This window comes from Spermophilus citellus (assembly GCF_964194105.1).
Source record: "Spermophilus citellus genome assembly, chromosome: 1".
In the NCBI taxonomy this organism is placed as follows: Eukaryota; Metazoa; Chordata; class Mammalia; order Rodentia; family Sciuridae; genus Spermophilus; species Spermophilus citellus.
The window spans coordinates 64,412,713-64,484,801 of record NC_138182.1 but is presented as its reverse complement, the minus strand read 5'-3'; the positions used below and the strand labels follow the sequence as shown (position 1 = coordinate 64,484,801).

Below are 72,089 nucleotides of genomic sequence, written 5' to 3'. Positions count from 1 at the left end.
ACTGAAATTCTTGTGAGTATTGCCATGTTAACCATTGCTTTTGAACCTGACTTTAAAAGTATACAGGGCAGGGAAAGGTTCATAAAGTTTTCCAACAACATTTATCTTATTAAAAGTATACCTGTTGGTGTAACCACTTCCACATTTCTCAAAATCTTTGAATTGCAAAACTGATGAAGAAATTTTCTGGATTTATTTATTTTAGCTGATAAAATATTGCTCATGTATTTTATTCTAATTAAAAACAAAAAAAAATATGTTATGTGGCACTGAATCTTTTATAATAAGTTTAAGTGAACCCCTTTTATTCTATTTGTGAATTTGACAAATGTAATAACCAAATACATATTTGGTCATTTTGATCTTTTAGAATTTTAAATGAAATATTTTCTGATTTTTTTTCATGGAAAAAATGTTAAGCAGAAATTTTTATTTGGAGTTTAATGATACCAATTAAATTCTTAAAGCCATAAAACCATAGACCCAAGAAAAACCTTGGGAACTGTCTAGTACAAACACACCATTGCACAGATGAGGAAATTAAGGTCCAGAGGGGGAGCATGTCTTGGCCAAGGTTACATGGCTGATTGGCTTGTGTTCTTCACTAAGTTTGAATCTGCTGATCCTATCTTTTTAAAACCTTAATTAATGTATTTGTTTCCTTCACCTTGGAAGAATTATTTAATATTTCTTCAATTTAGATGTCTTAGCTTTTATGTGATAATAATTTTATTAACACATATGTTGTATAGCACTTACTAGGTGTCAGACATTCTTCAAAGTGCTTTATAAATAAGTGTTTTACAAATGTAAAAGCTTTGCAAGTATTTACAAGTATTTAACACTTACACGAACCCCATGAAGTTGGTCCTATCATCATCACCATATAAAGGATGTGATTAGTGAGTTCTAGGTAGATTTTGTGATTTAGTATAATGTTACACCATTTGTAAATCACAGATTTGGGTATCCAGCCCAGGCTGCCTGGCTCCAAAGACTGTGTACTTAAGCATTTCAATGGACTGAATCTCATTACTCATACCAAAATCACAGTAATGTATATAAAATAAGTGGAAGCAAGAATGCTCAGTACTATTATTTTAGAAACATTTAAAATAAGACCTAGACTTAACTTTCTCATATTTGAACACTGGTACCATCATTTATTAGGTGGAAAGTGCTAGTAGAGTCACAATGTTTTATTTTTCTGATTTTAAACTTTTAAATGTAAATATGATAAGTACTTATAGTACCCATGTCATGTAATTAGTCAAGAATATGTCAAAATATAAATGGAAAAGTTTTACAAATTTAAAACACTAAGGTAATAAATAGTTAATTAGCTTTTATGACAAGAGAAATAGAGTGTACGATATACAGTTGTGTAAATGGATGGTAAACTTTTGTGGGACTCAAATGTAACCTGAATTTTTAAAAATTAAAATATAAGTTCAATTTAAAAATCCAAAGGCTGTAAAAAACGTGAAAGAAATACTGGAAAGATAAGAGGAAAAAAATAACTTATTGTGGGAGCAAACTATACCTCTCAGCTCAATTTCATGAGGACTTGCTATGAAGAGCAGAGTTGACTAACAATCCTACCTGCCACCTCTTTGACTGCATCTCTGCATTCATTCAAACCAGGTCATGTTTCATACAGTCTAGCTCATGACAGAGCACAGTCTGAAGACTAATACTGGCATTCCTGTATGACAGGGGTCTCCTCTAAAGAACTCTTTCTGGGACTTCTCAAGGGTCATGTAGAGATTTTTCTCAAAATTACTTTAAGTTATGTGGTCTAAGACACTGCCTACATAGTTCTTTCCTTCCACTCTTCTTTCATAGGTGGAGATCTACCTTATGGTCTGAGACTCTTCTTGTATTTTTAGCCTCCTCTCCTTTTATCCTTTATAGATTACCCCTCAATAATTGTCTAGTACTTTTAAATTAATCTTGGAAACTACTTCTTAGATGACTCAAATTAATACACTTATTATCCCACCATCCAGGGATTAAACTTAATGTATGTCTGTGGGTGCTGCTTTCTGCTTATTCTGGCTTGCAAGAGCTGATTGAATGTATTTCTTCCCAGATCTGGTGCTGTGACCTGCACAGCTGTTAATTCCAGTAACTGAACCAGGTGATAACGGGATCAAGAAAAGACAAACAGATACATAAATAGAGAAAAAGCTGAGTCCTTGTAGTTCACTAATAATCCTAGTAGGGAAGCAGTGACCCCAAACAAGCTTGGCACATTTTTGTATGGGTTTTAACATCAAAACATTTTATTGTGAGAAAGTTTCTTCAAGAGAAGCAGAACTGAAATTGAGGGTATAAACAGCCTAAATAAACCTATCAGCTTGTGCCCATAATTCTCTACCTCCAGACAGGTGGCATTTGAACTCAAGGTTAAGAACTGATAAATCCTTAGCTGGAATGGAATTTCCCTTTGAAAAGGGCATCAGCACAGCAGTTTGGCAGTCTCAAATCGACACCTTTCTGCCAAGAGTTCCCTGGAGGGGTATCACCTCTGTCGTTGGGCAGCTCAAAGACCATAATTAATTCACTACTTCCAACAATCTGGTAACTTCCCAGAGGTCACATTAGTAGATTTATGTTTTTTTTTTAATTGATTTTATTATTTTTTAAATGCACCATAACAGTGGAATGCATTACAATCCTTATTACACATATAGCGCACAATTTTTCATATCTCTGTATATAAAGTATGTCCATGTCAATTTATGCCATTATACATGTACTTTTTTTTGCATTACGATTCTTTTTTTATTAGTTGTTCAAAACATTACATAGCTCTTGACATATAATATTTCATACATTTGATTCAAGTGGGTTATGAACTCCCATTTTTCCCCCGTATTGCAGAATCACATCGGTTACACATCCACATTTTTACCTACTGCCATACTAGTGTCTGTTGTATTCTGCTGCCTTTCCTATCCTCTACTATTCCCCCTCCCCTCCTTTCCCCTCCCCTCCCATCTTCTCTCTCTACCCCATCTACTGTAATTCATTTCTCTCCCTTGTTTTTTCCCCTTTCCCCTCACTTCCTCTTATATGTAATTTGCATTACAATTCTTAATACACAGATATACCACAATTTTCATATCTCTACTTGTATACAAAGTATGTTGACCCCAATTCAAGTCTTCATACATTGTATAATGATGACCATTACATTCCACCATCCTTGCTAATCCCCTTCCCCCTCCCTTTTCCTCACACCCCTCTTCCCTATCTAGAATCAATCTAATCCTCCCAAGTTCTCCCTCCCTACCCCTCTATGAGTCACCCCCCTTATATCAGAGAAAACATTCGGCATTTGTTTTTTTGGGATTGGCTGACTTCACTTAGCATTATCTTCCCCAAGGCTATCCATTTACCTGCAAATGCCATGAGTTTGTTCTTTTTAGATTTATATCAATCACAGAGAGAATTTTCAACATGGAAATCTTTCCCTTCCCAGGTGAGACATCAATTACCAGCATGCCATAATTGCATATCTTTTATGTACATAAAATTAAATATTATTTGGTGAGCTATTTATTCCAATTTTAAATGCATGGTGAATATTTTTCCCATGCCAATAATATTCTACTACATTTATCCTAAGCAGTTTTATATTAGCTTATCTTAGAGGTAAAGCATAGTATATTTAGCTAATCTTATATTGCTAAAATTTTATTTCCAATATTATTTTGCCAAAATATTGGCAGGATAAGCAATATTAAATATTTTTTAAATAATTTATTTATAGTTTAATTTTTAACATTTAAATTTCAAATGGTGGAAACATAATAGAGACTTTTGCTATAAATTCCCATGATTCCCACATAGAAAATTTGTATAAATATAGAACAGGTATCTTAATGGTTAGGGTCAGAGAGAGAAGGGCGGGGGAAATAGAAATACTTATTTTATAATTGACTTGAAATAATGTATGGCATGTAAATTCAGTAAATAATTACTGGTCACTTCAGAAACTCTAATTCATAGATAAATAAATAAAAGGAATTATTATTTCCATTACAGTATATTTAATGGGAAGTTGTCACATGATGATGTCTGATAACAAAGAGTAGAATATTGTGAGCTTCTCAATATTCAGAAAGAGAAAGGTAGTGGTATATATTTGTCAAGTATCCACCCTCTCAAAAACCAATTTTTCCAAGTAAAATTTTGACCCATAAAATTGAGAAAAAACTTTACTTTTTGATGAGTGAAGTGAGATTGTCATTTTCATGATGATTATATACAGAGTCAATTTTAATATCTATGATGACAGTTGGCATTAATTCAAGTTGTTTCTCATGGGAAAAGTTAATTTGCATGAAGAAAAATATTGATAACTTTTTTTAAACCAGTAACATATTAGGACCCAGGAACTCTACAAGTGCTACATTTTTAAAAAGAGAATTTCTATGCATTGTTGTTTCTGATCTGAGGAAGTTCATAAAACCTAATACAATTTTCAATAAACTAGAATCTGTGGGCCAAGTTCATCCAAACTGCTAATTATTTTTGTAAATAAAGTTTTATTAGGGCCACATGCAACAATTATTTGTTTCTTTTTCATGTATGGCTGATTTTATCATTCAAAAGCAGAATGGAATATTTGCAAAGCATGAATTATTAACTGCCTGACTTCTTAGAAAAACTATTATCTACTCCTTCTCTAAAGACAGCATGGAAATTGATTGGAAGCATGGAAATTAACTGATGAACATATGTACAAGCAAAACAGAATGTATTCATATGATATTTTTATGAACAAGGGTAAACTGGTGAGGTTAGCATAACTCCAGTGGACTATCACTGAGGAGGACCCAGGTTCTCTGTATCAGCAAACAATGGAACATAATTATAATATTGCTAGTTACTGCAGCAACTCTAAGTGATAACTATTGTGCATTAAAATGGCTGGTATTCTCCATTAGTTTAACAGAATCTGCAGACTACTGAAGTTCCAAAGTTTCAAGTCTATCTTACAAAGAAACATGACCTTGAATGCAGTTATGCTGCGATTTTACAGAAAAGCCCAGTGAAGACTAAGAGTAATTATGTGGAAAATTGGGGCAAAAACCACACAGTTACTTCAATTACAAGCAATTTTCCAAATTACATTTCATGTTATAACCTGGCAATATGTGATATTTTTTAAAACAGGAAAAGCAAAATTTCTAGTGTAGAAATGCTTAAAACTTGAGTTGATTTGTAATGTATTGGTTGAAGTAAAATCTTTAAACATATTAGTATTTTTAAACAGCCATAATTAAGGGTAAGAAGCAGGAAGTGGTAGTGCTTACAAGTTTGTAAATTATTTCATCCTTTCTCTTCTATAATATTGTTTCATATTTATTAGATCTCTGATAATTAGGCTATCTCTGATATTAGACTAATTAATAGACTATGTTTATCCCCAGCCAGAAACAAAGAAGAAAATTCTTTATAAGAACAAGACTTTGTCTTCTCTTTTGGCTTTTTACCTTTATAGTATAGACACAAAGGGGAAAAAAAAAGGCCACTGCTTGTAAAAGTCCCTGGAGGCAATCCTAGAAAACATATATCTCTATATAAGTAAGGTTTTCATCATAGTTTAAAATTAATAAGTTAAACTAACTCAAAAGCTTTAATCTAGACTGTGGTATTGAAGAACATGCATTAGGCATTTTCTGTTTTAATTTCAACAGTGCTTGATATAAAAAAGGTTTCCCCTTTTACATTTGTTGAAGAGTATTGAGGACCTTAATGCGCCATATTGACAGAGTAATAAAAATAGCAAATTGCATTTCAGGCCTTGTGCCAACATCATTAAACTCCCAGTCATACCCAAAACAATAACGAGGACAAAACAAAAGCTGCAGCTCTGCTTCAGCTCAACTCTGATCCCTGTTGACCTACAGTCAGTAGCCACTGCCTTGAGTTCTTTTTACATCGAACCATTGAATCAAAGCTCTATTGTATTTTGACTTTAGAGCTACATATATAAACAGCCTACCCTTCCTTTCTTCCAGGTTTGTTTGTTTGTTTGTTTGTTTGTTTTTAAAGTTCATGGATAATACCTGTTCTGTAAGTTGACTGTTTAAATTCTACTATAATGAAAGGATTAAGTGCCCTCTCCCCTACTCAGTCACCCAAACTCTTCCAATTTACATGTGAAGAATTTAAATGTGCCAGAATTAATACCCCTTCTATTTGAATCAGTGACCCACCAAAACACATTCTACAATTTTAATACTGTACTTGTCCATGGCAAATTGAGCAATAGTTGGAGCCATTTGACCCATTCTACAAAAATATAATTCTGTGAGTTATCAGAATATATTAAAAAGTAAATCTTCAAAGTGGGCCATTCCATTTGAAATCAATACCTGAGGAAAAAATAACATTTTGTGGCTGCATTTAAAGACTGCTAAAACTTTTATACGCATAGTATAAAAGAATATTTAAAGAAAGTAATCTTTTAAATTCATTTTTAAAAGAAGCTCTTAAAAAAGAGGTTTTAATATTATAGTCCGTAATTCAAACTCCATCATATTATAAATTGATTGTTAATATTAATTTTTAAATAAAAAAATATTAAGGGATTTTTATTCATATTTGTTCCTTTTACATAGGAAACATTCATGATTTTTAAATTAAATGAGTAGGAATCAGAGAAGTTATTTTTAAAAGAAAAAAATGAAAAAAATCATGCCATATATACTTGGGACAAAATTTTGATCTGTTACTTTTTTTGAAAATTCCGTGTAATAGAGAATGGTTGAGTATTACTGTTCAACATTACACCATGCCATCTTCAATTGCTTTATACAATATCTCAGGAAATGGTCCAGCAGGTTTGCAGTAGCTCAAATGAGATTCATCTCCAATATCGATTCACTTATCCCATGACAGCTCTCCTATTTTGAAAGTTCTCAGATGCTTTGAAATCCTCATTTTTGTTCAGTTGACTGTGAACTTAGCTGCTAGTCCTTTCACAATTGCAATATGTGGGCAAGCTTTCAACTAAATTTCTTCATGAACCATTTAAACCAACCCTACATTTAAGGACCTCTGGGAACTACAAACTCAAAGTATTCAGGTACTTTTCTTCTGTTTAAATAAAACTAATTATGAAATAAGTCAAACATAAAGAAAAATACAAAAATGAGAAACCGTGCTTGCATTTTCTATGTTATGTGGAGTTACATGCATAATACAAAACTAGAATTCTAGTTTAACATGACAGGACCATCATGTACGCCAAGGCGAGTGATTACTATGTGATAAAGTTGGAATGAGAAATCAGGCCTTTATGCAATCTGCACTGAAGGCTATTTCCATAGACTAGATTGTTTGAGCTTAAACTGAGTCACAAACGGAACCAAGTTACCTTAACTAGTCAGGAGATAATTATAAAATATAAGATCAAATTATAAGAAAGACAACTGAAAATTCAAAATATAATTACTTTTTATTTATGTAATCATGGAAAAAGAAACAAGAGAAAAATCAGAGATGAAGGATTTAAATATAGTTTGGAGAAGCACAAGAGGTTATCCAGGTTTTAGTTTGAATAGAGGGCAGGATAGAAGGACTAAGTAAGAGCTATTGTTTCCATAGGATTAGAATGGTTCATCTTGAACCAAAAAGTTAAAGGTTTAGTGAAATTCAGGCTTAGGAAATCACTTTTGCAGAAGTCCCAGGAAAAGAAAACAAATCCATCCAGACTAAAAGGACAGTACTTGAGACAAACCTCTGTGTAAAATGTTTAGTTGTCCAACTTAGGGAACTTAATTATAAAATATCTAGGAATTTTCTTGAAAATATTTATTAAAATTAAGTTTCTTTTTAATAGGGTAGTTAGACATATTTATAGGTATTACCTGTGTAGGATGATGTTTTCAGGGTACTAGATAAATACAATAAGAATGATATATAAGAAATAATTCTATTGGTCAAAATAGAGTAGAGCAAAGTTAGATTTTATCAAACAGAAGTATATAAGCCTTGTGAAGTAGGCTTGTATTGACTCTGCCTGACATCTATTCGCCTTGTTCACCTAAGATCTCCACTTTTTTTCCCCAAGGCCTGGTCAATATAACCCTTGTAATTTCTGCCATAGTTCAGGTATGAGCTCAAGTCCTAATTATAGAAGGAATTAAGTGATGAGTCTCTTACCAATACTTTACAAAAAGAAGATTGTTCTCCTGTTGATTTAGAAGAGTTAAATGTCGAGTTTTCAAAGGCCACTTTGGATCATAAGAATTAAATCACACCAGAGAAAGAAGGAGTCAAGGTATTGAGAGAAATAGATATCTCTAGTCTTAGGATCAGGCCACTTCTAAAAATAATTCTACCATAAAATTTTGCAGTGCCCCCAAACTTCCAAATCTCTATTAACTCTCAAGTTTATATTTGGATTTCTGACTTTCATTAACTAAGGGCTCTGATGCAGTATGGGAAGCAAACCTAGAGAAGATTGCAATGATTTGCAAATAATAGTTCCTATAAATAAGATTGTTTCGAACCAGCTTCATGAATGACAATATATCTAGTTTATTTCCTGAAGTGCCATGCAAAAGTATAGACTGGGAGTTTTAAGAATTTATATTTGTTAAGATTAAAACATATATTTTAATATGAAATGTGATTTACATTAAAAGTGATGTAATTTAATATGTTTTCTAAAGTGTTGCAATTAATTAACCTACTTAAGAATACTGTGTGGACTTAAAAATCATGTGGTGAATAGGGTGAGACAAAATTGGCTCAACATATACTGTTTTGAGAACTCTCAGAAAAGGGGTCCTCAAAATTCTTTACAACTTTCACAGAAAATAAGCCAAAACAATTTTTCCTAATTTGTTGCCACAGAAAAGAGTCAAATTCTTGCTGTGGTAGTGAAGGGTATAAAGACAATATTTCTACAGGGCCATGTAGGAGCAAATTGAAATACATAAGAAGTAATTACTTCAAAGTCTAGAATTAGTTTATCAGGATTTCAGTTGAAACTTGCTTTATAATAATCTCACAATTAAATGATTTAAAATTTAATTTCTCTTATTAACATTTAGATTGCTTGGGCATTGAGAAAGATTGGTTTCTCCATGCAGTGTCAGCATGAGCTATATAATAATATGGAAACTCCATTGATCTAAAATATCACAGAAGGCTCACTGGCACAGCTAGTATCTAGTTCTAGTTTTTGAGAATTCATCTTGGGCTGTTAAGCAGAGTATTTTAGATCTATACCATATGGCCTTTCTTCATGTCATGGTCTCCTCACAACATGGTGGTTGATACACAAGAGGGAGCATTTTGTGCATAGAAAAGTGAAAGTTGTAATTTCTTAAAGATCTGCCTTAACACTTCTTCCATATTCTCTTGGCCGAAAACAATTATACATCTCTCTGTACAAAGAAAAAAAATAACTTGACTGTCTTGATGTGGGGAGAGGCAAATAATTTTCAGCCATCAGTAAATTTGGTTAATTTAATATATTTCTTTCTTTTTTTCTCTTTTTCTTTCTTTCCTTCTTTTATTCAATTAATCAACACACATGTATCCATTGTTCACAATTTTTTGTAGCTTCTCTAGAAACTGGAGAAGTTATGTGGTTTTAAGTCAGATACATAGTAATTTACAAACTTTCCTTAGTTTTCCCTAGAAATTTTTATTCTAAATCTAGGATCTGTGTCTGGAATAATTCTGATAAGAAATTAAATGCAAAAAAAATTGCCAAGTTGTATGAGATTTAATAAGCTACCTTTTAATATAAATCCACCAAAGTTTATAAGATGTAATGTATTACTTATTGCCACAATAAAATGCAATGAACCAGTTAGCTATTGTACTGTGGCATAACAAACCCCTCCTCAAATTCAGTGTTTTAAAGCAAGTATAATTTATACTTCCATGAATACATTTTTTTTTTAAATTTTATGACTCAATTAATTGAGTTGGGTTTGACTGGCTTTGACTCCAAAATGCAGTATGAGTACAGATTTTTTGTATTTGTCTCCAGTACTCCTAGTGTAGTAGACAACTGATGCATGTTCTTCACATAACAGTATCAGAAAAGCAAGAAGGCTAGTTACATTGTGCATGCAAATTCCAAGCTATTTGCATATGTCTGATAATATCCCTTTGCTACAAACCAGACATGTAACCATTTACAATACCATGGATTAAGAAGGTATCATCCACCTCTAGTAGAAGAAATGAAAGAAAAACAGGAAAAACAAAGAATTAAAAACAACAGAGCAATTTAGTTTAGGTAAAAAATCAATTGTTAATCTGAGACTTCACTCATCAGTATTTTACTAAAATTTTAAAAAGCTTAACATGGATTTCATTTGCAACAGATTCATTACTAGAGTATAGAAAATCAGAAAAAAAATTCCATTCACAGTAGCCTTAAAAAATACTTGAGAATAAATCTACCCAAGGAGATGGAAGACCACTACAATGAAAATTATAGAACACTGAAGAAAGAAATTTAAGAAGACCTCAGAAGATGCAAAGCTGTTCCAAGTTTTCTATAGGTAGAATTAATATTGTTACAATAGGCCATGTTCCCAAAGGGTCTACAGATTTAATGTGATCCCCAGCCATACTCCAATGGCATGCTTCACAGAATTAGGAAAAAAAAAAACACTCTTCAAGTTCACATGGAAGAATTTAAAAAATAGCTAAAGCAATACTGAGCAATAAAATTGATGCTGGAGGGCATCAAAATGTCTGATCTCAAATCACACTACACAGGGCTGGGGATGTGGCTCAAGCTGTAGAGTGCTCGCCTGGCATGCGTGCGGCCTGGGTTCAATCCTCAGCACCACATACAAACAAAGATGTTGTGTCCACCGAAAACTAAAAAATAAATATTAAAAAATTCTCTCTCTCACTCTCTCTTTCTTTTTTTAAAAAAAAAATTACACTACACGGCTATAGTAACAAAAATATAGCATGATATTGGCGTAAAAAAGCATAAAGACCAATAGAATAAAATAGAAGAGGAGACAAATCTACATATTTACATCATCTGATACTTGACAAATTTCCAAAAACATACATTGTAGAAAACAGCATTTTTAACAAATAGTGCTGAAAAAAATACTTTCTATCCATATGTAGAAAAATGAAACTAGACTTCTATTTTTTTCTCACCCTGCACAAAAAGCAACTCGAAGTAGATCACCAACCAGAAACATTGTAATGGCTAAAAGAAAATATAGGGTCAATATCTCCATATATTGGTGCAGATAACAACTTCCTTTATAAGACTCCTAAAGCTCAAGAAATAAACCCAAGAATCAATAAGTATGATGTCTTCAAATTATAAATCTTCTTCATTCCAAAGGAAATAATTAAGAGTATGAAGAGAATGCCCAAGGAATGGGAGAAAATCATTGCCAGCACTCTTTTAAAGGGAGATTGGTATTCAGAATAAAAACAACAACAACAACAACAACAACAAACCTGAATAACTCAGTCAACAAATGGGCAAGTGAACTAAGTAGACATTTCTCCAAAGAAGCAATACTAATGACCAATGAATATATTTTCATCATCCTTATCAATCAGGGGAATACAAATCAAACCACACTGAGGTTTCTTCTCACTCCAGTTAAAATGACAGTCATCAAAAATACAAATAACAATAAATGATGGACAGGATGTGGGGGGAAAAGGTACACTCATGCATTGTTGGTGAGACTGCAATTTAGTAAAAACAATTTGGAAAGCAGTATGCAGATTCTTAAAAAGAATGAGGAATGAAGCCACTCTATGACTCAGCTATCCCACTCCTAAGTATTTATTGCAAAAAGCTAAAATCAGCATACCAATAGTGATACAACTGCATCAATATTGATAGGAGTACAATTCACAATAGCCAAGTTATAGAAACAGTTTAATTCAAGTTCATTCACATGGAAGAATTAACATGTATAGACAACCAGTTTAGTTGCCTCTCAATAAATGAATGGATAAAGAAAGGGTACTATTCATATACAATGGAGTTTTACTTAGCCATGAAAAAATAAAATTTTGTCATTTTCTGGTAGATAGATGAAACTATAGGATTACAGGGTAAGTATAATAAACCAGATTCAGAGAGTTAAGGGTTGAATGTTTTCTTTGATATAGATAGTTAGAGAGAAATAAGGTATTTCATAAAAAGGGTTCTCATGAAAATAAAACATTATAGAAAGGGGATTGATGGGATGGGAGAAAGAAAGGGAAAGAATAGAAACTGCAGAATGAAATTGACCAATTTATACTTTATATGTATGAATATATCACAATGAATTCCACTTTTATTTATAATTATAGTGCACCAATTAAAAAAACAAGCTAATAGAAGGAAGACTAATAGAATGAAGGAAAGAGATCAGGGATAAGGAGGAGGGAAAGGAAAGGGTTAATACTGGAGGATTGAAACAGAACAAATTATGTAGTATGCATTTATGAATATGTGAAAATGAACCATACAATTATGTATAAGTATAATCACTAATAAAATATAAGTAAAAATAAATATATTAAAATGAGTTTAAAAAAAGACTAACATGAAGGGAATTCTGTTTCCTATCAGATTTTAGAGTTCACAATAAAACATATAGTTGATGGATTAGCTTTAATTTCATATAAGGTTATTAATACTACACAAAACCTTCATATTTTTCTTCTGTTATAACTATTCATATGAAATTTCATTTTAAGTTAAAATTATAAATGAAAATTATATGGAAGTTTGACATCAAGTTTTGATGTCATTTTAGGTCCTTAATTTGTAATATACAGGTAAAAATTTAATAGAAATAGGAGAAAAACATACTTATTAAAAATTATAAACATTTAATAGAATTTCCTAGTTAGTGCATACATATTTATAGTCTTGAGCTCCTTTATAATTCTTTGTAGTGAGATAAATTTAGTTCTAACAGTATTTTGAGAGTACATGAAAATTGTTTCCAGGATTTCAATTACTAAATTTAGTTATTTACCAATCTCTTTCAATCCAACTGAAGTTACATAAACCTATAAGACTCATAAACAATTCTTAAGTATTTAAAGGTAGGAAACTTAGGAGTTTAAAAATATTTGAAGTACTTAAAACATACTGTCCATCAATACATGTTATTTTGCTTAAAGTATAATTTTCAGTACCAAATAGGTAAGCAATTCTGGATATCAAAATCAATACAGTGCAAATGTACAAGTATCAAAAATATAAACATATTTCAAATATTATAAAGTAAAAAAGAGAAGCCAATTACACTTTTCATCCTATACAATTCTTTAAAAATTCATTTCTTTCTTAATTTACCCTTCTATGGATGTGTATGCATGCATAATATTGATAATAGTTATAAATATTTTTGTATGATTATATTTTATATTTATAAATGGAATATTATATATTATTATATAATACACCAAGATATCTTATAAAATTATAAGAAATAGTAACCATTATTGTACTGAAACTAATATATATATATATATATATATATATATATATATATATATATATATATATGGTCATGTATCAAGAATAGACTTAGGCACTTAATCCTCATTATAGGTACTATTATTATTTGTTTTGTGTGTGTGTGTGTGTGTGTGTGTGTGTGTGTGTGTTGTTTTTCTAATGAGATAACTAAGTCACAAAAGGCTTTACTTTCTTGTAATAGTTCAGATATTTAGTGGAGGAAACAATATATAAACTCAACAGGTCTAGATTACATATATCCATATTTAATAGCTATATTACCACATTTTTACTACTTTTTAACTATTTTCTGTTCTTGGAAATTTTTCTGTAAAGTTTCACAAAGTTTCCACAGCTTTTCTATATAAAGATACTCACTATTTACCACAATAGTGTGGTATTTGTACACATGTAGCATAAATTATTAACTCATTTCTCATTGGGATATGTATTTTTCCAAAATTTTGGTAGTACATGTAATAATTAAATAAATATTTATTTACAACATTTATACATTTAAAAAAGAAAATTTGCAATAAAGTGTTTATTGGGTTAAACAGAATGTTTAGTTATATTTTAAAAATTATTATCATCTTGACTACTATCATAAATTAGTTATCAAAAGCAGTATAAAGGACTACTATTTTCCCACAGCTTGTTACAGAGATTTTTTTAAAATCAGCTTTATCTCTCATTTTTCTAACTTACAGATGAAAAACAGGCAGATGGGTTTATTTAAAAATTCTCTCAGTATTGTTTTAGCATGCTTTTCTTTCCTTATATCTTCAAATCATTTGCCCACTTTTCTACTGACCACATCATGTTTTTTCTATCATTTATACTTAAAAGGAATTAGCCTTAATCATATATTGTCAGTTTCTTCTCCATGTTTTTATTTTTCACTCTTGATTTTTTTCCTATCATGTGAAAAGCATGTCTTTTTGCTTCAATGTAGTCCATTCCTTCAATTTCTGAGTTTTATGACTCTAAATTTTGTATTTTGTTTTGGAGAAAAGATTTTTCTTGATATGAGTTTATGAAATAATTTTCCTAAGAGTTCATCTAACACTTTTTATGATTTCATTTCACTCTAAAATGTTCAGCCCATTTGAAATTTACTTGGAGTCCATTTCACAGTTATCAGATGTTTTATAACTTTACATGTGATATTTTTGGCAGGCCTAGGTAGGCAATTGTGTTAATTGAATATTAGAATCAATATATTTTTTATTGAATCTTCCAAATTGTTCTTAATTTACTGGCATTTCAAGTTATTTATTGTACTTTGCCTTTACTGATACAGTAGTTTTCATATGCTGAAGCACAGACTTTTGTGAGAAATGAGAGCTCTGATTGTGTTATGATTAGTACAATACTAGTAATTTAGTATTTTAAAATGTTATATCACTAAAAAATTGCTGCATTTTAATATATAATCATGTTATTCATTGAGGATTATTTGTTTCAGCCTTTTATTCATTCACAACTATGAGTAGAATTTCAGATATATATTTTATATACATATATATATATGTGTGTATATATATATATACACATATATATACACACACATATATGGAACTCTACTTTTACAAATAAAAAGTCAGAGCTCAATCATGTCAAAGGCAAGTGAACCAATAGTTTCTGCTTCTTGGGTTCTATATCTCTATAAATCCTATCTTATACTCAAAATTAATTTTTGATAACATCATGCTAAATAAATTCACCACAAATATACTAAAAACAGAAGACTTTTTTAATATCTTAAGATTATTTAATTAGAAAATTACACAGCACTAAAATGGTACTTTCCTAGACTGGCAATCAAGCACAATTGATGGCAAATTCAAGGAAATTCTTTTATATGGCATAATAAAAGCTCTATTAACTCGTATAGCTTTCTTCAGAGATACAGTTCTGACGGACTGCTCTTTCTCTTCATTAACCTTAACTTAATATATTAACCATCTCTATCTTAAGTAGGGATACAAAATTGTGAGATTACAACACCTCTTAAGAACCTGGCAGGATTTGGGTTCTAAACCTGATGCTGTGTCGTGTGAGTTTTGAAACATCAGGTATAAGATACTTTATTTGTATAAAAAATTGGAATAAATGATCTTAGTATTCATTCTCAGTTCTATAATGCTATGAACTTTATCTGCTTTAAACATTAATCTGGAAACATTAATTACTGTATAATAGAATTCAAACAGCAGAATTTAACCTCCGAACAAAATTGTTTTGAAGACTAGTTTTCCCAAACATTGCAGAAGATTTTTTTTCTTTTTCTTTATTAAAACAGCTCTAAAACTATCATTGAAATTCTGCTTCTTGAGATGAGGCATACATTATTAACCTACAAAAAAAAAAAAGCAAATGAAGTGGAATATTGTGTAGAGAATAATGGAGAATCACTGCATTAAAATGTAATTGAGTCATTTGTTAGCCACAAACACCTATAACCAAATATCAGCTCACAAGTTCTTCTGTCTCAGTTTTGAGTCATTCAGAAGTTTCAAAGTAACATATTCTACCACATCAATTTACTCTGTTGGAGAGCAACCTTGGTGAACTTTGGTCAATCTATAGCTCCAAACCATCTGCTTCCAAAGGAAAATGATGCTTTCTTCAATGAAAGACATAAAAACACCAACTATATGCCTAATTGCCCAGCTGGCTGGGTTTAGAATAAAACACTGCAAAGTTGATTGGTGAATTGATTTTGCCATTTGCTGTGGTTTTCTGTAAGCATCTAATCAATTGGATAGTTTGTGCTGACCCATTTTTGGGTTATTGTGTTCTCTGTAATATTTATTTCCAATACCATTTTTACCTTATGTATTTTTATACATTTGTCAAATGAAAGCAATCTCTTTATGCTGATTCTAGAACTTTCACATGCCAGATACAAAATATAATGTAGAGGCACATATAATTTTAAAAGTTAAGCCAGTGTTCAGCAAGAAGAAAAAAACTACATCAAATATACTCAGTATAGAAATATTTAATTTAATTAAACTAAGGGACAAAATTTTTGAGATGCAGGAATTTGAACACTACATCAATGACAAATTTGAGACTTTTTTCTCCTGTATATTTGCCCCGTAAATTCATAGATTCAAGAATTTGGAAGTAACCTTAAATGTCCTCTATTCCAACAAACCATCTAATTCTCGAATTCCCTCTACAACATCTCCACCATGTGGTTATTTGGCCTAAGTCACCACCAGTGACAGGAAACATAATATATATCCAAAGGAAATTGATTTTATCTCTTTAGTCCTAACTGTTGTATAGTCCCTCTTTCTGTTAAACCCAAACTGATATTTCTGAAACTCCTAACAATCGCTTAATTCTACTTAATAGTGCCATATACACTGAGACTAAATCACATACTACTGCTGCATTCACATTAAGGACCTTTAAGAGAGACATTAGTACCCTCCAAATCCTGTACAGTGCTAACTGATCTCTTCTGAACATTCTGTTGTTTGTTCATGTTCCTATTCAAATGTGCAGCTTGAAATTGTACTTTATGTACTAGGTAGTTTCTGATTGCTAGAGTAAAGACAAATTATTATTTCATTTGTCCACACTCTTGACATGATACTTCAATTAATGCAACTCAAAGGGACATTGCTAGAAACTGCACACTACTGAATAGTTGTCTATAACCCTAAGTTGCTAATGAATGTATCCCTTTTCTGTAATTATGCAGTTTGCTTTTGGCTGTCAGCTACTGGAATTCACTTAAGTTCGCTCATATTAACTATATGTGTTCAATCTTTAGCCTTTCATTCAAATTAGAAGCTAAATGAATTTGATTAAAATATGTAAAATTTAATGTCTGCTATTCTACTAGTTCATAACCATTTTTAATAAGAGTAAATAATAAATTTTGCTTTGAAATAAAACTTTATTCTTCTTTCATGTGGAAATCATCATAAGTTATATAGTCCAAGGATACCATCAGTAACACTGCAAGGTTTATTAATTTATTTTTAGTTTTTAAATATTTTTAAATCTGGTTAAATATAAGTGCAAGGAGCACAAGAAAATGTGCTTTTATTCTGGATGTCAATAGAATGAAATAAAAATGCAATTTATCTTTCTAAGGAGAAATAGAAGAATATACATTATAGATGCATATATGTAATAGGAAAAAATAATTTTTCATCTGTAGACGATAAATTAAATCAAAACTAATGCCAAAAGATTGCAACTCACAAAAGATCATGTTTCACATTCACAAAAATTAATACTTGAAACACCTGGTAATGAAAACACGTATACTCCTAATGGAAGTGCAAATTTAACAATTCGGAAAATCAATTTTGATATTATGTAGTAATATTAAATATTTATTATTAGTTACTTAATAACTGTATTCCTAGTATACTTTCTCGAAATGTGCATTAGGAGATATGCACTAAATGTCTTTAATAACATAATCCTGGGAAAATTCTAATCATACAAAATATCATAAACAATTTTTTTACATAGCAGTCATATCGACAAAAAGAAAAATCAAACTCACCATGCATCATAATAATATAAAATTGATAACAAAAACAGAATTAGAAGGCAATTTGTATAAACTAAATAAGTAAGTTGATGAAAAAACATGGCCTACTTTTAAAGTTAAATGAAAATGAGTGATAATAAAATTAGTGAAAGGGATTCCCTTTGGAGCAGAAAAATGGGAATACAGATTTACTGATAGTCCACATCTCCACTTGAGGACTCAGTACATTCTTAAAAGCCTATCTGTACATTGCATATACTCCTTCATGTACAGCATGCTTTATTGAAAATATGTGAAAATCAGACAACATGTAGGTGTGTTTTAATTAATAAAAACAAAATAATAAGATTAAAATCATAAAAAGACAAAGACATATAATGAAAAGAAACTAAATCTAAGTAGGAAAAACCTAAAGACCACACGGTATTTAATATGTAATAACTAAAGCAATTAAAGGGACATATTATAAGATAATTTAAAGCATAGTTTATGAATATGTGATGGTTTTAACTCCTTCTGGAAAAAATAACATAAGCAATGAAACAAAAACTGTTAGAAAGGCAAGAAGAGGTAAGTTTCAGTACTTTATGCAGTTACTAGTGGTCCCAAATAGCTCAAACAGATATTGCAATAATAGCCATTAGAATTTGCTATTTTAAAATGTAAACAAAAATATTGTTAAAATAACACATATTTTAGTAGCTGAACTCAGAGAGTATTATTATAAATAAAACACTAAGTTGAAACATTTCAGAATATAGATCTGTATACATATACATATCTATGCGTGCATATATTTTTACATACATTGCTACATTTAATTATTTAGGTATCAGAAATAGAAAATTTTAAGAACCATAAGCATTTTAAAGCCTAAATGTTCTGTGATCTAATAAATTTAAAAATCATAATAAAAGATCACCAAAAAGATATTAACTACTTGAAAATAACAACATACCACTATATACTGCTGAATTAAAGAAAAAAAGCCAAAATGGTATTACAAATTATTTTAAAAAACAATTAACATATATTTTATATAAACCACTTATTAACAAAATAGTATTCAAAGAAAACGTGAAGGTTTAGTTATATTCTGTATTAAATTAAAAAATAAAGAAATTAAGAAATAAGTTTTTTTTAAAGAAAGTAGAAAATCATTCAGAACAAAAATCGAATAAATAGAAAAAAGCAAAAATAAATATGATCATTGTTTTTCTAACCATGAAAATGACATTTAGAATCCTTGTGAAATGGAGTAAGCAAGAAAGAGGATGAAAACAAAGTATAAAATGAAAGTAAACCAGGTACAATAAAAAAAGAAGTCTATATTAAAATTTTGCAAATTTATCATAACTAAATAATTACTAATGAATTAAAGTACCAAAGTTTATATGAAAAATCACTGGAAAATAAAATAGAAAAAAATTTTAAACTTCAATTTAAAATCCATCACTTACTAAGACACTAGGGTAACATTATTTCACAGTTAAATTTTCCAAATATGGAAAAATCTATGAAATTCTCTGCTTGGTATAATGTTATGTACATAAATTATAGGAAAATACAAAGATAAAAAATAAATGCATAGATCCATAAAAATCCTTCAAAACTATAAAGTACTAAAATCAATTTACTGATTATCTAAAACTAGATCCAATTTTTTGCTATTTTTTTTAAGCCAGCACAATACAAAATATTTGTCTAATAAAAGAAATCATATATTAACACAAGATTTAAATATATAGCACTCATAAATACATTGTGGGAAAATGAAGATGTTCAAACTCTGTGACTATTTTATTTTGTGGAAGACTGAAATACTACAGTATGAACAACAATGTTTAACTTTTAAAAGATTGTTTTAGTCGGCTTTCCTTCATTATGACAATATACCTGAGGTAGACAACTGAATTGAAGAAAGTTTAATTTGGCTCATGGGTTCAGAGGTTTCAGTTCTTGGCAAATTGGCACTGTTGATTTTGCACGTGGTACAATGCAGAGCATCATGCTAGGGGTGGGTGGCTGAGTAAAGATGCTCACTTCATGGAAGGCAGAAAGCAAAAAGACAGGAAGGGGTTGGGGTCCCAATATTGCTTTAAAGGGTATATTCCCAGTGACCTAAGTTACCTCCTAAAGGTTTTACTACTTCTGAAATCATAGGCTGATGACCAAGTATTTGTTATATGGGTCTAGGAGGTCATTTAAGATACAAACCATAATTAATTTTGCTCTTCTGCTCTTTTGTTCCTTAATATGCATTTTAGCAGTTTTATTTTCCTCTAGCTGTGTGAAGAATATTATTGGTATTTTGTGAGGGATTGCATTGAATCCATAGATTGCTTTTGGTTAAGATGGCCATTTTAACAATATTAATTCTACCTAACCAGGAACATGGGAGTTATTTCCATCTTCTGAGAACTTCAATTTCTTTCTTCAGTATTTTAATATTTTCACTGTAGAGGTCTTTTACCTCCTTGGTTAGGATTGTCCCTAGTATGTTATTTTTTTTCAAGTTCTTCTGAATGATTTTTTTCCTAATTTCTTTTTCAGTGGATTCATTATTGGTATTGATTTTCATATGTTAAAATATATTCTGCTTTGCTGCATTTGTTTATCAACTCTAGAAGCCTTTTGGTGAACTTTTAGGATTTTTATATATAGGAACATATTATCTACAAAAAGCAATGATGGGAGGGTACCACAATACCTAATTTCTAATTATACTCCAGAACAATATTATTGACATGGAATTAGCATAAAAGCATACATGCAGACCAAAGAAACAGGATAGAAAACACAGACAAAACAAAAGAGTTACATTCATCTGATTCTTTTTTTTTATTGGTTGTTCAAAACATTACATAGTTCTTGATATATCATATTTCACACTTTGATTCAAGTGGGTTATGAACTCCCATTTTTACCACGTATACAGATTGCAGAGTCACATCAGTTACACTTCCACTGATTTACTTATTGACATACTCATGTCTGTTGTATTCTGCTGCCTTTCCCATCCTCTACTATCCCCCCTCCCCTCCCCTCCCCTCCCCTCTTCTCTCTCTACCCGCTCTACTGTAATTCATTTCCCCCCCTTGTATTATTTTTCCCTTTCCCCTCACTTCCTCTTGTATGTAATTTTGTATAACCCTAAGGGTCTCCTTCCATTTCCAAGCAATTTCCCTTCATCTGATTCTTGACAAATGTACCAAAAATATACATTTGGAGAAAAGATAACTCATTTAACAAGTCGTACTGGGAAAAAAGGAATGTTCGTATCTACAAGATCCACCTCTCACTGTGTACAAAAGTAAACTCAAAATGGCTCAAAGGTCTACCTGTAAGATCAGACACTTTGCAAGTGTTGAAAGACAAAACAACAACAACAAAAAGAAAGGAAACAATCAATATCTAGGTACTGACAAAGTCTTCCTGAATTAGTTCCCTTCAGCTCAGGAAAAAGGAGAAAAACAAAACAAAACAAACAAACAAACAAAATCCAAAATCGAAGTGGCATGGCATCAAAGTAAAGAGCTTCTGTATATTAAAAGAAACAACAGAATGAAAAGACAACCAACAGAATGGCAGAAAAATTTTGCTAGCTTTTCCTCCAACAGAGGACTAATATGCAGAATATAGAGTTAATCAAAACCCTTAACATTAAGCAAACAATAACCCAATCAATCAATGGACAAATGAATAGAATAGGCACATCCCAAGAGAAGTACAAATAGCAAGTTATTATATCACACAATGTTCAAACTCTTTAGCCATCAGGGAAATGCAAATCAAAACTACAATGAGATTCCATATCACTTCAGTTGGAATGGGAAACATCAAGAGTTCAAGTAACATAGAAGGCTGGCAAAAATTCAACGAAAAATGAATTCTTATACACTAGGTAGGAACATAAATTAATACTCCCACAATGAAACTCAATATGAAGGTCCCTCCAAAAGCTATAAGTAGATCTATCCTATGATCTAGATATAAGAATACTTGGCACTTATCCAAAATTTTGAAACCAGCATATTTTAGAGATAGATACATACTCATGTTTATTGCAGCAAAATTCACCATAACCAAGCTATGGAACCAGCTTGAGGTATCTGTCGATAGATGAATGGATAAAGAAAATGTGGTATAAATAGACAATCTGGCTTTATTTATTTATTTATTTTTCATTCTTTATTCATTCTTTTTTTTTATTGATTGTTCAAAACATTACAGAGCTCATGATATATCATCTTTCATACATTTGACTCAATTGGGTTTTGAACTCCCATTTTTACCCCAAATACAGATTGCAGAATCACATCTGTTACACACTCACATTTTTACATAATGGCATATTAGTGACTGTTGTATTCTGCTACCATTCCTATCTCCTACTATCCACCCTCCCCTCCCCTCCCCTCCCATCTTCCCTCTCTACCTCCCCTGCTGTTGTTCAATTCTCTCCCCCTTTTTTTTCCTCCCCCTTGCCCCTCACAACCTCTTATAATTTTGAGTATCATTGAAGGTCTCCTACCATTTCCATATGCTTTCCCTTCTCTCTCCCTTTCTCTCCCCCCATTCGTCTTTGTTTACTGTTAGTCTTTTCCTCATGCTCTTCCTTCCTGTTCTGTTCTTAGTTGCTCTCTTTATATCAAAGAAGACATTTGACATTTGGTTTTTAGGACTTGGCTAGCTTCACTTAGCATAATCTGCTCTAATGCCATCCATTTCCCTGCAAATTCTATGATTTTGTCATTTTTTAGTGCTGCATAATACTCCATTGTGTATAGATGCCACATTTTTTTATCCATTCATCTATTGAAGGGCATCTAGGTTGATTCCACAGTCTAGCTATTGTGAATTGTGCAGCTATGATCATTGATGTGGCAGTATCCCTATAGTGTGCTCTTTTAAGGGCCTCAGGGAATACTCGGGAAGGGCGATAGTTGGGTCAAATGGGGGATCCATTCCCAGCTTTCCCAGGAATCTCCATACTGCTTTCCAAATTGGCCTCACCAATTTGCAGTCCCAACAGCAGTGTACAAGTGTACCCTTTTCCCCACATCCTCGAAAACACTTATTGTTGTTTGACTTCATAATGGCTGCCAATCTTACTGGAGTGAGATGGTATCTTAGGGTGGTTTTGATTTGCATTTTTCTGATTGCTAGAGATGGTGAGCATTTTTTCATGTACTTGTTGATTGATTGTATGTCCTCCTCTGAGAAGTGTCTGTTCAGGTCTTTGGCCCATTTGTTGATTGGATTATTTGTTATCTTATTGTTTAATTATTTGAGTACTTTGTACATTCTGGATGTTAGGGCTCTATCTGAAGTGTGAGGAGTAAAAATTTGTTCCCATGATGTAGGCTCCCTATTTACCTCTCTTATTGTTTCTCTTGCTGAGAAAAAACTTTTTAGTTTAAGTAAGTCCCATTTGTTTATTCTTGTTATTAACTCTTGGGCTATGGGCGTCCTATTAAGGAATTTGGAGCCCAACCCCACAATAAGTAGATGGTAGCCAACTTTTTCTTCTATCAGATGCAGTGTCTCTGATTTGATATCTAGCTCCTTGATCCATTTTGAGTTAACTTTTGTGGATGGCGAGAAAAAGGGATTCAATTTCATTTTGTTGCATATGGATTTCCAGTTTTCCCAACACCATTTGTTGAAGATGCTATCCTTCCTCTATCGCATGTTTTTAGCCCCTTTATCAAATATAAGATAGTTGTAACTTTGTGGATTAGTCTCTGTGTCCTCTATTCTGTAACATTGGTCCACCTGCCTATTTTGGTATCAGTACCATGCTGTTTTTGTTACTACTGCTTTGTAGTACAGTTTGAACTCTGGTATCACTATACCTCCAGATTCACACTTCCTGCTTAGAATTGCTTTTGCTATTCTGTGTCTTTTGTTTTTCCATATGAATTTCCTGATTGCTTTATCTATTTCTACAAGAAATGCCGTTGGGATTTTGATTGGCATCGCATTAAACCTGTAGAGAACTTTGGGTAATATTGCCACTTTGATGATGTTAGTTCTGCCTATCCATGAACAGGGTAAATTTTTCCATCTTCTGAGATCTTCTTCTATCTCTCTCTTTAGGGTTCTGTAGTTTTCATTGTATAAATCTTTTACCTCTTTTGTTAGGTTGATTCCCAAGTATCTTATTTTCTTTGAGGATATTGTGAATGGAGTGGTTTTCCTTATTTCCATTTCAGAGGTTTTGTTGCTGATATACAGGAATGCCTTTGATTTATCCGTGTTGATTTTATAACCTGGCACTTTGCTGAATACATTTATTAACTCTAGCAGCTTCTTTATAGACCCTTTTGGGTCTGTTAAGTATATTATCATGTCATCCGCAAATAGCGATAGTTTAATATCTTCTTTTCCTATTTTTATGCCTTTAATTTTTTTTGTCTGTCTAATTGCTCTGGCTAGTACTTCGAGAACTAAATTGAATAGAAGTGGTGATAGAGGGCATCCCTGTCTTGTTCCAGATTTTAGAGGGAATGCCTTCAGTTTTTCTCCGTTTAGGATGATGCTAGCCTGAGGTTTAGCATATATAGCTTTTACAATGTTGAGGTAAGTTCCTGTTATCCCTAGTTTTTCTAATGTTTTGAACATAAAGGGATGCTTTACTTTGTCGAATGCTTTTTCTGCGTCTATCGAGATGATCATATGGTTCTTTTCTTTAAGCCTATTGATGTGGTGAATAGCATTTATTTATTTCCATATATTGAACTAGCCTTGCATCCCAGGGATGAATCCTACTTGAGCACGGTGTACAAGTTTTTTTTTTTTTTTTTTTTTTTTAATATTTATTTTTCAGTATTTGGCGGACACAGCATCTTTGTCTGTAGGTGGTGCTGAGTTTTCAGTATTTGGCGGACACAGCATCTTTGTCTGTATGTGGTGCTGAGGATCGAACCCGGGCCGCACGCATGCCAGGCGAGCGCGCTACCACTTGAGCCACATCCCTAGCCCGTGTACAAGTTTTTTGATATGTTTTTGTATTCGATTAGCCAGAATTTTATTGAGAATTTTTGCATCCAAGTTCATTAGAGATATTGGTCTGTAGTTTTCTTTCTTTGAAGTGTCTTTGTCTGGTTTCGGGATCAGAGTGATGTTGGCCTCATAGAATGAATCTGGAAGAGCTCCTTCTTTTTCTATTTCTTGAAATAGCTTGAAAAGTATTGGTATTAATTCTTCTTTGAAGGTTTTGTAGAACTCCGCTGTATACCCATCCGGTCCAGGGCTTTTCTTAGTTGGTAGTCTTTTGGTGGCTTCTTCTATTTCTTCCTTTGTTATTGGTCTGTTTAAATTGTGTGTGTCTTCCTGTCTCAATCTGGGCAGATCATATGCCTTAAGAAATTTATCGATATCTTCACTATCTTCTATTTTATTGGAATATAGGGTTTAAAAATACTTTCTAATTATCTTCTGTATTTCTGTAGTGTCTGTTGTGATATTGCCTTTTTCATCCCGTATGTTAGTAATTTGAGTTCTCTCTCTTCTTCTCTTCATTAGCATGGCTAAGGGCCTGTCTATCTTATTTTTCACAGAACCAACTTTTAGTTTTATCAATTTTTTCAATGGTTTTTTTTTGTTTCAATTTCGTTGATTTCTGCTCTAATTTTAATTATTTCTTGTCTTCTACTACATTTGCTGTTGTTTTGCTCTTCCTTTTCTAGGTTTTTGAGGTGTAGTGTGAGTTCATTTATTTGTTGTTTTTTTCTTTTTTTGAGGAAAGAACTCCAAGAAGTGAATTTTCCTCTTAAAACTGCTTTCATTGTGTCCCATAGATTCCGGTATGTTGTGTCTGTATTATTATTTGTCTCTAAGAATTTTTTCATCTCCTCCTTTATGTCTTCTGTAACCCATTGATCATTCAGTAACATATTATTCATTTTCCATGTGATGTAGGATTTTTCCTTCCTTCTTTTATCATTGATTTCCAATTTCATTTCATTATGATCAGATATGGTGCATGGTATTATCTCCATGCCTTTATATTTACTAAGAGTTGCCTTATGGCATAATATATTGTCTATCTTTGAATAGGATCCATGTGCTGCTGAGAAGAACGTGTATCCACTTGATGATGGTTGATATATTCTGTATATGTTGGTTAAGTCTAGGTTATTGATTGTGCTGTTGAGTTCTATAGTTTCTTTGTTCAGTTTTTGTCTAGACAATCTGTGTAATGGTGAGAGCGGTGTGTTGAAGTCACCCATAATTATTGTGTTGTGGTCTATTTGACTCTTGAACTTGAGGAGAGTTTGTTTTATGAACGTTGCAGCTCCATTGTTTGCTGCATACAAATTGATAATTGTTATGTCTTGTTGGTGGATGGTTCCTTTTAACAGTATATAGTGTCCTTCTTTATCCTTCTTGATTAACTTAGGTTTGAAGTTGATTTTATTCGATATGAGTATGGCCACTCCTGCTTGCTTCCGAGGGCCATGTGAGTGCTATGATTTTTCCCAACCTTTTACCTTCAGCCTGTGTATGTCTTTTCCTATCATATGAGTCTCCTGAAGGCAGCATATTGTTGGATTTGTTGTTTTGATCCAGGTTACTAGCCTATGTCTCTTGATTGGTGAGTTTAGGCCATTAACATTTAAGGTTACAATTGAAATATCATTTGTATTTCCAGTCATGTTTATTTATTTATTCATTTTAGTTTGGCTAGTTTTTACTTTTTGGTTATTTCCCTCCCCCTTTACTGAGATACCTTCTGCTGTTAGTTTTGGGCACTATTTTTCAATTCCTCTTCTTGTAGTATTTTGCTCAAAATGCTTTGCGGTGCTGGTTTTCTGGCTGCAAATTCTTTTAGCTTTTGTTTATCGTGAAAGATTTTAATTTCATTGTCAAATCTGAGGCTTAATTTTGCTGGATACAGTATTCTTGGTTGGAATCCATTATTTTTCAGTGTTTGAAATACATTGTTCCAGGATCTTCTCGCTTTCAAAGTCTGTGGTGAAAAATCAGTCGTTAACCTAATTGGTTTACCCCTGAATGTAATCTGCCTCCTTTCTCTCGTAGCTTTTAATATTCTCTCATTGTTCTGTACGTTGGCTATCTTCATAATTATATGTCTTCGAGTTGGTCTATTACGGTTTTGAATGTTTGGGGTCCTGTAGGCTTCCAGGATTTGGCAATCCATTCCATCTTTCATCTCTGGGAAGTTTTCTAGAATTATTTCATTTAATAGGTTTTCCATTCCTTTGGTTTGATTCTCTATGCCTTCTTCTATCCCAAAGACTCTCAAATTTGTTTTTTTTATGACATCCCATATCTCTTGAATAGATTGCTCATGGGATTTAAGCATCTTTTCTGTGTTGTCTATATTCTTTTCAAGTTGATAAACCTTGTCTTCATTATCTGATGTTCTGTCTTCTACTTGATCAAGTCTATTTGTAATATTCTCGTTTGAGTTTTTAATTTGGTTTATAGTTTCCTGCAATTCTAGGATCATTGTTTGATTTTTTTTTAAGATCTCTATCTCCTGGTAGAGCTCGTTCTTTGCCATTTGAATTTGTTTGTTTAATTCATTTTCAAAATATACTTTTATTGCTTGGACTTGCTGTCTCATGTCTTCCCTAATATTCCTTTCCATTCGAGTTAGGTATGCCTTGAGATCTTTCCCTATCCCTGCTTCTGGTGTTTGTATGTCCTCCTGTAGAATTAAGTTGTCCTGCATTGTTTGTACTCCTTTTTTCCCTTGTTTTCTCATGTTGTCCACGTTACTTTCCAGCTCTATTTGATTGCCGTGTTTCTGGTCTCTTCTATAGATTTGTTTTGGCTCTGTATTACTCTGTTGTCTCTCCTTTGTGTTGTTAAACTATGCCTGCTAACTTGGATTCCGCTGGGAAGGAATTCCGACAGCTGAGCTCCAGTGACGTCACTACTCTGTTACGACGGGCCCCAGGCTCCTTGCTGGGGTGTCCTAATGGGGGGGTGTGGCTGGACTGTCTCTGTTTGGTTTCAGCTCCCAGTCGTGGCAGGCGGGCGGTCTCCAGCCGCCCAGTATCACAGGCAGCGGGCGGGTGATCGGTCGCCGGCAGGGGGGGTGGACTCCAGCCGCCCAGTTGCATAGGCAGCGGGCCGGCTGTCGCCGGTGGGCGGGCGATCTCTAGCCACCCAGTCGCGCGGTCAGTAGCTGGCTGTCAGGCGTTCTCCTACCGCCCAGTTACGCAGGCAGTGGGTGAACTGTCGCCAGCGGGCAGTGGGTGAACTGTCGCCGGCGGGCCTGCGGTTTCCAGCCGCCCAGTCGCGAGGGCCTGGCCTCTAGTCCCCTGGTTTCTCCTGCTAGTCTTGGTTTCTCCTGCTAGACCAGATTTCCCCTGAGTGATGGCTCTCGGCAGTTCAAACTGTACTCTGGGCCTGCCGTTTGTTGGGTGTGGAGGGTGGCTATTGGGAACCCCGGCACTCTATTGTTTTGTTTCCCTTGTGGGGGATAGAACTGTACTGCTTCCTTACCCCTCTGAAATCCCGTACTCAGCCCAGGGGTCAGTGCGGGCTCATCCGGCAGGATTCCACAGAATCACAGCCACCTTTCTCTCTGCTTGCTAATTAATCGCTTCTCTGCCGCGCCCCGCCTTCTGTAGCCGCGGGGCAGGCCGCGGGAATCAGTCAGCCTGGATCTCCGGGGTCTCACAGTTGGCTATTGGGATCCCTGGCACTCTATCATTTTGATTTTTTCTGCTTGCCCTTCCCCCAGCGCTGGCTAGACAGGTTTCATTTTGGCTGCTGATGGGAGGGGGAGTTGAAGGTCAGGTGTCTCTAGTTTTCCCCTAGTCTTTATGCAGGCTCACTCTGACACTCCCTCCCACAGAAAGCCTAGGAGAGATTTTATGAGAATTCCCCGATGTATGGGGGATGAGCTGTGTGACAGACACCTGTTTTATTGTTGCAGTCTGTCGGAGAGTGGTGGTGGATACTTCAGCTCTCCAAGATGGTGGCCACTGATTGCCTTGGTGGAGTTTCCGTTGTGGGGGATAGGACTGTACCGCTTCCTTCCCCGTCTGAAATCCTGTACTCAGCCTGGGGGTCAGTGCGGGCTCAGCGGGTGGGATTCCACCAAATCGAAGCCACTTTTCTCCCTGCTTGCTAATTAATTGCTTCTCTGCGGCGCCCCGCCTTCTGTAGCCGAGGGGCAGGCCGTGCGAATCAGTCAGCCTGGATCTCCGGGGTGAATCTGGCTTTATTTAGCCGCAAAGGAAAAAAGTTATGCCATTTACAGGAAAATGGATGGAATTGAAGATCACAATTTTAAGGAAAATAAGTCAGACAGGGAGAAAAGTATTATATTTTCTCACATATGTGGAAGCTAGAAGGAAAAAAATAGAAGGAAAAAAGTGGGCTAATATGAAATTTGAAGGAAGAACAGTATGGCATAGAAGGGGCTCAGTGGGAAGGAGGAGAAAAGGGTGGGGAAATTGGGGATAAAAATTGATCAAATTATGTTTTTAAGTATGCATGGATGGGCCATAATGAAATCCACCATTCTATATAATTAATATGCACCAATAAAAAATAAAACTAAACAAAAATTTGAATATAAGTTCAATTGAATCATCATAATAAAATGTATCTCCATAAATAGAATCTTGTGTAGCATTACAAAGGTACTGATTTATGCTACATGGATGAAGCTGAAATATATGTGTTAAATTAAAGAATCCAGTTAATAAAGACCAGATATTTCATTTTATTTATTGAAATGTCCAGAATAGACAAATCTATACAGAGGGATGTTGAATTAGAGGTTGCCTACGGTTTGGAGGGTTGGGAGAAAATGGGGAACAATTGTATTGGTTATGGAATTTTTTTTCTGGAGTCATAAAGTGGCGATTATGGCAAACTGTGAAAATAATAAAAACCTGAAACTTTACATTAAAAATAATCCAAACCAAAACAAATGTGAACAAAATGCAACTATAGGTTTTATGAGTTTAATGTTTACCAGTAAACACACATTCAACACAACGTTTCCTCAAAGATAGAGAAAACAAAACAAAACAAAACAAAAAAACGAATACTGAAAGGAAAAAAAGTGAGAGAAGATAGGAAAAGATGAAATGGAGGGAGAATTATACCATTAGATGGTAAAATAAGAATTATGATTAATACAATATGTTGCATCTGATGCACAAAATAGGATAACCTTGGTATCAAAGAGGACATACTAAAAAGAACTATGACTTCTGGTGGTCAGCTGAATAGTTGCCTATGACACAGTAGTTATTCATTAAAAAGTATTGGAATGAATGGCTTTGGGAAAATAATTGTTAGGAGTAGTATATTTTTTCTCATACTTAAGCAGTAGTAAAAAATATTTAAAAAGTTGAAAACAATGTAATTATTTCACATATAATTATTATAAGTTATTCTGTTCATTATTTCTACCATTCTCTTGTTGTAACAAAACAAGTAAATAATGGGTATGCAAGGGATAAAATCTTTATAGAATCCTTTTTCTTTGACCTTTTTTTAATTTTCATGTAGAGACTATCATTAGAATACAATACAGTTTGATATATGTGTATTTTCCTTTAAGTCAGCTAATAACATGCCAACTGCTTTGATTTTTTTTTCCTTTAGTGCATTTTCCAATATGTTTAAAAAATGATCAGCCAGTGTTTGAATTCCACAGACTAAGGCAAATCTTTATCACTAACTAATGTGGTATTTGCTCTCAGAAGACAAGAACAGAAACTATGGAGGCTGCCTCCACATCTGTCTCCTCCAGGTGGCAGTTGTGATGCCTCCCCTACTGTTTTCTTCATTAACGCTAATCTAGTTTTTGTTTTTTTTTTTTTTTTACAAATTGGCAACTGTTTTGCAAAATCTGAGCACTTTTTCCCCCTTAGAGAAATAGATATGAGAATTTGCAAGACTGATTAAATTTTTAAAAAATAGTTATGAAGGAAGCCTCATGGCTTCAAACATGTTGCTCAACCTGAGAGTGCAGTTCACTTGTGTGATATTCAGCCTTGTAAACAATCTCCTTTCCAAAAACTCTTATACCTCCAAGGAAGTTGGATAAGTACTTTGAAAAATAAAATCTTTATGTTTTTTTACCAAAGAAGGGAAATCTGAGTCTTGTCCTAGGATAAAATGCATTTACCTTACCCCAGGTCTTTATAATAGGTAAAAAAAAAAAAAAAAAAAGAGTGGTTGTCATTTATAGAAGAAATAAGTGCACTCGAATTCAAGAACACCATAATCTTTATTTTAAAAACTAAATGTCTTTGGCATGGTGCTACACATCTGTAATCCCAGTAGCTTGGGAGGCTGAGGCAGGAGAATTGCAAGTTCCAGGCCAGCCTCAGCAATTTAGCAAGACCCTAAGTAACTTAGCGAAACCCTGCCTCAAAATAAAATAAATAAATAAAAAGGGCTGGAGATGTGGCTCAGTTGTTAAACACCCTTGGGTTAAATCCACAGTACAAAAAAAAAAAAATTAAACTAAAAATGAATAAGAAAGTGATTTTTCTGATTTCTTTCTGAAAAATGGGGAAAATAGTATTTTATTTCCCTTTATTTTTTTCACTAAACAATAATTGCTGAATTCCTTCTATGTTCAGAAGATTCTGCTAGCTGCTGTATCAAACACTGCCTTAGTGAAATTTAGATTATAGTCTGACTGATTGCGTGGATGTATAATTCCAGTGAAAAAATGGGCAATGATAAGGACTTAAAAAGAAATGCTGACTGGAATGCAAAGTAAATTCATGAGGTAATTCTCAAAGATGGAACAACCTATGATAAGCAGCTTTCAAAATGTTTCCTTCTGGAATTTACACCACGGGCAATCATCTGTTCTTCAGTATAAGTTGGACCTAGATACTTACTCCTATTTAAAAGAATGGAGCAAAAGTGATGGCATGTCACATCCAAGGTAACGTTAAAAAAGTCTGGCTTCCATAATCTCCAATGCCTCTCAGGTGCTTCTTTATTGGTTTCTATTAGTAAAGCAAATGACAATATTCTGAGGTTCTCTATGGATGGACCCCATATGGCAAAAAACAGGGGTAAATATCTGTCCAAAAGCCACAAGGCACTGAGGTCTTTAGTCATTGAGGAACTGGATATCACCAACCACATAGATGAATTTGAAAAAAAAAAAGATTCTTTCTCTATTAAGGCTTGAGATGACCATGGTCCTCATGGACAACCTGATCACAGCCTGACCTCTCAGCCAGGGATCCTTATTGTGCCTGGATTCCTGACCCATAGACTCTAAGAGATTGTAATTTTTGTTTTTAAACTGCTATGTTTGGGGGAAATTTGTTATGCAGTACGAGATTATTTAAGCAGGACAGAAGGAAAGAATTTGCTAACTCAAATAACAATTTTGGGAAACTCCTATGTGCTGGATATATATCTCTGGGATACATGTAGACAAAAGCCTGTACTTATTGATATTATGGTTTGTTAATAAAATATATACAACAATTATATTGATTTACATTGTAGTTAGTTCAACAAAGGAACTGTACAGTGTACAAAGGAGTATGTATGTGGGTGCTCAGTATAGAAGGAAGGGCAAATAATGACCTCCTTCAAAAAATTATATTCAATCCTATGGTGTTTGGGATTAGGAGGAAAAAGAATCTTCCAATGTGGCAGCAAAAACATGTGTAAAGATTTCTGACAGAGGAGATACCTGTGTTTAACCAAATTTAAACATTACACAATGTAAGCATATATCAAAACAACATGGTATCCCATTAATACATAGTATTTATGTGTTTTATTTATTAGCTTAAAATTTTAAAGTAAAATTTTTTAAAATTAAAAAAAAATCAAAAGGCTTTGAAGATAGGAACCTTTCATAACAAAATATGCTTGAGATTGCTACCTAAGAGTAATAAGATTTTCAAGAAGTTTAAGCAAGAACATCATTTAATCATATTGGACATTTTAGAAAAATTACTGTTCTGAAGTATTTTCATAAGGAGAAAGCATGGCCAGTTAGGAAACTGAGAGTTGCTCATTGTTTTACCTCAGGGGGTGGCTTTGATGGTGACAGAGGGTAGAGAGATAACAAGATATTCTATAACTTTATCAGGTGTGTCCCTACCGCATTATAACTACAAAATATTTAGATTTTACTCACACACACAATACTTACTAAAATGCATGTGTTTCATGTAATCATCAGAATTATTAATGGTAATTTGCTACATATAAAAATATTTTTTACATAAGGAAAAATAATACAGTTGGTAGAAAAGTAAAAGAAATCAATTCTACTTTGCTATAAATTTAACTAGATTAATATTATTTTTACTCCTTTGGGAGAAAATGCTTATAATAATTTATTTTAAGGCCTTGATTTCTAATATTTTGGTAATAATATTTCTGTTTATATATTTATCCTTTTGAACTGTTTTTGTTCCTAGCATGACTAGAGATACCAGAGGAAGAGGTAAGAATACAGTATAAAATAGCAGAGTTATTCATCTTTTCCTTCCAACATTTTCTCTCAGAAGGATCAAAGTTCAGGTAATCAGTGAAGTAAAATTATATAATGTCAGACATATTAAAAAGTAAAATCTATCAATAAAGATTTGGAGAAAGATCAACTGCTATTTTAATACCATAGATAACAGAGCCCAATACCCATTAGTCACTTGAAAGAAAACATTTTTCCTGTACAATGGATGATATTTCATATTGTAGAACACTTCATATTATTCTGTTATACATGAATATTATAGTCCAATAAAACATTTTCTACACTGTAACTCTGATGATGAATATCTCAAGCTGGATTTTTTTATCCTATTTACAGTTACAGAAATCACTTAAAGGAAAATTTTAAAATATCATACTTTACAGTGATACATACTATGATTTTCACCTCATACCTCAAATAGATAAAGAACAATTATGGATTTTCTCCAGTTAGATACTATATTGTAAAAATCAACATATGAAATAGAATATACTATAAAATTCAGTCAGCATTGTGCCTACTATAAAGGACTTTAAAAGATAATGTGCATTCATTCCTCTCCAGGGGGCTATGAAATTAACTTTCCTAATACACATACTTTTCAGTACAGCAAGTTTTGTGGAATTACCAATGGTACCTTAGGATGCCAAGGGGCAACACTCAGAAATATCACGTCATTTGGTATTTGATGCCACCCTCAAATTTGAGTTCTGTGATTTTCTTAATAAAAGCACATCGTGTTTTGCCAAATGCTGATGCTTTCCCAGGAGTCTAGTTCCCTGCCTTCGTTTAATGATTATTGGGCTTAATTGTTCAGGTTGCACTGATTAGCGTCTGTCACCTTGACAGCCGTTTTAACCTTATTCTGATAAAGGGCAAATACTATCTCATCATCTTTGGGTTATTACACTTGGTTCATACTCAGTGATTATTGACTCTGTACCTACAACTCAGATTTAAATAAAAGGCCACTTAAACCATATTAGACAACCCATGCTTTAGTTTTATGAAGGTTACGCTTATGTCAGGAGCTGTTAAGCCGTCAACCTACCCTCCAAACATCTGCTTGGGTTAGCATTAAACAGAACCCCAGAAATCTGAAATAGAAATACAATGAAACTGTGCATGGAAAAAACAATTAGAACATACTGACTGTCTATCAAACAATATTGAAGATAAAGCTATTTAAAAACTATATTTATGAAATTGTTCTAATCATTGTGGCACAGGATACACAGGAATATGGTAAATAAATATTTATTGATCATCTAAAGACTAAAAAAAGGAAACAATGCAGTATTCTAAAACAACAAAAGATAATAAATACTTTCATCCTCTCTTCTTAAGGACCTTAAAACAAAAACAAAAATAAAACACAGTGATAGAACTATTTGTAGATGCACTTTATAAATCTGTGATGCTGACCACCATATTTTACCTAAAACCTTAGAGAAAGCACTTATACAATATTTTCCACATGACAATATAGTTCTGTAATCATGCCAAAAAACAGGAAGCAAGTCATATAAATATCTTCTTGCCTAAAACTTGGCAGGAGATCTGTGCTCTGTTCTTAAAGAGCTGTCATGAAAACATCCACCTTTGTCATTTATAGACCGATTTACTACTGAGAATTGTTTCACAATGGACTTCTTAAGTGAATGATAACAAATAGAGGAAGAAGAAAAATTTTCTTCCTAGGATGGAGATACTACTGAATTGGTGTTTCTTATTTTGGCTAATTAATTAACAGTTTCCACTCCTTATATTAGCTTTCATAACAAAATCAGCTAATAGATATTTTTATTTTCTTTCCAAAAAGAAGGAACTGAGCTATACAACTTCAGAAACCTACTCAAATACCAGGAGATGAAGTTCATCTCAAACTGGGGTCTCTCTGGTGACTAATAATGGAAAACTGGTGAAAATACTAATCTTTAAATATCATCTCTTTAATAGGTTCACTTTCTTAAGAAGAAAAGCATATTATTAACCTGACTCCTAAAATCTGAATGGGGTAAATACTTTTATCCAAGAGTTCCAAGATATAGACTTCTGACTCAGTTTATTTATCAGAGCATTAAAATTAAATTAAAAAAGAGTATTACACAGAACAACCCAAACATTTTGATCTCTGTGTAAGACGTTTATTGGACTATGTTGTTTTTATAGGGACAGAAATTTAAATATATTATATTGTCAGCACACATTTTTGTGCAAAAGTTGTAAATTTTTAGTTAATGTAGAACTAATTGAGGTTTTTACAAGGTATTATGCAAAATAGAGACTAATCATAGCTTACTAAAAATCATGTATTTATAGGGCATAATATATAATGGATGCAACAAATTAATAGGAGATATAAGGGCTGTTTTGTAAAAGCTTATTGATTTACTCTGGAACAACAACAACTAGATTTCTACTTTATATTTTACAAAGATAAATTATTAGAAATATTAAAGGCCAAAATATGAAATGTCAAACTCTAAAGGTAATACAAAGAAATATAAAAAATTGGTGACGGAAATATTTTCTTGAATTGACATGCACAGTATAATCTAAAATGGTAAAAGTAGATAGATTGTAAATTACATTAAAATGAAATAATTCTGTTGAATAAGGTACTATGATTAGGCATAGGAATTAAGCTACAGACTGATATTACATATATTATCAAGAACCCAAGCTGCTAAGTTTTTTTTTTGGGGGGGGGGCTTTATCTTCAAAATGTGCCATAAATCCCATGGCTTCTCAACATTTCCACCCAGTTGAAGTTATTTATCTCTCACCTGCATGATGCTGCCATAACTTCTTATTGGTTCCCTGTTCTTACTTTTCCCCATTTATTGTATTTTCAACATGACAGTCAGATTGATTTTTTTATGTTTAAATTATAGATTAGTGATGTCATTCCTCTGCTTGACAACTGCCACTTGTGAACCATGTCACTGAGGGAAAGACATATTTGTTCTTTGATTAGATCTCATACTGCCATTGTTTTTCCTCTGTCCTTCTTGCTCTTCCTCACCTTATATCTTTGTTGACCTTCTTCCTGGGATGTTTCTACTACATATCTTCATAGGTAATATTAGTGATTGCTCCAAAACTTCATTTAAATGGTCTCTGCTCACAGTCTTACCCGAATCATCCTATCTATTCCTGTGACCTATATGTTTTCCAATTCCCTTATCCTGTCGTACTTTCTTCTTTTTCCTAGCACCTATTCACTCCTTAGATATCACAGCATTTAATTCTCACTTATCACTCATATGTTTATTGTTTGTATTCATGATTCCTCCCTATTTCTTGCCCCAGAATATGAGCTTCAGATTTAAGTAGTTGATTTCTATCGTTCACCAATACATTGTGTTTAAAACATCAATGTATGTGCTGAATAAAAATTTAATTTGTGAATAATTGCATGCAGGCATGCATGAATTTAAAATGAAAATTTAGAAGAGTTCTGAAAATTAACCATAACAAAAAGACATGGAATCCAGTAGGGGAAAAATACAGCATAGATGAGCACATTATTCATAGAGTAATTCAAGTAGTTAACACATATTTGAAGATATGTTTAAATTCATCATAATAATATATATTTACGCTGCTGTAAAATAGGGCTTTCCATAAAAGACTTTGGCAAAATTAGATAGTTGGATAATCCCAGAGTTTGATGATGTGTGAAGCAAGAAACATCCTCATGCACTATTAAGGGGTATAAACTGGTGTAGCCATTTTGGAATGTGTTCTGGCAGTTCTTTGTTAAGTTAATTACATTTATCACTCATGGCTCAGTGATTCCTTGGTTTGATATTTATCCCAGAGGAGGTATATGTGAAAATATTTACTACAGTATTTTCTTGAGCCAGAAAGAGATTGAAAGTGACCTAGTTATATATGATGAAGGAGGTAGATGAATAAAATATGCAATTAGACAACATGGCATCCTATGAATTAGAAATAATGAATTAGATGGATATCAAGAGAACTAGAAAGATTATAAAAATTAATGCTGAAAATATGAGGTAAGGATATAACAAACAAAATTTTGGTCAGTGCAAATGAACAACACAAAACACTGCATATTTTATAAAGACACACATGTGTTCAAGAATACAGATCAGCCACATTGTGCTGGTTATTTATTAAGGCGAGAGGAAAGGCATAATGATCAAAACCAACTGAAATGACATTTCCAACAGAACAAGTGCAAGAGCAGCCTCCTTGGCTTCCCTCCAGGGCATTTGAAGCTTCTGCTCTTTCTATTCAGACTCCTTCTTCTTTGAGGTTTTGGAGTTCTTCCAACACCTTTGGAAGCAAACCCTTGCATGACATCTCTTGTATGAAATATCTAGAATGGTTTCTTTTATCCTGACTGTATGCTAACTGGTGCAATATTTTGGCAGCATTACCCTATAATGGCTGAGGACTATTTAACTCAACCCTTTAAATATTGGAGAAGGGAGAAAGAGAAAAAATATATAGAAAATATATGTACAGTAGTTCCAGTTGCTAAATAAAAAATAAATTATCAATTAAAGTGTTTGTAAGTTAGAATATATTTAAATATATTTTTGCTTAAATTTTGGGCTTGCCAATAATTTATTGTAAGATTATAATGTTTGCGGGTATGACTATATATCCATCTACCACCATATATTTTTTAAAAGTATATATAAGGTCAAGGAACAGATCATGAGTTATTTCACTAATAATGGAAAAGGGAAGCTTCCTCTGGGAATTGGTATCATTTTGGATGAAGCAGTCCACTTACGTGAGGGAAATACCTGAGAAGGGGCAGTTTTCAGGTCTCAGAAGCCAACACTCTTGGCAGCTTGGGAATGAGTGTTTTGATCTTGAAGGGACCATAGAGGCCACTGAAGCACCAATTTTTTATCTATTACACCAACCTGCATCCCTGCCATTGCATGTATGTTAACACTTAGATTGTGTACATGCAACAAACCTAGAATCAAAAGCAAACCTTTCCTTCCTTCCTTCCTTCCTTCCTTCCTTCCTTCCTTCCTTCCTTTTTTCCTTCCTTCCTTCCTTCCTTCCTTCCTTCCTTCCCTCCCTCCCTCCCTCCCTCTCTCCCTTTTACTTTCCTGTTCCCCTTAACCAAATTTTCTAAGGAGCAATTAAGGATTGAATTATGTTTCTTACTGATGACAGTGAAGTTGTTCTTTCTTGCTTAAAATGCTTAGAACAACACTTCAATCTTTAATTCTTTTGCTCATTCACTCATTCAATGTGGTTTAATTATAAAATTACTACATCTTCAGTAGTTAAAACAATAAGCCTTCATTTTACTTTAAATTGGAAGAAAGTATTATTATGTTACATATTTCGCCAGTTTTATATAAATATGTATCTTGATATCAAGGTTAAATAGATAAAATAAATTTTATGTTATTATTGAGTAATGACAGAGTTATAAGAGTGCCATGAGAAAATAAAACATGAGGTACAAAGTATACACATCTTTTTTTTTTCTTACAACTAGTTTGTCTTGTAAGCAAAGAGGAGAAAGCTATCATTCAGAAAGCAATTTGTCAGCAGGGAAGCCAAAACATTTCTGTCTTATCCCTATAAACATGAATTATGTTCTTATTCAGTAGAATTCTTAAACTCATTAAAACAAGTAAACTCTTCTTATTTGAGAGTCATAAAATGAGCACTCAAATTTCAATTACACTAATATTGACAGCCTGTTCCATCTATCAAAGTACTAGGAATGCATATTAGTGTCCCTGAAATTTCTGTGTTTTTATACATGTAATATATAAAGAATTAATATTTTGAAATGGGGTACTCCTATGCTCAATCCTAGCTGGGTGACATTGAGTGAACCATACAGTGATTTCAATTCTCAGTTTTCTCTTTCTCAAATGGGGATAAGCATGACACTCAGTGTCATATAATTAGATTTATCAAGGCATAGATATGTTTCATTTTATAACCCAAAGAAATGAAAGGGTCTTTATTATTTATATAAACTTGTTGAGTAATTAAATTTGTTAAGTAAACTTGTTAGGTTATGAATAAACTATTATTGTTTTATAATTAGAGAATCGCCAAATAACTTTAATTTAGTTAAGTCTTCTAATCTTTGACATGCTGTTTTCAAAGCTGGTCTGTGAAAGAACACAGATTGGAGAGGTCAGTGCCTGGTCATCCTATGACAGTGGTGGACTGGCATATTCCTTACCCATGCTCACATGGAAAGACAAAAAAAAAATCTATTTCTATAACATAAAGTACATTTGTCTAAAACAAAAACCTAAGGATCCATGGACATGGATATGGACACATACAAGTGTGTCACATAATAAAAATTCTCCCAGAACTTGGTTTCTAGGCTTCAGTCCTATGAGGCAATGGGAAACCACTATAGTTATCAATTAAAAAGAAGTTCAGTTTGGATTCTCCTAGGCTGAGGTTGTATTGAGGAATGGCATTGTCCTTCCTCAAAGGAGATCAGTGGCTCACTCAGAAACCAAGCTTACAGTGTCAGCACAAAGCAGAAAACATTAATGGCTGACTAGCTTTCTCTCTTTTCTCCCTCCTTCCCTGCCTCCCTCCTTCCCTCATCCCTCTCTCCTTCTGTTCTTTTTCTTTCCTTTTTTTGGGACACTAATAATGCATTGCATATGCATGCAATGGAATGGAATAAAGAAAGCCATGGAAATAGTGCATTCATTGGCTATCACTAGAAACTTTAAACAGTTGCAACTATATTTCCTCTCCGGAAATATGGAACACGCCATGCTGACACAGAAAAAAAACGATCATGGCAATCCAGCACTATCTGTAGTATATAGATCAATAATTGCTTATATGCTAAGTAATTTCATACCCAAATATAGTGTAAAGACATTGTCAACTTAATTTCCCCAAAGTATTCACTTTCTGGACTCTGTTTTATGTTGTTAACTACTGAAGTTGTGATTACCCATAGTCAATATGAAAGAGACTCTATTTTAATAAAATCTATCTAAAAACTTAGTTTACATTTCCAATTGTATTATACAGTATATGTGGATAAGAGGCAAGAATTAAAAGTAAAGAAAAATAAAAACCACGATTCCTGATGTTCAAGGAAAGCTACAACAATTCTGTTATACTTGACATTGTCATAGTTCAATAACCTGGATACCTTGACCCTGAGAACAATAATAGTAAAAAAAAAAAAAAAAGATCAATGTGAACTGGTGTTTGAAGGAATTAAGAAAGAGGTAGAACTTATATTGGGTTTGTGAGGTATAAGTAGAATTAAATGTGTGACTAATGGTAATACGAAAGTGAGTGAAGTATACTCCAAGTTTATATAGATTTGAAAGTCTGTACCTTTTGCTTAATATCTCTGTTATAGGAGAGTTTTACCTAAGAGCAACCTCCAAATTAGACATAGAGCATGAGACATTTCTTAGGGATTGTTCTTGGAGTCAAAACCTGTGAGAAGGCAAGGACAAAAGAAGGATTTCTCAGGGAAAGAAGCAGAGCTAGGTGCATTCCCCATGATGAGAGGTACTCTGCTGAGCTTACAGGAAGTGTAAGCTCACGTCACAGTTGTACTAAATTGGGGGGAAAGGGGCAAGATTTCATATACCTTTTATGACTACTGATTGGATGCCACTGGCCTGTGTCAGGAAGTGTGATTTTTGTCAGGGAAGATGTATTCATTTGAGGAGGTCTTCAAAGCAGGTGGACACCTGAGAGTCATCTTCTGTCATCAGAAGTAGGGGACCAAAGACTTTATTTCTGAAGGGGAATCTGGAGAGTACATCACAGCCCAACACATTCTCTAAGGCCAGTTTTTCTTTTGTTAATGATAACATACACATTTAAATGAGGTAGTATTTTTATAAATCCAATGAATGAATATAATATGCTGAAAACTGAATGGGTGGGATAAATCATGATGAAGTTGAATGAGAGATCTATCTAATCTTTACTCCTGGAACCAGATATTAAGGTTATAAAATGTGGAAGAGGAATTTGACTTCGATGCAAGAAGGCAAGAGGAGTCCACCTACTTGGCTAGATTACTTCAAGTGGAATGCTGATAACTTGACTATCCAGCAATCACTTAGGCAACTGTCAATATTGGCCTAATTTTTTAATATGGATGATAGAATGGAGAAAAACAAATATTTATAGGAAACACTTTAATAAAAAGGGAAAAAGGAAAGTACAGCAAAAAGAGAAAAACTGTTGTCTTTTATTGTTATGGTAATTCGAAACTATAAAGCAATATTACCACCACTGAAAGATATTTGTATTTTTATAGGATTTTATTTTGGAAAATGAAGTTTCATTGTTGAAACTTGCTTTTCCAAGAGTCTGTGGGCAATTGTGAATATCCTAAAAAAATTCTTGAATAACATAATTTTGTTAGACCTCTACAGCAAGAGGGTCTCAGTATCAATTCAGTAAGTTGATTTTACAGGTCAGGCAACACCTAGATTGAGTAGATATAAATACCTTGTGCCATAGGTGTGACACATTTATGCAAGTCTCAGTAATTGACAATAAGAAAATATTTTCTGCAGGCCCACTGTGCTCTGAATGTGTAAATGATAACATGCTTTGAAAGCAGGTTATGCACTGAGGTTTTTCAGAATCTTCAGCTAATTATAGGAGCTATTGTTCTCTTGCCACCATGCACTAAACCCTGAAAATGACATTGCTACACAGTCAAAAAGAAAGTGTCCATCTTGCAATATGTTTATCCCAGAGTGAATTTAAATTGGATTTTCATTCAAGATTCAATCTGCTCTTTGCATTTTTAATAACTTCATTCGTATACATTACAACTTACCAATTTAAACATTCAACTAGTGATTTTTATTCATAGAGTTGTTCAATACTCACCAATATGTAATTTTAGATTATCCTATCACTCCTCCACCAAACCCATAACCATTAGTAGTCACTCCTCATTCTTCCTTACTCTAGCCCCTGACAATCACTGATAGGTTTCTTCTCTCTATAAATGTGCCTTATCTAGATTTGTCCTATGAATTAAATCTTACAATATGTGTCATTTGTGACTCGTTTACATCATTCAGCCTGATTATTTTGAGGTTCATCCACATGTACTATAGATCAGTATTTTATTTGTTTTTATGATTGAATATTATTCCATTTTATGATTATGCCACATTTTGTTTACCCATTCCTAAATTATTGGCCATTTGGGTTGTTTTCCACTTTGGGGCTATTACTAATAATGTTACTATGCAGACATACCTTTTCATTTTTCTTGAATATGTAGCTTGGGGTCTAATGTTGGATTATATGATAACTCTAAGTTTAACATTTTGAAGAATTGCCAAATTGTTTCTCAAAATAAACTACCTCACTTTATATTATTCCCAGCAATGTCTCAGGCCCCAATGTATTTTTGAATAATATTCTATAAAATTTTTTGAGATGAAATGTCAAAAAATAACATTGTGAGTTTTATTTTGTTTTTTGAACGCAATTATGCATATGAATGCAATACAGCATTATATATTGTGGTGGTAAGAAAGAAAACTAGAGAAAAATATCAGTGAAAATGTGACATCAAGATATGAATTGGTGATAATTTTAATTCAGATAATTGATAAACATTTTGAAAACTAAACATATGAGATTAAAAACTCATGAAATGATATTCATGAAAATGAATCATTGCCGGTAGACATCCGTGAATTGTGCATGAACCAAAAACCACGTGTAAGCCATTAGGCACGAAAAGTGTGCTATGGGGAACTCCCAGTGTCAATCCTGCTGGTTTGAGAATGCCCAATTCATGTGACTTCCTACCTAGCTCCTTCTAAGTCTACATTCAGCACAGCATCTGAGATGGGGTGACCTGCTGGAGCCTCACGGCCTCATGGAGATGGATGGGGCTTGCCAAGATGCCAATCAGTCTGTTTGCTGTAAGACCCCTGCCATACTACGAAGCAAGTGCTGAACCAAGACTACCAAGATTCCTCCCACTGAGACCTTATCCCTGCCTTTGATGTACTTCTCCTTAAACAAAAAACAGGAGCCATTTTTTAGTTTTTTGTTTGTTTGTTTGTTTGTTTGTTTTTTAGTTTCAGCTTCTACCAGAACTGGAAGATTTATCAGGCACTTCACTTCTTTTATACCCAATTTCTAGCTCTGGCTCTAATTTTACTAATTATTTTAGACTTCCTGTTTCTCAGGTGGCTCATACCACCTGAGCAGAAAACTGTGAAGATAAGTGCATGGAGTACTGTATACATGGCACATGTTAAGGGCATCTGAGTGGCAGGCCACTCCCCTTGTGCTAGGTGCTGGAAAGGCAGTCTGCTTACCCTGTAGGCACAACCCTGAGCTTGAGGTCATGTGTTTCAGTCCCTTGGCTTGCTCAGCCTGCTCCCAGATTGGTCACTGCAAGGACAGTTAGCAGAAATTGCATTGGTGGCTGACTGTAATCTGCCTAGCTACTGCCTGAGTGTATATATATGGTAACTGCGCAATAAAATCGGACCTGCTTCCTGCTAGGTATCCAGAGGTCTTGATTAGTGATTCTGTAGCCACACTCTCCTCTACCCTGTTCTGTAGACTTCCTCCCTGGAAGAGATAGAGCCCAGGCAGGAAACCACCCAGTCAAGGTGGTGGCCACCTGACAATAAATCATTTGGTAAAGATAATTTTGAGTTGACTCCAGTCCCTTTATTAAACAATGGAGGAGATGCTTTTCCCTCTGGAATCAGAGAAATCATAACAAAATACTTTAAATCTATAATGATGTAAAAATAATATTAGCAATGAAGTGCAGGGCATTGGGGAGAAATAGTATAGGATTTATTTTCTTTCTTTTTATTTATATGTTCTAATTAGTTATACATAACAGTAGAACACATTTTGACATATCATACATAAATGGAGCATAACTGCTCATTCTTCTGATTGTACATGAAGTAGAATCACACCAGTTGTGTAATTATACATGCATATAGGGTAATAATGTTTCATGTATTCTACTATCTGTCTTTCTCCTCTACTCCCTACCCTCACTTCACTCCCCCTCTGTCTAATCCAAACTACCTCTATACTTCCTTAGCTCTCCCACAACCCCATTGGGAATTAACTACCATTTTGCAGAGAAAACATTCTTTTTTTTTCTTTAATTGACTTATTTCTCTTAACGTGATATTCTCCAGCTCCACCTTATTTACTGGCAAATGCCATAAATTCATTCTTCTTTAAGGCTGAGTAATATTTCAATCTGTACATACACTGTATTTTCTTTATCCATTAATCTGTTGAAGGGCAGGTAAGTTGATTCTATGGTTTAACTATTGTGAGTTGAGCTGCTATAAACATTGATGTGGCTGTGTCACTGTAGTATGCTGATTTTAAGTCCTTTGAGAATTAACTAAGAAGTGTGATAACTGGGTCAAATGGTGGTACCATTCCATGTTTTCTGAGGAATCTCCATACTGCTTTCCATAGTGGTTGCATCAATTTGCCATCCCACCAGCAATGTATGAGAGTACCTTTTCTCCACATCCTCGCCAACATTTATTGTTGCTTGTATTCTTGATAATTGCCATTCTGAATGAAATGAGATAAAATCCAAGAGAAGTTTGACTTGTACTTTAGTATAGGATTTTAAAAATTATGCATTTTAAATTCTCCTGCCAAAGATAACAGATGCCAAACATGGGTAGATGTACAAGAGGAAGGCTACCCAGGATTCTGAATACAGAGGCCAATTCAGCCACAGCCTGTTCCAAACAATGACATAATCTTGGATTGTCCTGCCTGCTGACCAAAGTGTGCTGTGATTGCCAGAACACTGGGTGTTCAAAAACTGAACAGACACTGATCCAATACTTGGGCAAAGATGATATTGTAATGTTACCAAGAAAAAAAGAAAAAGAAAAGAGAAAAGATGCAGGACCCAGGAAAAGTAAAAAAAAAAAAAAAAAAAAAAAAAAAAAAAAAAAAAAAAAAAAAAACATTAGGAAGGTAAAATACAAGAATGATGCCAAAAGCAGACAGAACAGGTCCAAATGTGCCAAAGTTAACAGGAGTGACAATCACAGTAAGGAGAAAGCATTTCATAATTTTCAGACTTCAGCCACTACTTATGAAATAGCCTGGGTGGCACTGAAGTGTCAATACTGCATGTACGTGCCATACATGGAAAGAATCTTCCATTGGTCCACTCAAACATGACATTCTATATTGACATTTACAAAAGCAGTCTTTTATTTTTTATGAAAGTGAACATTATGAACTTCTATTTACTTGTTGATAGATACTTAGAAAATCCACAATTTAGTTGTCTCCTATTAAAATTCTTTAAAATTAAATTGTTCTTTAATCATAAGTAATGTTTCTTACAGAAGGTGTGTTGGTTTGGTTTCAGAATACTTTTGCTTCAGTAAATTAAAAATTATTTCTTGAAAAGATTCAGAAAATATTAATAACGAGTTATATTAAATGTTGGTTGAACTTTAAGTGGTGATCAAATCAAAAGCACCGACTTTATTAAAAAATATCAAAACACATTCTTATCTCCCTCAAAAGAGACTCAGATAAATAATTATTCTAAGAATATTAATATGAAAATAACTGGCTGCATCTGTTTAAATTTTGTTGACCATGGTCTATGCATCACTTTACCTCAGCTTTGTTGGAAGTACTTTGTTTTTAAACGAATAAAAAAATCCACATCACGATTCCTTGTTCTCCAATGTTGTACATGCTTACTCTTGTTGTTCTTCTGTCTGTATCATTACACATCACTCTCACATTTTATCATTAACTCTTCTCCCATCCTTCCTGAATACACACAGAGAATGCCACTTCTTTTATTTCTGTATAATTCTATTGGACTCTTTCTTTTTTTCCTACAGCAACATCCTAACAAATAACCTTCTTTGTGTTTAAATTTAATACCAACAACAACTACTAATAGTAGCCATCATTTTTAGCATTGAAAAAACCCTAGACATCTATCAAAAAACAAACATATTTTCACAAAACCCTTACTTTAAGAAAATGGAAAAGATCAGAGTAACCAGTTATTTTGAAACAATCATATAGACCTCGTAAGATGTAAGGAGATCATCTGAATTCAAATCCAATTCACTTTAGGGCTACTCACTGCTTCCTAATATCATTCTGATTCATTCAAAGCAACTAACTTCACAGACTTAAAGCGAATAAAAATGTATAATTTCAGGCCTTCCGCCTCTAAAGGTCTGTCAATGGGTATGAATGGAAGCCAGCAGACCAGGTGACTAAATGTTTACAGTAATGAATTTATGAAGTTACAAATCAAGAGGGATTAACCACAGCCCAATCCCCTTATCTTCTCTTTTATGGCTAATCCTCCACCATGGGTACCACCTGTAGGTGATTAGAAAATTACAGGCTTGAATTTGACCTCCTTTCCCCACTCTCTTCTTACCTGCTGGTTGCAGATGAACTGATATGACCCTCCTGTTCCAAGTGGGAGCATTATTACTGCTACAGAAAGCCCAGAGTAGGTGCTTTTAATGCATGTCCCAAAGATTATCACCTCTTACTCAGCTCTCAGGGAAGTATAGGTAATAACCCTATTCTAGAACATGTTTTTAGAAAGAATTTCACATTTCTAAAGGCTCCTAAATTTTCTTAACTCAATCCACACATACAACTGTTCCAATTCAAGCCATATATTTAAAAAGATTAACCTTATCATTCATAGCAAAATTCTGTCATGATTGATTAATTTTTTCTCACCTTCTATTTTTTGAAACATGAACTATTTAAAGGTTGATATCATAATGAAGGAAGCTAAATAATGCAGTAGTGTCCCCCGTGACTGTTAGTGATCTGTTGGAATTTTATGAAAAAACAGTATAATTTGGTTTATTTTCTAATTCTCTTTATGGTTGAAAAAGTAGTTTACAAAGAGAGAAAAACAACCAAAACTAAAGAAATACAAAGAAAACCCTCTTGATTCCTCGATTTTTAGAGTGAGTTGAAATCAGCAAAGACAGATGAGGGATAGGATCTCAAAAACAACACTAATATTACATTCTCCTCAGGTATAGAAGGTGAGAGCCATGCTCACCTAACACATATGTCAACAGTGAAGCAATTCTGAATTTTTATCCCTACAGCAGTTCAGAGACAATGATATATGAAAATGTATTGACTTGAAAGAAGAAATTAATTAAAAATGAGAAATTCATAAACGTGGAGGTTGAAGAATTCTCCAGGGTCACTGCCTTCACGCAAAGTAAACTTTCTTTGGGTTCTCTGAGTGATACTCCCTCTTTGCCAACTTAGTGTGACTGAAATGAATGTCTCAGCCAGCTTTGTGGCTTGAATTTTTTTCACTACCTGTTCAGGTAATCAGTCAGAAAACAATGTGAACGCCTTTGCTTCTGTCAATTAAATTAGGTCAAAAGTGTAACAGCAGCAAAAAAAAAAAAAAAAAGAGATCAGACAGTTAAGCAAAAGCCCAAGACACTAGAGCACCTTATGGTATGAGCAAACAATTCACTGCACAATTTCTGGAGAGAGTAAGCTCACAAACTGTTAAATACTGTTTTCCTTTGGGTAAAATTTTAATTAAAAAAGCAGCATGGATGCAGATTTCAGATCATCACTATTCAAATAGCTGAGAAAGCTGTTAGAATTTTAAAACCTTATAGTATATCATTTAAAAATATTTTTTGCATGTATTTAAAAATGATTTGATCAAAGTTTGTAAGAACACTGTGGAAAAATAGAAATCCAGGATAAGGTTGATCCTGCTGTGATAGTGTGGGATGCTGTTAAAGGTTTGCTCCCATAGGTTTTGGTAAGTTTGGTCATTTCCTGAGAAATTTATAATGATAATTAAGAAATTTTAAAATTGGTTTGAATGTCATTTCTTTGTAAAGTACTGATTTAATGAAAAAGATGAATGATAAGGAATCAAATAGTCTCAAGGAGATCTTAGACATGAACTAAATAAACAACTGATACTGAGGAAAAAATACAAAAGCAACAAAACCAAAAAATTAACTAATTGAAATTATTATCTTATTGTAAAGATTATAATCTACAGCCTTATTTATAAAACTGAGAGAAATTGTCTCATGTTGAATGACAGAGAAATGTCTAAGAAATTTTTTAAAATAAAAAGCACCTTAAATACCTACAATTGTTCTTCTACAATTCCACATTGTTCATTTAAAAATAATATTTCTAGAAATAAACCATACAATAGTCAATAAATATAGGCCTTATTTTTCTGTTTCAAAAAGTTTCATTATTATGCCCAGAGCAATATTTATCATTTCAAAAAATGTAGTACATAAGCGTTGTATTTATTATATGTATTCTAGAGCTTTCCTTGTTATTCTTTTGATATTGTTGCTAACAAAAGCATTTTCCACAATGGAAAGTGTAGGTAGTCAAAAATTTATTTATATGAATTATACACATACATAAACTAGGCATACAGATTTATGTTTTGTGTGACCCTTTTAACTCTCTGAACTTGCTGTTAAGTTGTATATTTTTCCATGGGAGCGCGTAACTCATGAGAAAATGACTAACATTGAAAACTCAGTTAAGTCTCAGAAATAGGCATTAGTTCTCAGACATGACTCTCCTTTTGGGAAATCAAAGTTTTTATTGCTGGATAAATTAATGTTTCAAATGTATGAATACAGATGCTGTTTGCAAATTTGTCACAATCTGTCTCCCGACAGAAGAATTTATACTGTATACAGTAATAGAAAACAGAAAACTGCATATTTCACTAAATTGCAGCTGTGTGTAGATTTATGTGATTACTTTTTGTCAGTGAAACATGTAGTGAAACACCCATGTATTTCACTGGAGTATTGTAAATGGATGCCATATATTTATTTTTAAACTTATTCTACATTTATTTCACAAAATATATAATGCCCTCATTGCATTAAAAAGTACCATATTAAATCTATTCAGAGTAATTTCAATGCTTCAAAAGGCAGTTTATATTTAAAATACTGAACAGAATTTTTAACATTCAGTTTTACTAGAGTAACACATGTGATTTTCTATCCAAGTATTTTTTTAGACCTTGAAACTATATCAATACCTTGAATTATAATAATATACAATAAGTTTTGGACTTGATTATGATTGGTAACTACACATGAACATTGCAGTCCTAAATAAAATCACTATATATTAGGCAAATTGCCTAATTATTTATGCCATTGTGTGTACATCATTCTGCATATGAAAAACTCACAATGTTTAATCATGGGTTCTTACTGTACGGAAAAATATTATACAGTATGTCTCTTGGTGTTGCATAATTAATAGTATTTTTTATATTATTTTAAACTGAAAACAAGAATAGCCCTTTTCCAAAGAAGTTTTTCCACCTCTAATTTCCCATAAAATTAACCTAAGATGAAATTAATGTCACCTGAATGCTAACCCCACAATGCCATACTATCCAAGTCATGAGTCAGGAAGCATTGCAGTTGAACATCCAATAACAAAGTCATTTCCAGTGTCAAAAAAAGAAAGAAAGAAAAAGGCTAGAATTTTTACATTAAATCAAATTGAGACCGAGCTTTCAAAAAAATTAATTATTAATCTGTAGTTTGAGAAGAAACTTTCTTGGAAAGCTAGGAGAATAAATTGGATCATAAATATTTCTTGCTCCAGTATCTAACAGTATAAATTAAAAATAGTAGTAAAGGGGAAAAAAAAAACATGAGTACCATCTATATGAGGAATGGTGCAACTTTATGGTATAAAACTTCGAAGGCCACAGCAAAAGAAATAAAAGTTTGTTTTTTTTTTAAGAGATAAGGCTCATTTCTCAACCTAAACTTGATTCTCAAGGATACAGACTAGAGAGGGAAAAGAAAAAATTGTGACAGTTTCCAATGTCCTTAATTTGGAAAGAAGTAAATCATCAAGGATTCTCATCTTGAGTGAGAAGAGAAAGGTCAAATGGGAGAAGAGACTGATAAAATAAGAGTTGTGGCCAACCTAATTTTATATTCATTGATGGAAGCATAAGATACAGAGAATCAAAATTAAAAGAAAGAAATTAAAACAACAATTCACAATGCTAAGCACCCTCTTATCGAAATAAGATACAAGCCACACCAATATAGTTAATCATACCGGAAAAATTAACACGATATCAGAAAAGAAAGAAAACCTTAACAACTCAAAATGAAGCTTTCCTCAGTCTTTTTTTTTTTTTAAAAGTGGTTTAGATTAAAGTTCTCATAGATGTAAGGGCCAAGTAAATTCTAATAAAAGTATCTTCTAGGGTTAATCACAAACAAGATGAAAAGTATGACATGACAATTATATGTATACACCAAAGAAAAGGTAGCCAGAACAAGATGAAGGATAAAAAAAATGAAGGAAGAGCACTAAGAGGAGGGAGAGAAGGAGGAGAGAGAGGGAAAAAGCTGCCAAAACAAACAGCTCTGAAGTCCTTGATCCATGGCAAACACTGACTCAGAAATAATTCACTGGCAAATACCCTTTGTGATAAATGCAGAAAAAAATTAAAAGACTGAATTTGTATCTCAGTTACTTTTTTTTTTCCTTTTTAATAGCTTAAGGATAGCCTTCCTTTGAGATTTGGGTTTCTTCTTCTTCTTTTTTTTTTTTTTAACAGACATTACATTAACAATTTGATATAATATTTTGTTTCCTGGCATTGCTTATATCTTATTTTCATGAGTATACTTGAAATTAAAAATGTGAAACCAGGGTCATCATGGCTAGTAGGGAGATCTGGGACATATTTGCACCAGAAACTCTACCCTTGGCCAGGGTCATAAGATTGGGAAGAAAATCTCCAGTTCTCAACTTCTCTTAGTTCTGAGGAAAAGTTGGTCTGTATGATTAGCATCTTAAGTTTTCTATGGGAGATTCTCAGAAAACTTACTTTTGTTCTGCTAGTCTTCACGCACTGAGATGACCAACACAATCCATCCCCTTGGGGGTCAGGGAAACAAAGACAGTAGTTTAGCTTTGCCTGGAAGTCATTATAGCTTTTTCTTCCAATTTACCAGAGGAAGTGGAGAAAAAATTCCAGTTTGCAACTTCTTCCCAGGGTGGGAAAGAGTTAGTCCTTATAGTCAAAGCCTCAACTTTTGGGGGAGCTGCCCAAAGAATTTGCTTTCATCTTGCCTGCCTTCAGGGACCAACAAAATCTGGCATAATCTTGCTGTCTGAAGGCTGGTGAGAATAGAGAAGATTTGGACAGGAAATTCAAATAGCTCTTCCTCCTGCTGTGGGACAGAAGAGGCTGGACACCCAAGAATTAGCAGGAAGCAGGTTTATAGGCTGCAGCCAGGTTCAGAAGGGGGGCTTTTGCTACAGTCCTTCAATCTCTCTGAATCCCGAGTTTAGAAAGTTTCAGAACTTCATACTCAGTGTGTAGAGGAGGGACTCGGAGGCTCACAATCTGCAGAAGTTCACACAAAAGCAGGTTTCTCCAGAACAGTGGAACCCAGCCCTGGAAACACAATCAAGGACACTCTGTAAATCAGTGCCCAGGACGTGGAGAGTTCTTCCCACATTCCCTCCTGCTTACTAGCTCTGCAGGACCTGACTATTGTCTATTAAAATGCAAATACTTCTGTGAAGGCCTTGGGTTATTTTCTGATTGAGCTCTAGGGCTCCAAGCATAAGCATACTCTATGTCTGAAAATTCTTTTGCAAATTTTTTGTTTTTCTCAGAATCTGAGGACAATTATGGTGAGGGTTTCTGGAGAAACTTAAGATTTTCTATGGAGAAAGGGTGCCACTATTACACCTAGCTGATCACAAAATGAATAAATTTGGGAAAAAAAAGTCTAATTTTTATTTTCTCCTTCAGTAAAGAAAGGTGATCCACCTTTTCTGGACCCACTGAAGAAACATGTTTCAGTTTAATTTGTTCTAGTACACAGTTTGGACTTGGAGAACCCTAGGTACCTGCGGATAAGAAGAAATAAAGAAATCCGGATTGGGTCAGTACACAACATTTGAAAGATCCCAAGGATTTCTGGATATACTGACTGGTTGAAGACTTTTCCTGTATGAGCACAGTCTAGATGACTGGGGGAGAAGCCTGGTTTGTCCATTGCACAAATAAAACAAATTCAAAAATGATGATGAAATAGGTGAATATCTTCCAAACAAAGAAACAAGGCAAAACTCCCAAAAATGGCCCTAATGAAATATAAATATATAATTTACTTTAGAAACAATTCAGGGGCTCAAGTGGTAGCGCGCTCACCTGGCATGCATGGGGCGCTGAGTTCAATCCTCAACACCACATAAAAATAAAATAAAGATGTTGTGTCCACCGAAAACTGAAAAATAAATATTAGAAATTTCTCTCTCTCTCTCTCTCTCTTAAAAAAAAATTCAAAATAATCTTCATAAAAATGCTGAGGTCAAGAGAAAAAGTCATAAACACAGTAAGAATTTCAACAAAAATAGGAAAATAATTAAATCCAAACCAATTCAAGCTTAAAAGAAATAATAACTGAGCTGAAAAACTCACGAGACAAATTCAACTACAGACTAGATGAAGCAGAAGAATATATCAGCAAATTTGAAGGCAGGAGAATGGAAATTATTCAGTTAGAGGAAAATAGGGTGGGGCGGGGAGAACAAAAGTTTATGGAATTCCATAAAATTGACCAATATATACATTATGGGATTCTAATTAAAAGACGTTGGGAAAAGTATAAACGGCAGCCATACCCCAGAGAAAAAAACCCCAAAATGGCGCCTAAGGACTTCTTCCTGCCTTCTTCTTCTCTGCAGTGGTGTGAAAAGTTCCCGCCCTTGTGAACTCTCCCGCCGGCGCCAATTTCAAATCTCGCTGGCGGGGAACCTTAGCCCCAATGAGAACTAATTCCTGGGTGCGGGAGCTGATATCTGGAAGAACTTGCCAATAAACGGGTGGCCTGCCATTTATCTAAGCCCTACCATCTCCCCTTTAGTTCTATATAAGCACACAGCTTTTTGCAATAAAATTGGAATTCTCCCGGCAAAGTGTCTTTGCGTGGGGAATTCTTTCATTCTGGTGCCCCGTGTGAGGAGACGGGTGAGCTCTTTCCAACAAGAGCCCCATCCCCTGCTCCGCCGAAGACTCTCCGCCCTGGTCCGCTGTTTTCAGACGCCAGCTTCCCTGCACTCACCATTGATCCGACTGTAGGTAAGGTTCCCTTGACCCCGGCTCGCCAACTCCCTTCGGGCTAAAAGCTGGTACTGTGACCGTGATCGTCTGGCACACTCCAGACGCCCGGTGGGGGGAGGGAATTCACACCACTAAGACCTTTACTGGTCGCAGTGGACCCTCTGGTGATCCATTTCCCTTTGGGGCGTGAGGCTTCTGAGTTTACACGAGAGGTTCTATGTTTTTTTTTTCTCCTCCTCCTCTGCTGCTGCTGCCGCCGCTGCTGTTTCCTGCGGGACTACTGTGTCTGGCCTTTCTACTCAGGGAAAACTGAACTCCCGGCCTGGGACTGTGTTCCGCCGGAGCCTGAGTTCTGTTTTCATTACTGACTTTTTCCACTGCGGTCGAAAACTTTCCTGATGTCAGGTTGCCCGTGGCTCCGACCCCATTGTGTCTCACAGATCGCACTTCACTGGTGACGATCTGGTAGTGCCCTCTGTAGTTCCTGGCGACGGCTGGTCATTTTGGGGACGCCCACCTGATCCCCGTTCGCCCTGGGCTTCCCAGAAGCCATTCCAGCCCGGGTTTTCCCTTTGTCTCTCTCACTTACGCTTATTCTCTCTTTCTCTCTTCCATCTCTCCCTGTGACTATGGGCACCTCTTCGTCTGTACCTGAAGCCTCACCTCTCAAATGTTTAATAAAAAATCTGGCCACACTCTCCCTCACACCAGACATCAAGCCCAAACTTTTAATCAAATTCTGTACCCAAGATTGGCCTACATATCCACTGGATAATGGCAATCACTGGCCTCCAGAAGGCTCCTTAGATCCAAACCTCCTTCAAGATCTTTTAAACTACTGCCAGCGTCTGAAAAAGTTGAGGGAGATTCTCTGCATTGAAGGTTTTAGCCTTCTCGCACAGCACCCTGCTCTCTGCTCCTCCTGCTCTCCTTCTCAAGTCCTCCTTGCTTGCAAACCCCTCCCTTCCCCTACTTCTACTCCTGACTTCGCAGATTCTTCCTCATTCGACCCAGCAGATGAACCCCCACCTTATCCCCCAGCCCCATCTGCTCCTTCTCTCCCGCTATACCCTCCTCTTCCTCAGCCTGGTTCCATGGATCCTCAGCCTTCCGTTTCATCCCCCTCCCCTCCACCCTCTTCTGCCTGCTCCACCTCCTCCTCCGCAGAGACACCCCCTTCCCCTCCCTCTCCTTCCTGTCCACTGCCTGCCTCTTTCAGTCCTCCTGTTACCAGGTCTAAGGGACTCCTTTCCACCCCCAAGACAATCGCACCCCTTCGTGAGGTAGCTGGTCCCGAGAGTGTCATCAGAGTCCATGTGCCCTTCTCCATGTCGGACATTACTCAGCTAGAGAGGAAGCTAGGCTCATTCACCACTGACCCCACCACTTACATTTGGGAGTTTCAATGGGTCCTGCAAGCATATAGCCTCACTCATCATGACATCTACATGCTCTTGGCCAATACACTTCTTCCCGAGGAAAGGTGACGGGTCTGGGAGCTAGCCCAAGCCCATGCTGATGAAAATCATAGGACCAATCCCAACCACCCCACGGGCTCTCATGCTGTCCCAGAGCAGGATCCCCTATGGGATTACAACACCCCTGAAGGCTTGCAGTCTCGTGACCTTTTTACATCCTGCCTCTTGGCGGGCCTGAAAAAGGCCACCCGCAAGGCTGTTAACTTTCAAAAGATGCAGGAGGTCATTCAAAGAAAGGAAGAAACACCTTCAGAATTCTTGGATAGACTAACCAAGGCCCTTCAACAGTACACAAACCTCGACCCAGAAACCCCTGATGGCCGTCATGTCTTAATGACATATTTTCTGGCCCAAAGCTACCCTGACATTAAAGCCAAGCTTAAAAAGCTTGAACAGGGCCCTGCTACTCCTCAGACCAAAATCCTCGCTGTCGCTTTCAAGGTTTTTCATGGTAGAGAGGATGAAAGCAAACGCCGTAGGCAGAGGGCTGAAAATGCCAAGTTCCAAATGTTGGCCCAGGTCATTCAGAGAAGGTCATCACCACACCATCCTAATAAGACACCCCCTGGAGCTTGCTTCAAATGTGGTAAGGAGGGATATTGGGCCAAGGATTGTCCTTCGTCGAGGACACCCTCCACCCCCTGCCCAAAATGTCACCAAAGGGGACACTGGGGGGTGGACTGCCCAACAACCCGGAAGGGAGGTTGGTCAGCCGCCCGGCAACCCCAGCCTCTCCTGGGCTTGGCAGAGGAGGATTGACGGAGCCCTGGGCCTTCCCTCCCGACTATTACCATCAAGAAGCAAGAGCCTAGGGTCACCTTCCTGGTGGATGGACGCTTCATTACCTTCCTCTTAGACACTGGTGCCGCTTTTTCGGTCTTGAGGGAGTATTGGGGTCCTACCACACCCTCAAAAACTCCTATTGTTGGGGTAGGAGGTAAACAGATTTTCCCTTGACCCCCCCCCCCCTTATCATGTTATATGCAGGGATCCCTTTTCTCCTTCACACACTCCTTTCTCATTATGAGCCATTGCCCCACTCCCCTTCTGGGAAGGGACATACTCTCACTATTGAAAGTCACCATTCACATATCACCCCACATCTCTCCTACCTCTCATTTCCTCATGATGTTCCTAGGGGCAGATACACCTCCTTCACACACTCTTCCACAACTATCTGAACCAGTTAACCCTGAGGTTTGGGACACAACTACACCCTCTATGGCTAAATGCAGTCCTATTCATATTGTCTTACGGGACCCTTCAAGATATATTAGTCAACCACAATATCCACTCACAACCACAGCCCTCCTGGGATTAGAACCCATCATCCAAGATTTATTACAAGAGGGATATCTTAGGCCTACACACTCTCCTTTCAACACCCCCATTCTGGCAGTTAAGAAACCTAACGGGTCCTACAGGCTGGTTCAAGACCTTCGCCTTGTCAACTCCTCTGTGGTCCCTCAGATCCCTGCCACTACTACCCACTTCTCTGTCCTAGATTTGAAAGATGCATTCTTTTCTATTCCCTTGTCCTCAGAATCTCAGGATATCTTTGCTTTTACGTGGACTGACCCTAACACCCGCCATTCTCGTCAGCTTACCTGGACTGTCCTCCCACAGGGATTCAGGGATAGCCCCCATCTCTTTGGCCAAGTTCTTGCCCAGGACCTCACATCCTTTCACCCCACCTGTCCTGACTCTACTCTCCTTCAATATGTTGATGACCTTCTTCTATGTAGTCCCTCTTGGGAACACTCTCAATCCCACACCGCCCAGCTTCTTAATTTCCTAGCAGACAAGGGATATAGGGTGTCTCCCCACAAGGCCCAGGTTTCCCAGTCTGCTATCACCTATCTTGGTTTTCGCCTTACACCCGGGAAAAAGGAAATAACACTAGATAGGAGGCAACTCCTCTCTAATCTTCCAGTGCCCCATACGAAAGCCGAAATACTATCATTCCTAGGACTAGCAGGTTATTTTAGGGCCTGGATCCCAAATTATTCTCTTCTAGCCAAACCCCTGTATGACCTAGCAAAGGGACCCCCTAGTGAATCTCTTGCCTCTTCCCCCAAATACCACTTCCGCAGGCTTCAGCAACTCCTCTTAAAGGCACCTGCGCTTCACCTTCCTGATCTTCCAAGAACATTTCATCTATATGTCCATGAAAAAAGGGGAAAAGCACTTGGGGTCTTAGGTCAAAACTATGGGCCTACATTTGCACCTGTGACATATTTGTCCAAACAACTAGACCCTACCATCCGTGGGTGGGCCCCTTGCTAAGAGCTCTGGCTGCTGGACAAATTGTACACAAAGAAGCCTCTAAGCTGACTTTTGGGGCCCCTTTAACTATCCACTCCCCACATCACTTGAAGGATCTTTTAGCTTATAAGGGCCTTCAAACCCTTCCTCCATCCTGAGGTTTGTCACTCCTCATTTCTTTTCTGGAAAACCCTAATATTACGTTCCTCCCCTGCTCTGCACTGAACCCTGCCTCACTGCTCCCAACGACTCCCACGTCTGACACACCAACTCATAATTGCTTGGAAACCTTAGATTATTTCCTCCCCTGTCATCCTTCCATTTCTGAGGGACCACTCACCAAGCCTGACCTTATCTGGTTCACTAACGGCAGTTCCTTTAGACAGAATGGCACTCATTACTCTGGATATGCTGTAGTTTCAGCCACTGAGATTATAGAGGCCAAAGCTCTGCCTTCAGGAACTACCAACCAGCAGGCTGAACTCATAGCAGCCACTCGTGCCTGCCTTCTAGCTCAAGGCAAATCCCTCACCCTTTATACTGACTCAAAATATGTCTTCCATATTCTATTATCCCATGCTGCAATATGGAAGGAGCGAGGCCTACTTACCACCAAAGGTAATGTGATCACTAATTCGGCTCTTATAACCAATCTGATAGAGGCCTCCCACTTACCCACCCAGTTGGGAGTTATCCATTGTAGGTCCCATCAGAAGGACGGCTCTCTTATCACTGAGGGCAATGCCAAGGCTGACCAGGCGGCACGAATGGCTGCTAGCACTTCCAATTATGGCCCCCCTGGGGGACATATAATGACCACCTTAGACAGCTCATCTGAAGCCCCTACTTCTTCCAGTAAGAACAAGGATCTTTTTGAGTTCCTTCATACTCTATTCCATTCCAACTCTCAGTCTTTGACCCTCTTTTTACAGAGCTTCTTTTCCCTCACCCCTTCTGACAAAGCCATGCTACAGAATATAGCCTCTAATTGTCAGATCTGTCAGCGGACCAACCCTCATACTCCTTTAAGGCCTAAACCTTTCCCCTCCCACCAAGCTCGGGGACACACTCCTGCTGCTGACTGGCAGGTGGACTTCACCAACATGCCCACAGTACGGCGCACTAAATACCTCCTTGTCTTTGTGGACACCTTCTCTGGTTGGGTTGAGGCATTTCCCACTTCCAATAAAAAGGCTTCCACTGTAGCTTCAATCTTACTGACAGACATCATCCCTAGGTTTGGTATGCCCACTTCCTTACAATCTGACAATGGTCCTGAGTTTATTTCTAAGATCACACAAAAGGTCTCTCAAGCCCTCTCCTTCAAGTGGCATTTCCACTGTCCATATCTCCCCCAGGCTTCAGGAAAAGTGGAAAGGGTAAATCGGACTCTAAAGGAAGTCCTTACCAAATTGACAATGGAATTAAACTTAGACTGGGTCAAACTCCTTCCCTTGGCTTTGCTTCAAATCAGAGCTCTCCCTAAGAAACCATCTTTACTGTCTCCCTTTGAGATAATGTATGGAAGACCTCTTATACCCCCTGGGTTGGTCATTTCACAAGGACCTCTCACCCGAGATTTGTCTTTGCCTCTCTTGTTTCATCTCCGCTCGGAACTCTGGAAATATCAAGACTGGATTCTTCGGGACCCAGTCTCCTCTCCAAACACTCCTCCCTTAACACCTGGAAGTCTAGTCTATTATAATACCCCAGAGGAGAAAGGGCCTCTTACCCCCAAATGGGAAGGCCCCTATCCTGTCATTCTCTGTACCCCCACCGTTGCCAAACTCTCCTTACCAGACAACCGTCTCACTCCCTGGATTCACATTTCTAGGTTGAAGCCATATCACCAAGAGGCCCCACCTGCTGACGACAGGACCACCCCAGAGGAACTCCAAGAATCACCTCCTGAACCTCCCCTTTACTCCTGCTCTCCACACCCATCTCACCCCTTTAAGTTGCGGCTCACACGGTGTTCCCCACAGCCCAATTCCTCTTAAAGAAGGCACAATGAGCTTTCCCAACACCTCAGTCTTCTCTCTCTGCTTGTTTTTTGTGCTCTGCTTCTTTTCTGTGCTCTGTCAGGACCGGTCTTTACCCTCCTCTCCTACCATGTATCTATTCACCCTTCGGGAACGATACTCAGAACATGGCATGCTGAAGGTCCGCGAAGTGGATGCAACTACTTGCTTCATCCACAACTGCACCTCTATTTCCCTAAAATTGTCACCTTCCAGGACCTTCGTCCCTGGTAGCTGGAACTGGCCTTTCATTTGCTTCCTTTTTGATCAAACCAAAGGCTATTGCCATTGGTGGCCTGAGATATATAATGGGTGCCCCTATTGGTCATGCAGGTTCCATGATGAACGTGGTAGCTATTCTTACCACTCACTTGGTTACCCTGTAGGATGGACTTCTAGTTACCTAAAGTGGCATAAAGGCTCTTCATCCGATAACCATGGATGGTATACTTTAGATATACCTGACCCCAAGGCCAAACGTTGGGACTATGTTGAGTTTGCTGTCTATGCTCGGACAACCTCAGCCAGACCCACAGGGTGGATGACTGTTGGCCGCACCCGGATTACGCCACCTAAGGCAACCATCCAGGTAGTCGAGCACATCAAGGAGTCAGAATCAAAACTTCAAGATCTTATCCATAGCCCATCCAAAGAGGATTCAGAGCCTTTAACCCCCTCAGGCCTCCCTCCCACATGGCTCAATTTGCTACACCAAACTCTTCGATTATTAAACTCCACCCCTCTTTCTGTGCCTACTTCTCAGTGCTTTCTCTGTGCTTCACTTAGTCATCCACTTCTAGCAGCGGTCCCATTAGCAGCAGGAAATATTTCAGCAAAAACCTACAATTTCTCTAAGAAATGACAACCCCTACACGTGACACGTATCCCACTATGGGAAAGTTATTCCACCAATACTTCATTTCCTTTCATCTGTTTCCACCTGCCAACAATGAATCCTTTACCCATTTGTTCCTTGAGCTATAGCACCCCATCGAGCCCTGCATTTATGCAACCTGGACATTTCCTCTGGTGTAACGGGTCTTTAAGTACCTCAACAATCCATGTCTCTGGCACCTGTTTCTTGGTTACTGTAGTTCCTCAGCTGTCTTTATATACTCCCACCGAATTCCGACAGTTGGCCCTACCTTCCCGCACCCGTAGGGCAGTCTTTCTGCCGGTTCTGGTAGGCCTCACTTTAACAACCTCAGTGGCGAGCCTCGGACTCTCCGGTGGAGCTATAGGTCATGCTCTATGGGCATCCAATGACCTGCAACAAAAACTGCAGGAAGCACTCGATACCACTGCTGAGTCTCTGGGCTCCTTGCAGCGGCAGGTTACTTCATTGGCACAAGTGGCTTTACAGAACCGAAGAGCGATTGATCTTCTCACTGCAGAAAAAGGGGGTACATGCCTGTTCCTCAGAGAGGAATGTTGCTACTATGTTAATGAGTCTGGGCTAATAGAAAAAAAATGATGTTAAATTGCAGGAATTATCGACCCAATTGCTCAAACCCACCTCCTCTAATCCCATAACGGGGTTCTTCCAATCCTCTCTTGCCATGTACTTACTACCTATCTTGGGGCCCCTTATTGGGATGCTCCTTTTCTGTGCTCTCTTGCCCTGCATAATGAAGTTCCTTCAAACCCAATTGCAGAAAATTTCTAATCAAACTTTCAACCAGCTTCTGCTTAGGCACTACCAGCCTCTGATGACCGATGAACCCCCAACATCTCCAAGAGAACAGTTCACTCAGTGCTGAGGCTCCCTACCAGGCACGATGGAATGCAGCGGACATCAGACAGCGGGAGACAACGAGCTCGGAGAACCTCTTAATCTGCCATCCTGGATTCATGAGTCTTTATGTCCTTTTAAGCCTCCTCATGGCCCTTGGCCTCTTCTCTGTCAGTCCCCCAACATGGAATTTCTGCCAAAAATTGACCTTTGCTTTAATCTTTATCTTCATTCTGTTTTTATTTGCTCTGATCTTCTTCAGGTGCTGGTGATGCCATGTCCAGGCAACTCTTCCAGTATTTCCTAGAGTCTCTGCTACAGGACCACTGGCTGATACCAAGAATCTCCTCCATCCAGGACTGGTTTGATGCCATCGAGGACTTGTGGCTTCAAGAAACTTTTATGGACTTTACCCCTACCACAGTAGTTGTCTGTAGCCACTGACTGTTATTTCTGGCTGCCCTGGTGTTCTCAGACCTGTCCCCCGAACATTCCTCCACTTCCCCTTCTAGGTCTAACGCCGCCCACCATTAAGCACGAAGTAGCCAGAGGACTTTACGCCATCCCCCATGTCACTTAGAAAAACAAAAAGGGAGGAATGTTGGGTGCAGAGCAGGCTGAACTGTGTTGTCTGCAGGGCAGGCTGAACAGATGTTGGCTGCAAGATAGCCCACACACTCAAACCCCCCTCTATCTGGTCCTTTATCACCTGTTTGTGTCAAGTCCCGCTCAAGGCTGAGCACTCAACCCCACTTGGGCCAACAAGGCAGCTTGCAGACCCAGAGGCCCCATTAGATTTGGGCTATAAAAACTCCCTCCTGCCAGGCCCCTCTCTCTCTTGATCTTTCTCTCTTGCTCTCTCTCTCTCTCTCTCTCTCTCTCTCTCGCTCTTTATCTTTCTTGCGCGCGCTCTCTGTCTCTTGCTCTTGCTCTCTCCCTGTTCATCTCTTCTCTTCTCTTCTCTCTCTCTCTCTCTCTCTCTCTCTCTCTCTCTCTCTCTCTCTTTCCTTCCTTCTTTTCTCTTTGTTGCACTGCTGCAATAAAGATCTTTTGGTCGCTCCGAGTGTTGTGGTCACTTTCCTTTCAAAAGAAACTAAAGAACAAGGAACCCAGAACTGATTGAATGTGATAGACATCATTATCCAAAGTACATGTATGAAGGAATGAATGAAAGTTAAAAAACAAAATTATCACAAATTGAAAAAACAGCCTCTATCTCAGAGCAAAGCCTGTCCAAGGAAGGGACATGACCTTTGTCATTGGAAAGACCCACAGAATGCTCCTAGGCACATTCCCACCCTGCTAAGTTGTATATCTACAAATAACAGGAGACATCTGCTGTGCCAGGTGTCACTGACTCAGTCAGGCTAGGTGGGGACCCATATCAGCCACCAAATCAGCATGAGACAGGGAAATACCTGGGATGCCAGATGACCCTCCCCAGTAGTTTATGGTTTGGGGAAACCACGTAGTTCAGCACGAACACCCCTCTTGGCTTAAACCAATCAGTTCAAATGAATACCCCTTTTGTACTGACCAATCACCCCTACCCAACTTGTTCCCGCCAGTGAATGTGCTAATCATGTTTTATTAGAGTTGTTATTTGATTTTCCCTCGGTGTGTGATGATTTGCTAAGAGATGCTATGATGTATGTGGGGGTCCCTGCCTTCTCTAAGAATGTATAAAACTGCTGCAAACCCTGGGCTTGGGGCCTCTCAGCGTCACCAATTGCTGTGTGTGCACACGCGCGGAGGACCAAGCTATCTCGCAATAAACACCTCTTTGCTGCTTACATCGATCTTGGGTCTCTGGTGGTCTTTTGGGGGGTCCCGAATTCGAGCATAACAAAATAAATATAAATAAAACATGCACTTGATTTATAAATAGATGTAAATTGTAGCACTAATAACAAAACGTAGAAAGGGGAGAAATCAAGGTATGAAGTTTTCTATTAGTCAACTTAAGCATTATCATTTTAAAATGGTCTGTTACAACTGCTTATTCTATGTAAAACATATTCAAAAAGAAAAGAGCTATATATGCCAGTTGGGTTTTTTTTTTAAACTGTGAAAATACTGGAAAAAACAACTTAGAGGAGAAAATATTTGTTTTGGCTTATAGTTTCAGTCCATGGTTGTCTGGTTCTCTTGCTTTGGGCCTGAGGCAAGGCAGAATAGTATGGCAGAAGGACAAGGAGGAAAACTGATCCTTTGATCCTTCATGGAAGCTGAGAAGCAGAAAGAGAGAGGCAAAGGAGACAAAGACGCCAAAGACATGAGAGAGAGAGAGAGAGAGAGAGAGAGAGAGAGAGAGAGAGAGAGAGAGAGAGAGAGAAAGGAAGAAGCCAGGGCAATATACAGTCCCAAGGTCATGGCCCAAGAACCCACTTCAATGAGGTCCAAACCTCTACAGATTTCACCACCTCCTAATAGTGCTTTCAACTGTGAATCCTTTGGTGGATCAATCCATTGATGAGATTAGAGTCCTCATGATCAAGTCACTTCCAGAATGCCTCACCTCTGATGCACTTTTGCACTGGAGACGAAGCCTTCAACACATGAGCTTTTCAGAGGCATCTCAGATCTAAACTATAACACTGAAGGAAAAAATCAACAAAACTAAGAATTTTTTTTGAAAAGATAAGCAAAGCAGACACACCTTTAGCTGAATTTATCAAGAAAAAAAAAGAGAAAAAAGACTCAAACAAAATAAAAAGTCAGAGAATAGATGACAATGAGAATGTCACAGAAATAAAGACAAAGAGATGCCGCAGGGAAAAAAAAAGGATATAAAAAAACACAAACAATTGAATGCCAATGAACTATGTATCTTCAAGTATATGGATAAATTGATAGAGATTCATAATATACAAAGACTAAACCATGAATAGAAAGTTGGAATAGATCTGTAACAGAATGGAATTTGAATTGATAATTAAAAATCTCATAATGATGTAATATGCCCTGGCCCAGATGGCCTCGCTGGTAAATTCTGACAAACATTTTTAAAAGAATGAATACCAATCTTTCTCAAACTCTTCAATAAAATAGTAAGAAATACTTCCAACAAATTTTATGAGGCTCAGCATTACCTTGATACCAAAGCCAAAGACACAAGAATAGAAAACTGTATTCCAATATCCCTCATGAATACTGATGCACAAATCCTCAACAAAATCCTATCAAATAAATTCAAAAGCATGTTAAAATCATCACACATTATGACCAATTGGAATTTATCCCTAGGAAGTAAAGATGGATCAGCATACAAAAATCAGTTAATGTAAAACACCACATTAACAGAATAAAGAAGAGAAATTGCACTATTATCTCAATAAAAGCAGAAAAAAATATTTGACAAAATTCAACACCCACCGCTTCATGACATAAATTCTCAACAAATTTGGTATAATGGAAAAGCAGCTCAATATAGTAAAGCCTAATATGAAAAGACCACTGCTAACATCATACTTAATGGCAAAGTACTAAAAGTTTTTTTTTCTCTAAGAATAAAAACAAAGAAGAATGCAAAGATCACCACTCTTATTCAGGATATTACTGAAAGTGCTAGCCAGAGAAACTAGGAAAAGAAATGAAAAACATTGAAAATCAGAAAGGAAGGAATAGAATTATTTTCTGGGAGAATGATTTTAAATAATATTCTCTAAGTTCTTCATTTAAAAAGGTATTAGAACTAATATATGAATTTAATGAAATTGCAGAATATAAAAGCAACTTGTAAAAATTTCAGAGCATTTGTATAATCTGACAACAAACTATTTCAAATGAAAATAATTCAATTTTCCTTAGCACCAACCAATAAAATATTTAGAAATAAACTTAACGAAGGAAGTGAAAGTCTTTACACTGGAAACCAAAAATCATTGATAAAAGAAGCAAAAGCAAACAGAAAGATATACCTTCCTCATGGTTTTAAAATTGTGATTTTGTCAAAATATCTATAAAATTCAAAGAAATCTTTAAAGTCAATTCAATCTATCAAAATCTTAATGACTTTTTATTTACGGAAAGAAGAAAAAAATTTAAAAGCATATGCAATGAAAAAAGAACTTGAATAGTCAGTTTTGAGAAAAAAGAACAAAGCTTCTGGCACCATACCTTTTAATTTCAAAATATATTTTAAAGATACAGTAATGAAAATAGTATAGTACTGATATATAAAGAAGTATAGGCCAATGCAATAGAATAAATATCTTAGAAGTAAATTTATACATTTATGATAAATTAATCTTTGTTAGGGTGTCAGGAATACACAATTGAAAGGAGGGTGTTTTTTTACATCAATTATGTTGAAAAAAATAAATATCAACATACAAAAGAATGATATCCCATCCTTATCTTGTTTTTTAATTTGGTAGGGGGAGAGTACTGGTATTTAACCACTAAGCCACATCCTCAGCCCAATTTTGTCTTATTTAGAGACAGGGTCTCACTGAGTGGCTTAGCACCTTGCTTCTGTTGAGGCTGTCATTGAACTTGAGATCTTCCTGCCTCAGCTTCCTGAGCCACTGGGATTACAGTTGTGCACCAGTGCATCCAGCAGCATCCTTATCTTATGCCACTTATAAATATCAACGCAAATGGATTAAATATTTACATGCAAGGCTTAAATTTGTGAAATTCCTAGAAGAAAACTTAAGGGAAATTTTTTTATAATTTGGTTTTGGCAATAATTTAATAGATATGATACCAAAAGTATAGGCAGCAAAAGCTAAAATAGGAAGATAGAGCCATATGGAAGCTGACAACTTCTTCACAAACAAGGAAATGAAGAACGAAACTACAACCTATAGAATGGGAGGAGATATTTGAAAAACACTCATCTGAGGAGATGGTCAATAAACAAAATTTATAGCACTCTTCAACTCAATAACAACAACAAAAACCACTAATAACCCAATTTTTAAAATGGGCTATAGAGTAACAATTTCTCCAAAAAAAAGACTTATAAATTATGTTTCAGAAAAATATATTCAACAAACTTGTTAAAGCACAGTCGGGAGGACTTTATTTAGAACAATCCCAATTGGTATAAAGAGCACTACAATGAAATTTTGTTGGTGGTGGAGGGGGATTGGGATAAATTTAGGACCCCGAGGCAAGTATCGATCTATAGCCAAAAATGGGATGAGGGTCTATGGGTTGAAAATCACTAAGAATCATCATCAGGGATAAGGGGATTACTGGCTAAACTGACCTAATAGGATTTTTGCTAAAGATAGGACTCAGTGATCAGATGTCACCTGAGGGATGGCAGAAGACAAGGAGCCTGATTGGCTATTGAGGGCACTAGATATTAAAGATGGGGTTTTCTCTTTTTTGCAAACTCAGTGGGGTTCTTTGTGAAAACAAAACTTTTATAAGAAAGTACAGAGATGGACCTCTGAGAAAGTTTAGGACAATTACTAATGTTGGTTCAAGCAAAAATCCTTTGTCATTGATCACCAGACAGATGAAAAGATGTTCAGCTTCAGTAATCAACAGAGAAATACAAATCAGTACCACAGTATCGCCTCACTCCTGTCAGGATGGCTATTCTGCCAAAGTAAGAAAAGACAGGAAGTGTTACTGAATATGTGTAGAAATTTAAAGGCTGTGTCTTGTTTGGAATGGGAAATAATACAGCTGCTATGGGAAAGGGTATGGAGGCATTTTCAAAAATTAAAAGTATAAATACCATACAAAACAGCAATCCCACTTATAGGCATATATCCAATAGAATCAGGATCTTTAAGAGGTATTAACACTTTCGTGTTCATCAAGCTACTGATAATAGCCAAGATATGGAACCAACATAAGTGTCTTGTCCATGGATGAACAAATAAAGCAAATGTGGTATATGCATATAATGGAAGTTATTCAGCTTTAGATAGGAAGGAAACTCGGCTCCAAGCAAAAACAGGGGTGAACCTTTAGGAAGTTATGCTGAGTGAAATGAGCCAGTCAGAGGAGAGAAACACATCAAGATGCCATATATATGAACTATCTAAAATAATCAAGTTCTTATTTGACTGAAATGGTGGTTGCCAGGACATAAAGGGAGGTGACATTGCACCCAAAGTTTGAGTTAAGCAAATGAGTAATCTTAGATACCTGCTATCAAACATTGTACCTACATTTAAACTATTGTACACTTATAATTTTATTTAGACACTAGATCTCATGTTAAGTATTCTTACCACAAAAATAAAATTAAATTATAAAAAGAAAACCTGACCTCACTACATACCAAGGGAGCAGAGTAGATAATATAGAGAATGAGAAGAGTAAGTTTCACTCCAATGTGGCTGAAATATCTCAGTCCTATTCAGGTTTTTCCTACATCTCTCCTACATTCATTCAATGTACACTACATGATCACTTACTGGTATTAGAAAGTAGAAAGATAATAGTAAGATTACATGGACTAATGGAGGAACAGAATAACAATAATTATTAATTAGGAAGTACTTATTGGAGACAGGCATTAGCTAAATATTTTACACAGATGATCTTATTTAATTCTCACCATCACCTTTTAAGGTAAATACAGCAAGTCCCCTTTTACAAATGAGGGAAAGCGCCACTGAGCACTTAGTTCCTTTCAAAGCACAGTGTAGAACTGGGAGTCAACCTTAGCGAGCCTCACCAGCATCCACAGTTTGAATTCATTACCATCACCTCATAGAAGCTGTGTGAAGAGTGCACTCATTTTTCCTTAAGCACGTTTATCTCATTCTGTCATCACAGCGCAAACTCAGTCTCTGGAGATTCAGGCACTTGGACTTCCTAACTGAATTCTTACCTCAGGGGATGCAAAATTAAAACAGCATTCAATAAGTCAAGCATGGAGTTCCTGTTCCTGTAGTTTCAGGTATTTGAGAGGATGAAGTGAAATATCCCTTGAGCTCAAGAGTTTGGGGCCAGCATAGCCAACATAGCAATACATCAACTAAAAAGAAAGGTGGGGCGTGCGGTAGGGAGACAGAGAGAGGATGAAATAATTTAAAAGGCTAACTTGTTAGAGAAGAAATGCAGAGCAGGGGAAAGTCTAAAAGTATTTGTTATTTATTTACAAACTGCAGGGAGAGATATGCTTGGGCCATTGAGGAAATGAGAAGGTACTGAATAACTAGATTGAGAAACAGGACACAAAGCCTTCTCAACAACCTGGGGTACTCTGAGTCCCAACAAGTACATGACTTGGATAAACAGCAGGTCTTGACTTATTTAGGTAGCTGGCATGATTCCTCAGTGTCTCAGCAGGTGACACTCACACAGGTATCTTCTCTGGGAGAGGATCTGATCTGGTTGGTTGTCACGTTTAATCTGGAGCATCCATGTTGGGAGTCACAGTGAATAGACGTAATCATTCCACAGGTAGAGTTGCCAACAATCCGGTGCAAAGAGATGGCCTCTGACTAAGTCACCAATGTCTGGGCTGGCAGAAGAGTCAATGAATTACCAGGACACAGCACATGGGAAGGAACTAGGTGTGCCTAACTCGGTATTCCTCAGTGAAATATTGGGAACAGGGCAGCCATGCAGATGTTCTGGGTATGTGTATCTTTGAAGTCAAACATAAATGATAAATGCTGCTAGAAGTGAAGAAGGAAGAGGAAGAAGGGGAAATGTAGGGGAAGGGGAGACGGAATGGAAGAATATGTAGTATTCAAAGTATAGAAATTAACAGCTTTTTGAAGAAATTATGACCAAAGTGGGAAGAAAATCCCTGATGAGAGTGTTTTCTAAGGATGGAAATAATAAGATAATCCATTACATAGAGCTCAATAAATATGAAAAGATGAAATTAAAGGAAAGATCACAAAGCAAAATAAAAGCATATGGATATCAACATAACAAAAAATATATATGTATAGGTATATATGTGTGTTTATATATTAATATACACATACATACTAGAAAAAGCATGTGGAGCTAATTTAAATTCCTGACATAAATGATTTGAGATAATAGTAGTAAATATTCAATAATATTTTTGAAAAATTAGAGTAATTGGGAAGACTATATAGATATAAGGAATACATAAAGAAAACACAATTGATAAAATTGGGAAAAGTAAACAGAAATAGAATTTATTAAAAAACTTTACTGAGTGAAAACATAACTACAATGTAAGGTAATAGAATTAATAGTGTGAAAGTGCAATAATTCCGACACATGAGATGGGAGAAGTTCAACACACAGATTCCAATGTATTTTGAATCCTTATTATACTAAGTTTTGAAATAATGTATTCAATCTAGAAAGGAAAAACAATAAAAAAGAAAAGAAAAAAAAAGAAAACTTGAGAATGAAGAAAATTCCTTTCCAAGTGAGAATTGTGTTTTCAAGACACATCATGAATGGTGAAACCCTGTTAATATATAATGAAATAATAAGTAACAAAAAGGGAGATTGGTGGGTAGGAATGAATACATGGAGAAACCTAACACTGCCTTCTTTCCTAGCAGAAATCAAGTAATGGAGACTAAAGTTAAATGAAGCAGTTAAAAAATCCTTCTCAAAATTCTTAATTTTTATTTAACAGTGTATTTTTTGTATCCATAAAGGAAAATTTAAAGAAACATCATTTCTTAAATACCAAAACATATATATGTACTATATATTAATGTATAATTTAATAATATAACGTGTGTGTGTGTGTGTGATATATATGTGCTATATATTAATGTATAATTTAATAATATAACGTGTGTGTGTGTGTGTGTGTGTGTGTGTGTATTTTAATTTTGGGGAATTCCTTCAACTCAACCTTGTATATTTTCAACAAATAGTGAAATTAAAGAAATGCTTCATGTGGATTGTTTTACTCAGCATTTCACTGCTGTGACCAAAAGACCTGACAAGAACAATTTTAGAGGAGAAAGAGTTTATTTTGGGACTCCTGGTTTCAGAAGACTTAGTCCATAGACAGAAGGTGTCATTCCGGGGCTCCAGATGAGGTTGAACATCATGGCGAAAGAGTGTAGTGGAGGAAAGTGGCTTGAGACATTACAGCAGGAAGCAGAGAAAGAGAGATCTTCTCAATAAAAACAAAATATTATGCCCAAAGGCATGCCCCCATTGGCATACTTCCTCCAGCTACACTTCACCTGTTTTCATTTACCACTTGGTTAATCCCTATTAACTCACTGATTGTGTTAATACTTTCATAATCCAATCAATTTTCCTCTAAACTTTCTTGCATCATCTCATACCTAACTTTCTAACCATAATATGGATATTTCATTAAAATATAGTTAATTAAAATTTTATTCTCAATTTTTTCTTAAGTTTTTTTTGCGTGTTATCATGCTGATTCATCTCGTCCAGTGATTTTTAAGTTTGTTCGTATGAGGACCTCTTTCTACCCTTAAAAATTGAGAACTTCAAAGAACTTTAATTTACATGGGATATAGTTATTGACATTTTATTATATGAGAAATTAAACCAGAGGGTTTTAGAAATATATTTTAATGTGTATGTATGTGTATATATATACACACACATATATAATCTATTTAGTCTACATGAAATTTTAAACCCATTATATGATATATTATAGTTTAAGAAAGGTATTTACATTTCACAAGATGACAAATATTAGTGAGAATGGCTTTGTTTTACATTTTTGCAATTCTCTGTAATGTCTGACTTAATAGAAACAGCCTCTGCATTCAACCCACTGCAATCTACATCTGCAAAGAGAATAATTGCTAAAACTTAATGAGAGAGAGAATTTCTTGAAACCTAGGTGCAATGTAAAATTACTTAGTGAACATTTCATAATACATAGTATTAAAATTCACTGATCCATCTTGCACTTTGAATAGCCCATTAGCTATGCATTATTTTATAACACCATGAATTCACTGATCAGTTGGAAAAATATTAGTTTCACAGAGTTATAAAGGTCTTACAAAGTATTGATATCTTTCTATACAATGTAAAATATATTGCATTGATTTTCCTATCTTCATATAAAAGATACCTCTAAGAACCAAGATATTTTCAGCTTCACAGGAGCAGATACACATTTTTGAAAATTCCCGCTTTTACTTAAAAGCTGGAATTTTTTTCAAAGAAAATATTTTCTCCTCTTTTATTGTTTTTTATGTCAGGGGGGCAACAAATTTCTCACTTATCATTTGTGAGAAAATTCCTGCTAGATACCCAAATAAATAACTACTGGTTTTCAGTCAATTATATGCTAGATTAAATATATCACTTCATGAAAAATGTGGCTAAGTTACATATAACTCAAAACAGCACACAAAAATTTTGTTCAAGATAACCAGAATATTTGGTAGGTAGGGGAAATGTTTTACGTATATATCATAGATGTCATTTAGAATACTATAAGGAAGTATACACAATAGTAGAGATTTAATAACATTTATAATTTTTAAACCTCTCTTAATGACATTCTTAAGTTTGGCTGTCTGTTTCTGTTTGTTTTGACTACTAATGCTTTGTGATGAAGAATGTAGTAATTTAAAATACTATTGAAATTCACTTAATTTTGCTAAGGAAACAGGATTTCTATTGACCCCCTACTTAAGCATCATCAGGGCAGTGTCCATATAAAGAAACAGGAATTACTGTTTCAGTATTATAACAATAATAATCTTGACCTTGCATGCTCCTTCACAAGATTCCAGGGATACTTAGGGCATTGCAAACCAGACTTTTAAGAACTACTGATCTATTTTACTGATCCATTAATCAACCTATTATGTGTTAAATTTGTAATAGTTATTTCTTGTTAGTGGGATCTGAGGTGTCCTTTTTTTTTCATTTGTACTTTCTTATACAGCTCTAGTTGAAAATATTGTGCAACATTTTAATACAATAACAATGTCACATTCTTAAAAACAAACAAAATGATAAATTCATTGTATAAAATT

General features: G+C 35.5%; 1 long non-coding RNA gene across 1 annotated transcript; it reads right to left on the bottom strand.

Annotated features, from left to right (window-relative positions):
* Nucleotides 1-45,513: 45,513 nt before the first annotated feature.
* Nucleotides 45,514-53,905, bottom strand: LOC308645661. The gene is made up of 3 exons (XR_014021262.1): nucleotides 53,685-53,905; nucleotides 51,434-52,006; nucleotides 45,514-46,887 (listed from the first exon to the last, which is right to left on the bottom strand). It is a non-coding gene; the product is annotated as an uncharacterized lncRNA (long non-coding RNA).
* Nucleotides 53,906-72,089: the final 18,184 nt, after the last annotated feature.